Source organism: Balaenoptera ricei, chromosome 12 (genome assembly GCF_028023285.1).
Source record: "Balaenoptera ricei isolate mBalRic1 chromosome 12, mBalRic1.hap2, whole genome shotgun sequence".
Taxonomy (NCBI): domain Eukaryota; kingdom Metazoa; phylum Chordata; class Mammalia; order Artiodactyla; family Balaenopteridae; genus Balaenoptera; species Balaenoptera ricei.
This window is the reverse complement of record NC_082650.1, coordinates 41,368,141-41,440,229: the sequence shown is the minus strand read 5'-3', so window position 1 is coordinate 41,440,229 and position 72,089 is coordinate 41,368,141.

The following is a 72,089-nucleotide window of genomic DNA, read 5'->3' as shown; positions in this document are numbered from 1 at the left end:
GTTGCGGCGAGCAGGGGCCACTCTTCATCGTGGTGCGTGGGCCTCTCACTGTCGCAGCCTCTCTTGTTGCGGAGCACAGGCCCCAGATGCGCAGGCTCAGTAGTTGTGGCTCACGGGCCTAGTTGCTCCGTGGCATGTGGGATCTTCCCAGACCAGGGCTCGAACACGTGTCCCCTACATTGGCAGGCAGATTCTCAACCACTGTGCCACCAGGGAAGCCCAAAGAATCCATTTTGAGTTTATTTTTGTGTATGGTATTAGGGAGTGTTCTAATTTCATTCTTTTACATGTAGCTGTCCAGTTTTCCCAGCACCACTTATTGAAGAGGCTGTCTTTTCTGCATTGTATATTCTTGCCTCCTTTATCAAAAATACAGTGACCATCTGTGCATGGGTTTATCTTTGGGCTTTCTATCCTGTTCCATTGATCTATATTTCTGTTTTTGTGCCAGTACCATACTGTCTTGATTATTGTAGCTTTGTAGTATAGTCTGAAGTCAGGGAGCCTGATTCCTCCAGCTATGTTTTTCTTTCTCAAGATTGCTTTGGCTATTTGGGGTCTTTTGTGTTTCCATACAAATTGTGAAATTTTTTCTTCTAGTTCTGTGAAAAATGCCAGTGGTAGTTTGATAGGGATTGCATTGAATCTGTAGATTGCTTTGGGTAGTATAGTCATTTTCACAATGTTTCTTCCAATCCAAGAATATGGTATATCTCTCCATCTGTTGTATCATCTTTAATTTCTTTCATCAGTGTCTTATAGTTTTCTGCATACAGGTCTTTTGTCTCCTTAGGTAGGTTTATTCCTAGGTATTTTATGCTCTTTGTTACAGTGGTAAATGAGAGTGTTTCCTTAATTTCTCTTCGGATTTTTCATCATTAGTGTATAGGAATGCAAGAGATTTCTGTGCATTTATTTTCTATCCTGATACTTTACCAAATTCATTGATTAGCTCTAGTAGTTTTCTGTAGTAGCATGTTTAGGATTCTCCATGTATAGTATCATGTTATCTGCAAACAGTGACAGCTTTACTTCTTCTTTTCCTATTTGGATTTCTTTTATTTCTTTTTCTTCTCTGATTGCTTTGGCTAAAACTTCCAAAACTGTGTTGAATAATAGTGGTGAGAGTGGGCAACCTTGTCTTGTTACTGATCTTAGTGGAAATGGTTTCAGTTTTTCACCATTGAGAATGATGTTGGCTGTGGGTTTGTCATATGTGGCCTTTGTGATGTTGAGGTAAGTTCCCTGTATGCCTACTTTCTGGAGGGTTTTTATCATAAATGGGTGTTGAATTTTCTCGAAAGCTTTTTCTGCATCTATTGAGATGATCATATGGTTTTTCTCCTTCAATTTGTTAATATGGTGTATCACATTGATTGATTTGCGTATATTGAAGAATCCTTGCATTCCTGGGATAAACCCCAGTTGCTCATGGTGTATGATCCTTTTAATGTGCTGTTGGATTCTGTTTGCTAGTATTTTGTTGAGGATTTTTGCATCTATGTTCATCAGTGATATTGGCCTATAGTTTTCTTTTCTTGTGGCATCTTTGTCTGGTTTTGGTATCAGCATGATGGTGGCCTCATAGAATGAGTTTGGGAGTGTTTCTCCCTCTGCTATATTTTGGAAGAGTTTGAGAAGGATAGGTAAAAAACATATGCACTTTGAATTGAAGGAAACTACTGCTATTATTTTGCAAATAAGTAAATGTTTGAATTTAATCCATATATCTTGGATCAGCTACATTTTTGCCCATTGATATCCATTGCGAGCACATTTCTTTTTTTTTTTAATGTTTATTTATTTATTTGATTGCCCTGGGTCTTAGTTGTGGCAGGCAGCCTCCTTAGTTGTGGCATGTGAACTCTTAGTTGTGGCATGCATGTGGGATCTAGTTCCCTGACCAGCTATCGTACCCGGCCCCCTGCACTGGGAGCACAGAATCTTAACCACTGGACCATCAGGCAGGTCTGGATGAGGCCAAAGCCAGTTTTCTTAATCAGTATAGTATATTGTTTGAATATTAGATTGAAACTGTATCAGAAAGATCGAAGAGAATACGCCTTCTAGGATCACAGGATGCACTGTTGGCTACATTGTATTCCCTGATTCATTGTATTTGGGTGTTTTATCTCTCCAAAATTACAAAACTCCTCTAGGGCAATAAAGTGTGAGTCCTTCCCTTTATCCCGCCAAAGGGCTAGCACAGTTGGGGAGCAACATGCTTTGGTTGTTCCATTGGTAAATTTTATTTTCTAATATTTGATTTATAAGTACTCCCACAACATTTAAAAAATGTAGCTGTGTGAGAATCCAAGTGAAGTGGATGAACACACTGACTGTACAAACAGCAGTTTTCAAAATAATATTTCTTCAAGATTGAGGAAGAGGATGGATAGTGAAATTATTTTTTTCCTCCTGTTTTTGTTCCTAAACAAGGTCTGTTCACAATTCAAGTATCAATTGTTAAAATAATTAAACAAGGAGGCCATTAGACTGAGGGGGCTCTAATGCCTTGGTAGCCCACAAGCAAACCAAAACTTGAGCCAGAGTCCATGCACTAGAATGTAAGAAAATGAAACTCAAGAACAACCAGTCATAGACAACGAAGTAGGCTTTACCAAATAAGGCAACTGCTTAAGCTATAACCAATCAAAGAATTGATTTGCTTTGCTTCGCTTCACTGACTTCTCTATAAAAACCTTGCCTCTAGCTCCTCTTAGTGGAACACTCCTTCACCTTTGGTTTCATGCTGCCAGATTCCAATCCATGTAAGCTCCAATAAACAGTTGAATATTTTGATGTGCCTCATTTTACCTTTTAACATAGTTTTCTGCCCCTTCTTCCCTACAGTGACTTTGTACAAAAAAGAAATTAGATCAGAGGAAGACAAGGGACAAAAAGGGAAATGATGTTTACCACTTACTAATAACAAAGAGAATAAAAATAAAACCTTCCAAAAACGAGGGCTTGGGAAGATATTTCATCTCTCTCAAATTTCAATGTAAAAATTGTTCATAAATAATTTCCTTTTCATTGTATGATTATCTAAACATAAATACATTTCTACTAATAAGAGATGCTCTGTAGTCACATTTCTATAACTTAGTTCAGGTCTACCTTCTCTCCTCTCTAATTCCACTAATTCTAGCTTCATCACCTTTACTCTTGTTACCATAGGGTTCCCATTAAAAAAGTAAAAAGTAGAATATATTTCATTTCCTATAAAAGCAAATGTTACAAAAGAATTTAAGGAAATGACTTTGGTAGCAACACATAAAGCTTTCGCTTCTAAATGACAAGAGAGCTGTAGGAAAATTGGAGAGGTATTATTTGTACAACAAACGCAGTAATTGTTTTTTCTGTGAGATTGGAAATCTTGATAGCATGTTTATTTACCAACTGTTTTCCTTGAAAAACTCACCTTATTTTATTTGGATGAATATGTTGTCCAGAATTGTACCAGTGACATGACTTGAATTATCTCTGTCCATAAAAACCATTAGTTGACAGATACCTTCTGAAGGTGAGATATATAACTTTACATAAACTGTGTTATGAGGAAATTTATCTTTTTTCAACAGTACTTTTAAAACCTCTGCATGGATATTTCCCCATGAAATAAGTGTTTAAGTAGCCAAAGGAAAGTTGATATATTTCTAATTATTTATTCCTAATGATAAAATATATATACATTTGTTAATTACAGTTCTTCTGGGAGGGAAAATCCACCTTTTTTAGTTCACTATGGAAAAATTATCTGTTCTATAATTTATATAGAACTAACATTTTAAAATTAAACATGCATAGCATTTTGAAATTACTTAAAACCAATAGATAACATATTTCAAAAGAAAATGACATTTTGAGTTATTAGTGATAAATTTCTTGGCTCCAGAGACTGTTATTATAGTGTCAGATGCATCATATCTAATCTTTATCTATAAAATATAATTTGAAAAATCTTATGGATATCTGGCTACTTTTCTAAAAATTCTTTGTTATCTGTCCTAATTCCTAGATCAGCAGTAATGAGCATACATCAGGAAGCTAATACCTACTTGTCGATGGATTAAGTTAAATCATTACAGTCCAAAAATTTTATTGTGCTTTAAGTGAACTAGTTTTCTGATAATAAACCATTTACCTATTTTATGTTCTTAGTCTTTTGACATTATACACTTTAATTTTTACTTCAACGATGGTAATAGAAGCAAGAAATCATTTATTAGCAACGTACAGAGACATGAAATTATATAATAAATATAAAATTATATTTGATAGAAAATATTTGTCATCTTTTAATTCTGATGAAAGTTTTAGAATTATTAAATTTATTGCTTAGCATGTTTTGTTTACATTTTTTGGTATACTCGTATCAGAAACATGAAGTGTATTTAGATTTTACTGTTTTTAACAAGCAATCCCTAAATCTGTATTCCTTAAAGTAATACAATTTTGATTTTTGTTCAACTATATTTCCTCACAAATTGAGAGGAACAGTTACTCATTAATTACTAAAAAATACAGACAGATGGAGTATCCACCATCTTGGATGTTTCCCTCTCTGTGTCAAAGGGTCTCACACAGGCAATTAAATATCAGGCCTGAAAATGATATACAAGATTTATTTACCAGAACTACATGGAAATACCAAACACTTACAAAGGAGAATGAAAAAGCAATCCTACCATGTTTCGTGGAAGATATAGAGCTGTAATTACTTTTTGAGCAGCATAATGGCTACTGCGTTGTTTGTTATGGTTTTTGTTGCAATGACATTTTATATATATTGTAATTGAGTATAGTATAGTGGCTAAAAGTGCATATTCTAGACCTGAAATGCTCAATTTTAAATCCTGGCTCTGCCATTTAATTAGCTATAAGTTGAGCAAGTTACTTAGATTCTTTGTTCTTTAGTTTTCTCATCTGGGTATGTTGGTATCTTCCATAAAGTGTCATTCTAAATGTTAAATATGGTAATATGTGTAAAACACTTAGAACAGTGACTGGCATAGAAACTGTTAAAATGTTGGTGTATGAGCTCAATATAATGCTGTAAAATCACTTCTCAGTGTCATTGTAGATAGGATTTATATATTTCATGTCAGTGTATGTGAGTGCTTTAGGATTAATTGGATTAGATCTAAGATTCAAATATACTTGATGTATAGTTAAATGAACTGTCTTCTTTTCTCTGACTTTATGTGTATCTACAGATTCACAGGAAGATCTGAAGGAAAGAATCTCAAATGGGACAAAGCATGGGCTGTGTCTTATATCAGCAAAAACAGCCTGGAAAACCTAAGACTGACAGAGATAAGTGCAGGTAAGGACGAGGATGGGTAAGTCCAGGCCTGGCCTAGCTGCAATGTTGCTCTCACAGTTTCTGGAAGGAGACTGCAATGAGTGAGAAGTGAGGACCCCTCTTTCTGTTGCAAAGATGGTGGGTAGGCTCCTGGTTCTGTCTTCCATGGCAAGAATTCCCAAAGCAGTGGCAGGAGAAACTCTGATTGGCAATAACGAGGAATTGTCTCTTACTGAATTTAGATGGTTCATAAGGAGAATATTCACAAAATTACTACGGAATTATCGGTAGTGATCTAGTTTTGAAAATGCCTTAAGTCTGTAAAATCTTCTTAGGCATATTCTTAGTGTGGACAAATTCTTCGCCTAGCAGGAAATTTGATTTTTCATCAAAATTAATGCCTGAATCACAACATGGATAATTATACTTGGTAATACCATTACAAAAGTAAGAATAACTATGAAGTAATGGTACTAGAGTTCTATAGTTCATAAAATAATACTGTAGGCATTTCTTTTAAAAAGTTTTTTTTAAGTATATATGAGCAGAATTAATTCCAAACCTGATCTCTTTAAAAGTTAGCAATTGCTTGAAAATATGGGTATGATGATATGATGGTAGTTTCATTAAAATAAAATTTACATATATAATTATGTAGACTTGTTCATCAATTGTACATTTATTAACTTAATTATGATTTACTGAATAATACTAAAGGGACTAAATATCTTGGTTTGGTATAATTAAGCCCACACAGGTCTAACAAGTCACAGTATATATTCTGTAAATATGCAGGTTTTATTGGGAAAAAAAATCACATGGTGGAAAGAGAAGCACATGGTTACTAGGTATTTAGTATCCTTGACTAGGTCATCTGAAAAGAAGTTCTTGTGGTTCATTTTGTAACTAGTTCCCTAGGCCAGCTATGAGCACATGTTGGCACTGATATGAATATTTACTGTCACTTCCCTCTAAATCTCTAAATAGGACAGTATTGATAAGGAAAAAAAACAGCACAAGGAAGTAAAAAAAATCTGATCAGTTGATCCATTGTGATGCTCAATCAGGACTCCTGTGAACACTCTAGATGAGGTGAAAGGATCCAGCTGCTCTCATTCCTAGTTTCCAGGATTAAACTGGGCCAGCTCTGTGCTGCCAAATGTGGAGCTGCTTAGAGCCCTAGTGAGGGGGACTCTTTCTTCCTCCTATTCTATTTTCTTACAATATGTGTTAGAAATATCTAATACATATGGTCTAAACAGAGCAAGGTTTAGACACCAAGGTATCTGAGTATGAAGGCCAAGTATACATGAAGATGTCAGGGCTTGGATGAATTTGAGCTTATATACAATGACCTTCGGTGAAGCTGGAAACAAGCCTGTAAGCAAAGAGAGCTTTCCCACCTCTTACACACTACCCAGTCTCCTAGAAAGTTGATCTTAGCTGCAGATTCTCCCCTTGGACCTTTAGAGAAATAAAAACTACAAATGTCCAGGCAACATATTGGGGTCTCTTATGACCATCTGCTTGTCTTGATACATATATTTCAAGCCATGTCTATATAATCCAAATACATCAGATCTGATTTTTAAAAAGTCAATCATAATGATCCCAGAAATCCAAATCTATGGTCAGGCTTCCAGATTCATCAAAATGGGTCCTTCTTTGCAAATCAGTGAGCAAAAGAAAAGCTGTTATGTGGTCCATAGTTTTAATATATGAATATTCAACTCCTCACACTAATACTCATACATCAGTTGAGGTCACATTTGCCACAAATTCTTTTAAAATTTGGTTTTAGAGCTTTTATGATTTTTGAAGATTGATTAAATTACATTTAATGATTGTGGATCTGACTTGCAGACTTATTTTAGGAACCAGGAATAAGGAAGCCTCAGATCTATTAACTTTAACTAAAGTGCAGACAAAATTCCCAAATGAGCATCATAATGGATCTCATGTACATATATTTTAAATGACTGGGCTATTTTTTCCTTATCCATACCAATTTTGTGATATTTAGAAGGCACCAACTGTAAGAGACCAGTATCAAAGCAAACAGGCATTTGCAGCTGGCCTAAGAAGCCACAAAATGTGCAGCAAGAACTTGTTCAGTTGACTGAGTCAAAGCTAGTAAATACAGAGTTCTAGGCCATGGGTTAAGACCCAAATTTTAATATTGAACAATCCAAGCAGATGCTTGAACTTGGTAGTTTTTGAAAGAATTTTTCATTTTCATATGAATATCTAGTACAATCAAAAATGTACAAATGCATGTATAGAGAAATAATTATGAGGCATGCTTATTAGAAACATATGTATATATGTATATGTATATGTATTTAGAGTGGCATTAAGATCACTCAAAACTAATGAGATGAAATCAGAGAAAGATAATTTCAAACTTCTGTTAAAAACATTTGAATATAAATGAGAAGGAAATAAAATCATACTCCCTAAAGAATGATCCTTCCTTTTAATTTATTAATGTATATACTCATCCATTTATTCTTTCAGTCAAGCAATATTTAATGAGTGCTGAGTTGCAAAAATCAACATAATGTTAAGCCGAGCTTTGAGTTGCTCATAATATTCATCAAACCTTGGGCTAGTGGCAAGTATACTTTCAACTAACGAAATCAGGAATGTCTTTAAATTTAGAGAGTAAGTTCTTGGTGGCGGATAAGAACTTTGGATTTTGAGCCAATCATGACCCTGGGCATAAAATTCAAGTAATGTAGCTGTGGCTTAACTTGTTTTTTTCTCAGCAATGCCTTTCCATTTATCCAGTATGTAGGAGAAGAGGTTTACATTATTGTACTCACACAGTAACACACTACATAGTGAAACACATGCACTTGAATACAAAGTTTTGAAGAACTCTTGGGAAAACTTAGTGTTTAATTTTACCCTTATCTTTTTTCTCTATCACTTGGCTACTACATAGATTTTGGTGATTTTTATATTTTATTCTCATTTTTAATAGAGAATTTTAGGTTACTGATTTAAGATTATTTCTTTTCTAATGTAAGTATTTAACAGCTACAAGTTTCTCTCTATGCATGGCTTTATCTATGTGGTATTTTGAAATGTTACCAGATTCTAAAGATTTCAAACATGGCTTCTATTAGTTAACCTGTTTAATACAAATATAATTGAACAATCTCTGTTTACTGTTAAAAATAAAAATTAAGACTAGACAAGCTAAAGAACTAGTACTCAGAGCGTGGCTGAGAGGCACTCCAGCTTACCCATGCACACGTTTTCTAGTGATCACCGGAAAGTCCTCTTTCACCTTGAGGCGCAGCAAAAGTATGATTCTCACTCCCAGTACATCCAACAGCCTGAAGAGGGCTTCACAAACACTCTAAAACTTTTTTTTTTCTCCTCTTTTCCTCCTTTCTATTTTGTTCAGCCTCTTGAACTTTACAACTCTCAGGAACCAGTCTTTTTTTGGCAGAAAGCTGCATGAGTGATAATCCAGCTGAGCAGTGTCATCCACCTGAAGGATGACACTGGAAATTGCATGATTTGTAAGGAAGGAAATTGTCACATTCTGAACAGTTTCACTATGAGTCCAAGCCCGAGGACATCTTCACACATAATACCGTTCGTCTCACACCCACCCCAAATTATACTGCTTCATGAACTTCAAGTCATGAATGCTCATGTAGCTATAGTGCAGAAGGGCAATTTATTTAATTAATGTTCTCAAACAAGTCTCAAAGGTGAAAAATGCTATAAGTTGTTGGAGATAATTTGTTGGGTTCTATTGTGCATTAATGTTATTTATTAATGAATTGCAGCTAGTGTTTAACATTTGCTTAGTTCTAAATATAGATAGATTATTTCACTCTAACTCATGAAATATGAACTTTATAAACCAAGTACATTAAAGTTTTATTATTTTCAATATAAAAAATTTTCAAAATTATTTGAAAGTGGATTTTCTGTAGGGAAGGTGTTTGCATATGATTAACCATTTGGTAAAAAGTCTAAAGCAAGGAGAATTTTAATACTGAAATATTAACTTCATGAAACTATTAAAATATTTCAAAAATAAATTAGATATATACACTTAAGGGATCTGTTTATTGTGAAACAAGAGGTACATATTTTTCTGGGAAAAGCAGTGGAATGGGACAAATTGATTTTTGGCAAATTATGGATGTCCTCATAGTCTCTGACAGTCCTTATTTATAAACGAAGAACTTGTTGCTAAGGTCTCTTCCAGTCATAAAATTACAATTTTATTTTTTAAATAGAAATTCCAATATTCTTAATTCATAAGAATATTGAATGTTATAAAGAGATATAAATTTAAATCTTGTATAAACGTGATGTAAATTTTGAAGACACTGTTGATTAAATAATTTCTTTTATATTATACTTGAATTCTAATTTGAATTGTCTATATTCATATAACTCAGTTTTGTATTAATATTTTCATAATTTCAAAACCCTAGAGGAACAATCATATTCAATGATATCTCCCGCAAGGTAGATATATATATATGTATAATTTAATATATATGTAAGTAAATAGACGTCTAATACATCATTTTAATTCTTCTGTTTCTTTTTCTTCCTGGCTGCTGTGGGAATTATAACATGCATTTATTCATCATAATTCTGGGTCAGATTAATACTAACTTAGTTCTGGTAAATGTAAAGGCAGTGTAGCCATTCAGAAAATGTAAGTTTCTCCTTCCCACCTTAAAAAGTATAATCTTGGGGATTTCGGGCCCTTTCTGTTCTTTCTTGTTTCATCTTTTGCCACTTTAGCTACCACAGCAAAAAGAAACCAAGGGATCCATTGAGCTAGGATTAGATTTATCATTTTTCAATTTTGTTGGTAAATTTTACCTCTCATAACAGATCACAGCTCAACTTCTGTTTCACATATGGGTGATTCCAAAGCAATCCAGGCATCAGGGCTTCAGCAACCCCACCTCTCCCTCTTTCTTTTCCCCAAACAACGCTTTAGTCATGTTTCTGTGAATGGAGGTCATTTTAACAAATTCCATCATTGCTACTACTTGGATTGGGAGTCCCAAGGCCACTCACGTATTTGGTGATTTCCTAGACGGACTCAGGGGACTTGAAGGCTATTATATTCATGGCTGTGAAATACTACAGAGAATGAATACACAACAGGATTAGCAAGGGGAAAAAGACACATCTCGCAGAGACTGAATGAATCCCACCACAGGTTTGCTATGTGCTCCTCAAAGGGGCGACAGAACACACGCCTTCCTCCACCAGTGAAATGTACACGACTTCCGCACAGGAAAGTCTGTTTGAGACTCAGAGTCCAAGGTTTTATTAGGGGCTGGTCACATAGGCACTCTGCCTAGCCACAGCTACCAAAATTCGATATTCCCAGAGAAGGAAAGCAGATGTTCACCATAAATCACATTGCCTATACAAACAGTCTACACAGAGCAGTACAGAGACTTGATCAGTTTACAGAACATTTCAAAGCCAAATTTCCTGAAGCCAGCCAAGGGCCAGCTCTGCAAACAAGCCCTTCTAAGGATCAGTCCTGCTATGTTAACTCTGTCCTGAACGTCCTAACATGCTGTCATTACTCAATTCCCATTTGATGCTGTCTTTAATGCATGTTGTCCTATTACATCCTCCCAATAACTTACTGAGACACATATTGTTATTCCCCTTCTACTTTTCTGATGAGAAAACTGAGAATCAGAGAGAGAAAATTAATTTCAAAAGGTCATATAACTAGGAATAGGTAGCAAGGTTTGACTTTGAAGTCAAGATTTTATTCATTAAATATACCCGCATCGTATGTCTTCAAAAAATATTTACTGAATGAGCAGATATCAAGTGAATTGGGACTGAAGGTACCATATTATTTAAAATAACTGTATATGTGTAGAACCCTGTATTCTTACTGTAACTCTGTGAATTAAGGCAAAACTTATTATTGCCGTTAGACGGAAGAGGAAAATCAAGAGCTGAAGTATATAGAAATATATAGCTACTGATTATCACTTAGGATTTAAATAAACTTCTTAACTCATTCCATGCTTTCTTTCTACACCAAGAAATATGTGTTTCTCATTACAACTATGATTTTTAAATGCTCTAATTAATATGCCCAAGCACTGTCAGAGACAGGAAAACTGCTTGCAATTTTGGAAAGAGATAAAGCTCAAAGGATTAAATATAAGTTATAATCATTTTTAGAATGCAGCTCAGTTGAGTAGGAAAGCTTCTCTAGACTGTTCTTCAGGGATGGATATTAATCCAGCACACAGTAATTTGCTCACACATCACATCAAGGCAGAGCCACTAATGTGTGGCAAGCTTGAATTTCAGGGTTCTCACAGAAACAAATTCGTTCAGACAATACTCTTTTTTATTTTTTCATTGTAATACTAAATGCTGACATTTGTGCAGAAAACTATAAAGAAAAAGAAAAATGTTGGAGATTAGTCCAACAATTAATGTAATTTGGCAAGAGCAAAATATGGTGTACAAAATAATTTTCTTTACAATACTTAAGATAATCACAAATATTTGTCCCTAAAAGAGAAGAACTAGAAATTCAGACATTATCATGGAGGTAACTAAAGCATTTCTTTTAGTCAGTTGAGAATGTACAAGGAGTGTGCTTTTAGAGCTTAAGTTTCAAAAAATGTTAATATAAATTTTTTCCGGTCTTTCTCTCTCCCCTGATGTTAGCAGATTATCATAGTTAGTACAGATTTTAATATTTATTGTTAGTCTTTTAAACTAATAAGGGAACTCTAAATCAATCAACACAAGGTACATATACTGAGTGCCAACTATCAATTAGAAAGCTTTCTAGGTGGTTTAAAGTATAGCTAGGGCTGAGAACTATTGAATTAGAGAATGCCCATTCTGTTGTTTACAGAACCTTTTTCAGTTAACAATTGTGATTCATTTCCACGTCAACGATACCACATGTGCATTTTCTATAGCTAGATAGCAGTCCATATAAAATTAAATATATTATAATTTTGAAGAATACAAGGCATACTTTTGTATAGATATCTTTTTTTTTTTTAATCAGGTACTTCTTGTTAGTTTATTATTGGTAAATGTATAGATGTCTTTATTTATTTATTTTTTTTAACATCTTTATTGGAGTATAATTGCTTTATAATGGTGTGTTAGTTTCTGCTTTATAACAAAGTGAATCAGCTATACACATACATACATCACCAAATCTCCTCCCTCTTGTGTCTCCCTCCCACCCCTCTAGGTGGTCACAAAGCACCGAGCTGATCTCCCTGTGCTATGCGGCTGCTTCCCACTAGCTATCTATTTTACGTTTGGTAGTGTATATATATCCGTGCCACTCTCTCACTTTGTCACAGCTTACCCTTCCCCCTCCCCATATCCTCTAGTCCATTCTCTAGTAGGTCTGTGTCTTTATTCCCGTCTTGCCACTAGGTTCTTCATGACCTTTTTTTTTTTTTTCTTAGATTCCTTATATATGTGTTAGCATACGGTATTTGTTTTTCCCTTTCTGACTTACTTCACTCTGTATGACAGACTCTAGGTCCATCAACCTCACTACAAATAACTCAATTTCGTTTCTTTTTATGGCTGAGTAATATTCCATTGTATATATGTGCCACATCTTCTTTATCCATTCATCTGTTGATGGAAGATGTCTTTAAATACCAATTTAAATTCCAACATGACATTTTACACAGAGAATTAGAAGACTGAAGATTTCATTTTAGTATACATAGTAATAAAAAATATTCTTGTTGGCAAATATAATATTTTTCAATTCAAAGGCACCTAGTCTCATAGTTGGCAGGAAATAAAACCTAAGCTTGTGAAATCAGCTAAGAGATCAGTTTGTTCATCACAAAGTCCTGAAAGGCAGTGTCATTGTCTTTGTAAATGTTACTGTATTGATTTAAATTTTCATCTAAGTTCTTTGGTTTGGCTTACAAATGCCCTTAACACACTAGCCTCTCATGCATTCTGAGTCAGTGTTTGAAGCAGCCATGCTCTTTCATGATTCCATAACTTCTAGTTACTTTATCTTCCAGAAATCTCCTTCCTCTATTCCTACTCATCTCTTAAGACTCAATTCAAATTGGGGTCTTAACACCCCATAGTTTTTCCTTCATACTTTCTAATCTGGACTTAATGTTGCATCTCAACATATTGAAAAATATATTTTAATGTATTGTAATCTGATTATAAATCTATCTAATGTAATAGTTTGTGATCTCCTCCAAGCAAATGAGTTCTATATTATTCATTTTTACATCATGTAAACCAAGCCTAGTAATTCTTCATATATTTATAGAAGTTGCTTGGGTAATTACATACATACTCCCTCTTCTGTAAAGAGATTGAATTCAGAGTTTACACAGTTTCACATATGGTTACTGTTGGAAACATTGTTTAGCTGAGTGATTCCACAAACTAAGCAGCACACCGGAATCACTTCTTTGATATAAGGCCCTGTGCGTAGAGACTCTGAGTCAGTAGACTATCCACGGGCCTAGGAATCTGTATTTCAACACAGATATCTGGAAATTCTCATGCAGTGACCTTCAAGAACAATGGTTGAGAACGCTGATATGAAAACCACCAATTCATGCTGTCTTCCCTTTCATTTGTTGATTCAATATATACTTACTGAGTCTGGCACTTGCAAGGTGTTAGGGGGTTTAATTGGTGAACAGAAGAGCCCTTGTGCTTACCCTTAGGGAGATGACTGTCTTGTGGCAGTAACAGATTCCAAGTATCGTATCAATACAAATATAATTATAATTGGGAGTGATAAGTACTGTGAAAGAAAATGAGTCCTAACCAACGTTTTCAAAGAGGAAGAAAAGCTTTTCGGAAAAATGGCATTTAAGAAAAGACCATATAAAAATGAATGGAAGCTAACTATGTAAAGAAGGCACAGGAAGAAATTAGGTGACAAAAATCATTTCAGGTAGAAGGGAATTCTTCTACACTCTGAAGAAGCAAGACGTAGCTTGCCACTTTGAGAAATCCAGAAACCCTTCTGACTGGATCAATGGAGATTTGTGCAGGGTAAGTTTAGAGTGTGTATGGGGAGGGGTGAGGAATCATTCAGTCTGGAATTCAGGTTAAGGATTTTGATCATCATTTCAAAAATAATAGGAAGGATTTTAAAGGTTTAAGCAAGACATTCACATGATGAAACTTAGATTTTAAAAGAACGCCAACTGCTGTGTGAAAACTCAGTGGGCTTGGGGTGGAGGGTGGCTGTAGTTGGGGACAAAAATGAGAGCAGGCAGGTCAGTAGAAGTTTGGTATTAAAATCTAGTGGAGGAGTAACGATACCTTAGCCCACAGTGACAGCCAGAGGCAGAGACAAGTGGACTTTGTCAAGACATATCAGGAATTAAGGAGTGCTTTTTGGTCCCTCAAAAATAAATTTGTTTCCTAATGTCTTTAGAATGGGATAACTGGTTTGCCTCATGTAGTAGAGGGTTTAGGACACAAGGTGACTAAACATTATTAGGATGTGTACAGGGCATTGCACTTTTAGAAGAGGCAATAACTTGAAATGGAAAACACGATTGCTTTGGATTCAAAGAACTCATGCCCTGGCTCTGAGTTTACCGTCGACTTGTCCCTTAAGTAAATCTCTCAAGCTCTTTGTTCCTCTGTTCCTCATAAGGAAAATTGGAACAGTCTTGAGGAAATCCAAGTTCTGGTATGGTTTCACAGTATGAGACTATTTCTTAATTTTTCTGGAAGGGCTTGGTGGGTCTACAGTGCTATTTGATTATGATTTAGAAAACCAACTTTAAGACTTGATACTCAAATAAAATTTCCAGAAATTCCACTTGATATGCTACCATAAAATATGAATAATATCTTCGTTTTTGGTTTTCAGGCAACATCTTTGCCACATTTTGTGATTCATTTCTTTGAAATATTTTAGAGTGAAACTTGCAACAATCCCCATCAAAATTCCTCCTCTTAAAATTAGGCTTCAGGCTGAATGACAGCAATGTAATTACTTCTAGTTTTAATTAAAATATAGCTGATAAGTAACTATTAAAATGATAGTTTAATTTAATGGAGCTGTACATTTTACTTCAAGTGCTACAGTCCTTAACTTCTTGGAAATGATTGGTAGGGATAAGCCTTAACACACAAATGTTTTCCACAAGGATTCCCAGCTTCTTTAAGAATTAACCAACTATCCATTTTTTAAACAATTTATTCATTCATTTGATTCACATTTATTGATTGTCTACTACATGCCACATATAAGTTTGGTGCCCTGGAGGACATTATTTGGGGAAATGTTGTCAGGGAATATTTACCAGTAGGTGTGGCATTTAGGGTGAGACTGGAAAGTATTAGTTTCTCAGGGCTGCTGTAACAAAGTACCAAAAATAACAGATGGCTTACAATAACAGAAACTTACTGTTCACAGTCTGGAGGCTAGAAGTCTGAAATCAAGGTGTCAACAGGGCCATGAGAATCCTTCCTTGCCTCTTCTAGCATCTGGTGTCTGCAGGCAATCCTTGGCATTTCTTGCCTTGTGAATGCATCACTTCAGTCACATGGCCATCTTCTCCCTGTAGTTCTTCATGCTGTCTTCCCTCTGTGAGTGTCTGGGTCCAAATTTCCCCTTTTTATAAAAACACTGGCCATACTGAATTAGGCTCATCTTAATGGTCTCATTTTTCCTTGATTACTTCTGTAAAGACCCTATTTACCAATTAGATCATATTCTGAAGTACTTGAGGTTAGGTCTTCAGCATATCTTTTTGCAACAAACACAATCCAGCCATAACAAAGAGTAAAAGTTAATCAAGCTAAAGAAAGTAAAGCAGTAGCAAGAGAATTCCACAGTTAAATGAGCTGTGTACCATTACTGCCTTGAAATTCACTCTGAAAATAAAAAGGTAAAATGTGGCTCATCAACAGGATCATTGTATATTCTTTAGAATAGTATCCCCAACTGCTTTGATTAGTCTTACGGGATGGAAGGGGAGGGTTTTAGCTAATGGTATATAATGTGAGACTCAGGAATACTTCTAGCACCCACTGGTGGGGACTTCCTTCTCTCCCTTTTTTCCTCCCCTCTCTTGCTGTCAGCAGCCTCTCTAAGTCACTATACCATCACTTATTTAGGGGTGAGTGAGTGTTTTATTCTAAGAGCTGGTCCCCTAGGCAGGGATTCTGAAGGTCTGCAGTGAGATACCCAGGACGGCAGATGACCATGTCTGACACATAACTAGACATTCTTCACTAGCTTGAAGTCTAGACCTTTCTATTTATCTCAAGAATAAATCAGAGTGGGAACTTCCCTGGTTGCACAGTGGTTAAGACTCCGCACCATGGGTTCGATCCCTGGCCAGGGAACTAGATCCCACATGCATGCTACAACTAAGAGTTCGCATGCCACAACGAAGGAGACTGCATGCTGCAACTAAGGAGCCCACGTGCTGCAACTAAGGAGCAGATGAGCCACAACTAAGACCCGGCGCAACCAAATAAATAAATAAATATTTTTTTAAAAAGTAAAAAAAAATAAGAATAAATCAGAGTGTATGGGAATAAAAGAGAGTTTATTAGAAACATATCCTTAATGTAAAACATAAAACTATATTTATTTTTAAAGTAAATTACTGAAATGGCAATACTTGGACAACCATTATTTATCCATGTCTTTTTTTTTTTTAATTTTTTAAATTTATTTATGGCTGTGTTGGGTCTTCGTTTCTGTGCGAGGGCTTTCTCTAGCTGCGGCAAGTGGGGGCCACTCTTCATCATGGTGCGCGGGCCTCTCATTATCACGGCCTCTCTTGTTGCGGAGCACAGGCTCCAGACACGCAGGCTCAGTAATTGTGGCTCACGGGCCTAGTTGCTCCGCGGCATGTGGGATCTTCCCAGATCAGGGCTCGAACCCGTGTCCCCCACATTAGCAGGCAGATTCTCAACCACTGCGCCACCAGGGAAGCCCTTCATGTCTTGATAGACGTCGCAAACACCAAACTCAGGGGGAAACCTTCAAGATAGTGGAGGAGTAAGATGTGGAGATCACCTTCCTCCCCACAAATACATCAAAAATACATCTACATGTGGGACAACTCCTATAGAACACCTACTGAACACTGGCAGAAGACCTCAGACTTCCCAAAAGGCAAGAAAATCCCCACATACCAGGGTAGGGCAAATGAAAAAAGAAAAAAAACAGAGACAAAAGAATAGGGACGAGACCTGCACCTCTGGGAGGGAGCTGTGAAGGAGGAAAAGTTTCCACACACTAGGAAGAGCCTTCACTGGCGGAGATGGTGGGGGGGTAAGCTTCAGAGCCACAAAGGAGAGCATAGCAATAGGGGTGCAGAGAGCAAAGCAGAGAGATTCCCGCACAGAGGATTGGTGCCGACCAGCACTCACCAGCCTGAGAGGCTTGTCTGCTCACCCACCGGGGTGGGCAGGGGCTGGGAGCTGAGGCTCAGACTTCGGAGGTCAGATCCCAGGGAGAGGACTGGGGTTGGCTGCGTAAACACAGCCTGAAGGGGTCTAGTGCGCCACAGCTAGACGGGAGGCAGTTTGGGGAAAAGTCTGGACTTGCCTAAGAGGCAAGAGACCATTGTTTCAGCGTGCCTGAGGAGAGGGGATTCCTTCCCTGTCTGCCCACAGAAGGCAAAACACTGCCTAAACAAGCTCCAGATATGGGCGCGAGCTGCAACTCTCAGGTTAGACCCCAGGGACCGGCATGAAACACTTAACATTGCTGCTGCAGCCACCAAGAAGCCTGTGTGCGAGCACAGGTCACCATCCACACACCCCCAGGAGCCTGTGCAGCCCGCCACTGCCAGGGTCCCGTGATCCAGAGACAACTTCCCTGGGAGAACACATGGCACGCCTCACGCTGTTGCAATGTCACACCGGCCTCTGCTGCCGCAGGCAGAGTGAGGGGATATGGGGATATATGTATATGTAGAGCTGATTCACTTTGTTATACAGCAGTAACTAAGACAACATTGTAAAGCAATTATACTCTAATAAAGATGCCAAAAAACCCACCAAACTCAGTCTTCAGTCTTGAGAACAATGACAGTTCATTTATTTCAATTCATTCATTCATTTATTCTTCTAGCCATCAATTTGACTCACATTTAATTGGTGCTTGACAGATGCCCAGCATTGTGCTAGGTGATGAAAATACAAACAGGATTAAGCCACTGACCTTGCCCTTAAGTAGTTTGCAGTCTGGAAGTAGGAGAGAGCATGAAATAACTGTCATTCTGTCTTGATAATGCTGACCTACACCCCCCCCCCCATCAGATACCTAAGCAGAAACATGAAAATGTTAAAAATGGCCAAGTAAATTACATCTTAAAAGTAGAAGGCAGTGTTAAAAGTGGCCAAGTAAATTTTATATCATAATAGTAAGCAAGTTGTATTTATAAGCATTTTCCCAATATCTAGTCCAGTGAACTGCCTCCCCCCAACAAATAAATAAATTTTAATTTAAAAACGTTTCTCTGGACTTTCAGTTTTCTCAGGTCTGTGGAGGAAAAGGGGTTGATTCTAGAGATATGAGGTTATATGCCTGTATTGGACCCCACATTTTACATTGTTTTAAAATGAGTGTATTAATTTGAAGAAATGTCATTATATAGAGAGTGAGGATAGAGAGAATTTGTTATAAAAAGTGAATCTTGTGGGTTTTTAGGTTCAGGGATTAGAAAATTGTGAAGAGCCAATGCATGGGCAGTAAAGTAAGAAGTTTAGGAATCAAAGGTGGGCAAAAATTTGGCGGGGTTATCAAAAGGTACTCTGATTAATGAATCATAAGAATAGATGGAATACTTTAAAGTGAAGGTAATATGAAGTGACCCAAATGCCCACAGCCTAACATACCCTGTCCCAGACACTCAGTGACACAGTGAACTTTCTGGTCCATTTTAAATGTAAGTGGCAGAATTAATGTCTTCCCAATTCAGTGCTTGTGGGCAGCCCAGCGAGGTTACTGTCAGTGGTATTATCAGCCCTGCATTTAGAAAAACAAAATCTCTTCAAAACAGTATCTTCCATGATAGATGGGGCCAAAAAATTATATAACCATTATTTGGGGCAAAATTGTAAATCCAAGTCACAGAAAGTGTATGAGGACTATAAACAGTGTAATATGATCCTTTAGCCCATTGAAATTGCCTGCTGGTCTTTTCTGAGGATGGGGTAGAAAGTCAGAAGAATTAAACATGCTATGTCTCTAGCTAAATTAAAAACCATGAATACATCTTCTGATCCTGATACCCACTGAAAATATTTCAGGTACCTATCCTTGGCTTTTGTAGGTACACTCTATGAGAAAATTCATAAGCATTGTTAAGAAGATTGAAGTAGCAGCTCATTTCTTAATGATTCTGATAATTAAAAAACCATTTTCAAAGTGTGAGGATTGGCATTGGTGAAGAAAGAAAGTGGAACTTCTGGGAGAAAAAAATCCAGCTTTGAAACTAGTACATCATACTCAAATTTAATTGCTTCCCAATTGCTCCTATAAGATGTACCTAACAGATTTGTATACATCTACTAAGGTAACCTTACCTTGTTATGGAAAAGAGCAAGTGACTGCTTAGCTTAAAATCTTTGCTACATCAAAGCCATATTTTATTAATTTAACCCTGGAAGTTACCTTTTCGGTTGTCTTTTCCCAATTCCTAGGTTTCAGTAGAGGCAAAGGTAGTCATAGCACACATGTATTAGTGATTTAATTCCAACTAAACATAAAACGATTGTTTGTACTACAGTCTAAGTAAATTTTTAATATTTTCTTTAGTAGTCTAGAAAAAGAGACTAGCTTTTATGAAGTGAATGACTATTTTTTTAAAAATCTGTTCAGGGATCTGCATGACATTCAAAAAGAGTTCCATATCTCCCGATAAATGCCATTTGAACTATGTAAACTGGGAGGGGAAGTTTTCATGGTTGGCATTTCACTCATTTCCTTGAGTGGATACATAGAAACCTACCCTGTAGCTCTTTCACTCTCCTCCTAATCAAAATATTAATGGGTTTCCCTGGACCCAATGGCCAGAGGATAAAACTTAAAGTACACAGTGAGTAGGCCTAATCCAAACGTAAGCGTGGGGTTCAGTGTTGGTGCTGAAATTCCCTGTCTATACATACGCCCTCAGTGAGAAAAGTCCCTCAGCCTGGATGACATAAAAATCTTCACCACCAAATTTTAGAAAACACTGTATTTATGTTGAACTCCCAAAAAGTTATGCTGTGAACTATAACAGATTGTTAACCTGACATGGCATAATTTTCTCTCTTGTAACTGCATCTGAAATACCTATTTTAATAAAGGCTCGTTAAAATATTTCTATGTGAAAGAATTGACTATTAGCTGGGTTAGCAGTTTTCAATCAATTGGTCTTTTCCTAGACGGTAATATGTAAGTTTTTAATGAATTTAGCAATTTACTCTATGGTTTTCTTCCCATAAAGCAATGAGTTATGATATTACACAGGCAAGCAAGATAAATCTCTCACTGATGATGGCTGATTTATAACAAGGCTTTGTAATTGAATATTCATGTTACAAAAAGTTCTTTTAAACATAAATGATATATAATGGCATCTATAACTCATTTTTCTTCTTTTACTTCTGTTCACTGCAACACTGGTATATTTCTTTCTTCCCCTGTCACTTTTATATTCTTGATTTACAGTTTCTTGAAATGGAAAATATATTTTAATATGCAGTAAGGTGTGTGCGTGTTGTGTGTATATGTATGTGATTATGTCACTGCAATCAGAGTAGCTGATTAAATTTTGACTGAAGCATAGCAAGATTAACATTTAAGCTCAGGAATAAACCACTTCAATTACCACAAATCCTCAATGAGTAAATAACTGGTATAAAAGCTCTCATGCACACCGTGTAAATCTTGGATGATAAGGAGGAAGGTTGTTCTCTTCTGTATTTCAGGACCTAAAATAGCTTCTTGGTATTCTCCATTGTATTTAATTTTTAGCCCTTTCATAGACAATCAAATTGATTTGGGTATGCCTCTAAGAACACTGGAAAATATTTTGATTTACTGGTCACTTTTGTGACTGATATTTGACCCGGACAGTATTTGTAAACTGGGAAATTTCATATAACCTGTGTTTCTAGATTTCCTTGAAAATTAAAAGATTGTAACGTTGAGCCTGTATTCTTCATAATAAAAAACTGAATGGTTCTCAGTAGCAGCATCTTTCAACAAGAAAGTGAAAAATCTTTCCCCGACTTAAACATTTCAAGTGGTTTCAAGAGCCAGGGAGACAATGCACATAAGTGATGTCAGTCAGACATAACGCATTAGGGAGCTCCAGGGCTACAGCAAATGCATGTCCTTTCTTACAGGAAGCGGCTGCTATCTGCACTATTCAAGTGTTTATTATGAGGGAATACTGTCTCATTGTTGCCACATCTTAGTTTTTAAGAAAATCTGGAAACTCTGATTATTATGTGGGTTTTCCCAGTTTTCAAGCACTGTGTGGGTCAGATGTTGGCTGACCGGATCCAGCATGCGACCACCAGTTTGCAACCCCTAAGGTAGAAGACTGTTTTTAAAAAATGTTTATTCAGGAGGATTTCAGACACATATGAAAGTGGACAGAAGAGTATAAAATATCAGTCTCTGGCTAGCTGTGTCCCATCTACATGCCATCCACTACTCCCATCCTGTATTGTTTAGAAGCTGATCACCAACATCGCATCATATCATTTGTAATTCAGACTGTGTTAGAGGTTTCTTTAGGGAAATAAAATGGTAATATGTTTCAGCAAAAATAATATCTGTCCAAGGTCACGTGAGCAAACCTGACCACCAATGTTTTTTTTTTTTTTTTAAAGTCAGGTCATTTATTCTGACAAGGGAGGTTTGTTGTTGTTGTTGTTGTTGTTTTTAATTATTTATTTATTTATTTTTATTTATGGCTGTGTTGGGTCTTCGTTTCTGTGCGAGGGCTTTCTCTAGTTGCGGCAAGTGGGGGCCACTCTTCATCGCGGTGCGCGGGCCTCTCACTATCGTGGCCACTCTTGTTGCGGAGCACAGGCTCCAGACGCGTAGGCTCAGTAGTTGTGGCTCACAGGCCCAGTTGCTCCGCGGCCTGTGGGATGTTCCCGGACCAGGGCTCGAACCTGTGTCCCCTGCATTGGCAGGCAGACTCTCAACCACTGCGCCACCAGGGAAGCCCAACCACCACCAATGTTTTATTTGTTAAATCACCTAAGTTTAAAAACCTACTGGGCATCCAAAATTACTCAAAAACTCAGTATAGTTTCTAAAACTCAAGAAACAATATGGTTGACCTTTTGGATTCCTGTCTCATTCTGCTGTCTTATACCAGTGAGAATAAAATAAGGTATATATGTTGATTTGGGCATCAACTTGGGTAGATCCTGAGAAAAAACTTTACTATTGTGATTCCAAATTCTGGTTCATTTATAATAGTTGTTAGAGACTCATGATGATAATTCTAGTATTTTGTTGACATCTAGATGAGCAGGAACAGAACTCATGATAGGAGAGCATCTGCTCGTGTTTTACTGACAAAATCATAATATTTAAGGCCCTCACTCAGCAGATGAATAGAGCATGTGAAATGTTCATCCCCTTTGTGATTTCTTTGTTCTGGAAACTAGCGCTGTGTAAATCCAGCATAAGGGTTTTGAATGTGATGGATAGTTTTAATGAATACCCTTCTGAATCCTACTGTTTTCAAAGTTGTCCATAAAGAGGTGGCGAAACTTGAGTATAAGCTGCTCTTATTTATTTCCAATTCATATTGTGAAACACTAACAATATGTACATGAATTTTCTGATTTTTAAAAAATCATGGTTACATTAAGTGCAAATATGTTTTTACCATAAATGTAAGAAAGTAGATATCCCCAGAAACCTCATTAGAAATTTGAATAAAAGTAGCAGAGTAAAATTATTTGCTATTCCGAATAAATTTTTTTAGAACATGCATCTTATTCTACAAGGCATTTTGCATTCAAGACTGCTTTGTCCCTAGACAGTAGGTACTAACAAAATGTATATTAAAATTTTTTAAAAGGAAGGAATTTCATAAAGTTAGTATGTGTTTGTTTATAGGATGTGGATATTATAATAATTTTTCCTGGCTCTATGCAGCAGTTTAAAAATGAAACTACAGTAACATACTTTTCCCTCTATTTTCAAACTGAAGTGTCGAGCTTCATTAACTTTGTTGGAAACTTAGAAATATAATAAAACTGCTTTTCAATGTCCCCTTTAACCTATGATTTAGATGAAACTGAATTTCAAAGCAAAATGGAATTGAAACTAGACAACACATACATTTGTGGAATTAAGAACGTAGTGTAATTTCATGCCGTGGTACTTTATCAGACTTTCAATAGCATGGGGGTAATATTCTTGGGGAGAATAGCAAGTACAATCACAAAGCTTCCATTTAATTATACTTATATAAACCAAACTTTATACCATTTTTGGATTTTAAACCCGGATGTTCAGTATATGCTTCCATCAGGAGGCAGACATGTCAGTGGTCTGCTCAGCACAACTCCTGGATGATAAGAGAAAAATGGTGAAGATAGGAGAACTTGCTTTGTTGTTTAGGTGGCTGGACTTCTCAGTTACCACTGTTCCCACCAAAGCTCCATCATGTATCTGCCTGTCATTCTAATGAGATGCACCTGGTCAATTAACTGAGTGATGCTAGAATGTTCAGACCTACACTTCATTCTCAATAATGCCAAGGACTTCAGGCAGGGGAGCATCATAACTAGATACCGGCATATAACAACATATGCCAGACAAGGTGGAATGGCAGACAAGGCGCTAATAACGAACCGCAAGCACAAAGAAACAGCCTTTCCAGGCTCTTCTCATTGCTCATTCACTTTAACTTTGCTGAGAGTAATAGTTTCTGCTTTAAATAGAAATGAGACAGAGGGCTGCTGGGAGGAAAAACTTGTTTCTCTCTTCAAATCAGTCTTGGTTTGAATTAAGGAAGAAAACAAGGACGCTGCTGTGAACTAGATTCTACACCAGTGATGTTTGAGGGATGAGAATCTGGTATTAAACACTCCTATCAAAAAATGTAATACAATTGATTAATTTATTAAATTCTTAGGGAACTGATTTTTTTTTTTAATGATTAGCACCTTTAATTATTATTTATTTATTTATTCATCCATTTGGCTGTGTTGGGTCTTCGTTTCCGTGCGAGGGCTCTCTCCAGCTGTGGCAAGCGGGGGCCACTCTTCATCGCCGTGCGCGGGCCTCTCACTATCGTGGCCTCTCGTTGCGGAGAACAGGCTCCAGACGCGCAGGCTCAGTAGTTGTGGCTCACGGGCCTAGTTGCTCTGCGGCATGTGGGATCTTCCCAGACCAGGGCTCGAACCCGTGTCCCCTGCACCGGCAGGCAGACTCTCAACCACTGCGCCACCAGGGAAGCCCAGGGAACTGATTTATATTTGATGTGGTTCTTCACGTAACTTATTTTGGTTATATGAAATATATATGACAGTTATAAAATATTTACCATGTTGCAACTTTAGCTGATTTTTATTTCCTCAAGATATAGTAAATACATATTTTCAACTATATCATTCTAGAAAATAGAACAAAATATCTATATTAATGATAAAAATTCTCATATGAAAGCATTTTACTATGTAGCATATGAAGCATTATAATACTTTGCCCACCACTGAAATGCAATTATCTCTGAGCTGAACAACGACTAGAGTATCAGAGCCTAGAACAGCAGTACATAATAGAAAAGAAATGACTTCTCCAAGCTGGAATCAGAGAGCAATTTTAGGTATACAGAATTTAATTATCCTCAGAATCAGGCCAGTAGGCAAATCTTTATTCTCATGAGATGCCCAATAGTGTTTTTTAATGATCAAAATGAAGGGAATGTGGGTTTTCCACATCATCTCTATACAACTTCTTTCCTAGAACAGCATCTTTTGTTCCAGGAGCATGCAAATACGTGTAATGATTTTTTCTAAGAAGTCTAGTTATTTTTCTTGACCACGTTTTATCCCCAGACTGACCAGGACCAGTCCTTGTGGCCACAAGGTTTAATTAGTTTGACAGCATAAAATGTGCGTTATACCTTTTTGTGTATTTGTAAATCAGCACTTTCAATCAGGTTGACATTTAAGAGACAGCCCATACCCACAAAGTACACACCACCAATCCTAATTACCACTGTCTTTATAAAATATTCAACTTTGGACAGGATAAAGGGAAGTTTTTATTCTGTTAATTTGAGGAATCTATATTTATTCTCTTTGTGTGTTCCTAGACTCTGGACTATTTTTTAAGGAAAAGAGTTTAAATTGTGCTTGCAATTAAAGGGAGTGAAACAGGAGGTATAATGGATGAAAAGTGCTGAGGAGTGAATGTTTGAGGGCTATAGGAGACTTGCATTCTCTGTTCTCTTACTAAGGTATTTCCTGTGAAATGTTGCTTATTGCTGATCATTCATTCTTTCCAAAGAAAGGCTGAAAGTTCATTTGTTCTGCTTCATTGTGTTTAGATATTAGGGATGTCTTCAAAACAGCTCAGGGATTTTTGCTTTTTATCACCCACCTCTAATGTACACTTTTGTCAAAGGTTTACAGTTTTTGTTTTGTTTTTTAATAACTTTTAGAAGAATCCACACAGGTAGATAAAATCTCGACATTCTTAAGATGCTTTAAAAACTGCTTTTTATTGTTATCTTTTTTCAGTGTAGGTTATATCAAACAGTTATATCAAACAGTAGGTTATATCAAACAGTTCTTGGTAAAATTCACTGAGATTACTTTTACAAAATAAAAATATATATAGCAATATCAATAATATTTATGGAACACATCTAAGTTATCCATATAATAGCATGTATCCTATTTTTCAACTACAATAATTATAAAGGTTATTTCCTTCCAATATTTGCAATTTATCATTTCTTATTTTTTTAATTATGTGACTTTTTGTGAGATGCACATCATTTTTCTTTATCCCTTCCTTATTTTCCTTCATTTAGTTTCTTCCATCATTTACACCTCACATCCTTAAACTCAAGATTCAGCAAAGACATCGTATTTTGTTTCAGTAAGCATAAATTAACATCAGAGTTTGAAAAAGCAAAGAAATATCTGTGCAAAATTTCAAAATTGTTTTTTATCTCAAGCTATGAGGAACTATGCATTTTATGCTTCTTTATGCATTCCTGAATAATATTTATCATATATACAGCTACTGTTGGAAGATGGAATGGGAATATTTCAGTAATAATCCTCTGATCTGAAGAGGTCTTGAAAAGCATCAGTTAGTCTACTCCATAATGTGGTAAAATCAGAGCTAAAGACCCCAGGATAAAAAGTGATATTTTCTTTCTGTAATGGTTTCTATAAAGATTTCAAGCCTCTCACTGTAAGTACTTTAGCTCCCTGACATCCCTAACCATTTTTCTTTTGTCATATATGAATTTAACTTGCAATTAAAGCCCATTTTCTCATTTCAGAAAATATGGTGAACAGCTGTTGCCTTTTCTTCTAATAATCACCTCACATTTCCTAACATTTCATTATTGTCACCTACTTTGTTTAGGTTACTTCCTGGCATTGAATTTTCACTTTATTTTTTTGGAGCAAAATGAGGCACAAGTACTCACATCTCTTTTCCAATACGTGTAAAAACATCACTCCCAACATCCCCTTCTTCTGCAATATTTTTATCCCTTTTTCGTCTTTCATATTATATATCCTACCAGGCTGAGGTCAATGAGTGTTCATTCCTTTTTTGCATTTAATAAATACTTGGAAATGGCTCCTCTATACCAGTCGCTGTCCTAAACATAAGAGATATGGTGTCGAACAAAAGAGACAAAGTCCCTGTCCTCATGGAGTTTAGAGTCTAGCAGGAGAGGCAGACATTTAAACCAATAAACTAATACACATACAGTAGGTCAAGTGGTGATAAAGTTACTCACCAGAGAAGAGTTAATGCAGCGGACCTGATGTTGCTCCCCTCTCCTGACTTCACAAGAGCTTGCTTGTGTGGGTGACCCCTGGATAGCCCTGGGAACTTAACCTTTGGAAAAGTCCCTGTGCCACCAATTGGTAAGGTTGTTTTCAATGCCTGTGGCACTGAACCGTACTGTACCAGCTTTTTTTTTGTGGAAGCAGTGTGATATATGGTGGACTCTTGCTTTCCTCCTGGGTCTGGAATTTCAGTAATTATGGCTGGCTGCTTGCACAAGTGCTGTGTGCTTGTGTGAGCAGCCCTCTATATGAAGCCTGGATTCTGAGGCTCACGCTGGCATCTCTGGACAGAAACATCTCATATGTGTTGTTTCAGTTCATTGCTAGAGGAATAAGTGTATCTTGTATGACTTCTAAGGGAGAGAACTTCAGAAGCCTGCACCTGATCTCCTCCAGACACCACCTGATTCATCATTTTTCCTTGCTGAACCTGCTCTTTTAATGTGATAAACTTTACCTGTAAACCTGTAAACTTTTAATGTGATAAACTGTAACCTTGAGAATGACTACTTCCAGTTCTGCAAGTCCTTTCAGCAAATTACTGAATGGATTGTTGGTCATGGGAACCCTGTTCAAAACATTGTCAGTTTTAAAAAGTGGCAAAGTAAGGGGTTGAGGAATGATAGCAATATTATATTTCAGACAGGATTATCAGGAAGTCTCTTTCTAAGGAGGGAGCCTTCCAGCAGAGGCCTGAATGAAATGAGGGACCAAGTTAGGCAAATATGTGAGAAAGAACATTCCAACTAGAGGCAAGAGAAAGTGCAAAGCCTACAGAATAGCTTGGTGTTTCCACTGTGGCTAAAGCTAAAGGAGTGAGGTGGAAAGATGTGTGATATAGATTAGAGAGATAGTTCTGGCACAGACAAATCAAAGAAAAACTTACAATATCTTACTTCTTGATAATTAATTAAGAAATCAAAGAATATATTTAAATGATTTCTGTTGAGAAAGGTAGGCCATATATTGGAAATGAAACTTTTCTCTCCGAATCAATTTGAAAATGTCCCTCAATAAGGGACATTGTAATGAAATTATATAAATAAGAGAAATAAAGTTTTTCTCTTGGCATTAAATGAATAAGATCCATATAGTATAAGATTAATGCCCAGTAAGACAAAACCAAAAAATTATCTAAATATGTGACTACAGACTTTGAAAACAAGAAAAACTCAAGTCAAATTTATCTGAGAATAATTTAAAGGATGTTAAATAGGCACAGTATTTGAGAACTTACAGAGTATCTTATTCACTGAAATGGAGCACCGTATAAAACCGTGTGGACCAAGGGAGCACACATTTGTTTTACAGCAAATAAAGGAGTGTGCATCTATGACCATGGGACCCAATGGTCCTATTAAATACTACACAGTCCAGGAGCTGCCAGACTATGTGAGTAATGAAACAGACTTTTCAAGGTGCCTGTGAAGTATCAGCTTGAAGACGACACTGCCAGCATGGGAAGCTATCCTTCAGGATGTGGTGTACACCTGGTGCAAGGAAGCTGGTCCTTGTTGGATCTATGCTTATCTCCAAGGATGCCTGGAGCCATGGCATTTGTTGGCCAAAATAAGGATGAAATATAGCAGTTGGTGATTATAATGATCTGTTTAAAATCTGAAAGTCCCCTGAGGCACCCTGTACTAGATTACTTACATTGTTTATAAAATTTTACTGAAGGGTAGTTTGCACCTGATTTAACTTGTTACACAGACCAGTGCAGTACAATACCCCTTGGTAAACTCATACCTTGAGTTTCCTGAGAACAAAATCGCTTGTATGTATCTAGGTAGTTCAAAATCCCAAGACTGAAGTGCATTCTGTGCAAAGGACCCAGGGAACAATGCCTGGAAGTTTTTCAACTTTTCTATGTTTGCCTGCACTTTCTTTCTCATGTTGTAGCACATCTTTTACCATTAGTGAAGCCTATGTGAGTATACCTTGTGAATTCTCAGCAATTATCTGACCCTGTATAATTTCTGCACATTGTAAGTTAACAACCATGTAATACTGCTCTGTTCACAAATAGTGTAGAGTGTGGTCTGAGAACCAAGAGGTGAAACCGAGTGATCAGCTTACGCATAAATGAGGCTTCCTTATGGAAGAGTAACTATTTGTTTCTTAGGTAATTCAATAAATATTATTGAGGACATTGATAACAGACACTGTCATACAGTGTCACGCAATTAGGATATTGCGGTGAAGAAGGGCACACAGTTCTGCACTCATAAAACTTGCAGTCTAATGGGAGAGTAGATATTAAACAACTTATATTATTTGAGAACTATTATAATAAGTGCCACAAACATATTACATTTATTATTTATTATGCTCATTTGCATTACCAGTAATCATTGAAAATGAATTTTTAATCTTTTCTAGGCTAAACACAATATGTACATGACATGTATTCATATTATTTAATATATTCTATTATGAAATTTGGAATACATGATATTTAGGCTTCAGAAGTTTTTCTGTAAATGATTAATAGCTCTAAGGATGTTTTGAGGAGTTATTAGTGAAAGTGCTACACTGATTTTTGAGTTTACTAACCTTTTCAAAGTCATCTTCAGAAGGAGAAAACATCACAGGTAATGATGAAAAAATGTGAATTTAGTCAAGAAATGAAATATTTGTATATTAAGCAAGGCATTGCATATGCTCAAACAAGCAGCCTCAGCATAGCTTTAATCTCTTCTTTAAGGGAAATTTATGATCATAATACAAATCAACTTTATTTTTATATGAACAATTTAAAAAGAGAATGAAGGAAATTATTCTGACCTTTGGAACAATGTAGTTTCTACTCTTTACTTAGGCTTCTCTTGTTTTATTTCTTGCGAAGTGACCCAGTGATACAAAGACAACAGTGCGATTTATTATTTTTATTATACAACATTTCATATTACATAGAGATATTATCATTGAAAAAATTGGCTTGTACCTCCAGATGCAATAACAAAATGACAGCTTTTATGATGAACTTCTTACTCACCACACTGCTGTGTCTGTTCTTCTAGTTCTTGGGTTACTGGAAACTGAAAACTACACAATTATATTCATAAGTAGGAGTCCTTGTTTATTAGGTATTTCTGTTTCTGGCTTTATTCTAATCTGCTTGTCAGTCATAAATGCCAACAATTTATTGAGACAAATGATAGCCTGTCACACTATTTGGAACCATATAAGATAGCTGTAGCATTAGTTCTAAAGATCCAATTCGAATGGCTCAGTTATATGACTGTAAATTACAGTGGAAGTTCAAATTGCTTATGGCCACTGGAAGTTCCTCTCATTTAACATTCAACCTGCCATTTGCATTATTTTGACTTAAAAGTACAAGATAGCCCCATGACATGACATTTGTTGGAATTTTGTATAAAGCTATTTGGAAATTACGTGATGGGTTCAAGTAATTTTAATATGAAATCCCTAGCTTAACTAAAAATAAATTATCTACCCCTTCATTACTGCATTTTAGACATGGACATATTGTTTTATGACAGCTCTGTAAAAGAGAAGGAAATACAATATGTTTTAAAACTGCAACAATTGAGAGAGCAGAGGTAATTAGAAAGCCTACCAGGGATTTAAAATGTGACTATTTTAATGGCCTTCAGCCATCCCCAAAGTCATTAATGACAAAGAAAAAAAATCTTTGAAGTTGACTTACTGTCAGTAAGTGAGCAGTCCCTGATTTAAAAGACTATAAATATTTCTATGCTTCCACAATGCAAAATTTTCTCAAAAAATAAATTACCTTAAGAAGATGCTTAACCATTATACACTTCTATGAGGTTGCCCCAACATCCACCTAATTCTAGTTATTCAAATACTTAACAACTGTTTAAAAAAAACAGTATTTGATTGAATTCCAAAAGCACTTGCATACATAGTTTGTTAAATTACTTCTAAATAGTTTATATATTTTCATTTATTTTAAGAGCTTTGTCTGTCCCCTTGTTTCTTTTAGTTATAAGATGAATAAGGTCTGAGAATCTAATGTATATAATGGTGACTATAGTTGATACCCCTGTATTGTATAATTGAAATTTGCTGAGAGTAGAATTTACATGTTCTCACCAAAAATTTTTAAAAAGGTAAATATGTAAGGTGGTGGATGTATTAATTAACTCGATGGGGGAATCCTTTTACAACATACATATATATACATTCACAATATATATCAAATTATCACATGTATACTTGAAATATCTTATAATTTTATCTGTCAGACCTCAATAACTGAAAAGTATATATATTTATACAAAAATTATATATAAATCATATTTATTTAAAGTATAATTTTGATAATATATATTGTTTAAATATAAAACATCCTTTAAAAATTTTTTTGTTGAAATACAGTTGACTGTTGATTTACAAAGTTGTGTTTTGGGTATACAGCAAAGTGATCCAGTTATACATACATATGTTTATTCTTTTTTACATTCTTTTTATATTTATTACAGTATAATTTCTATAATATATATTTTGAATATAAAACATCTTTCAAATTCATAAAAGAAGATTTTACATGAAAATTCTAGAGTTGAACCCAGTTCTAGATTTTCTAATTCAGTACGTTAGAGCGGAGGTCAGATAATTTGATTTAAAACAAATCCCTAGGTAAAGCTCTTGCTGTTGGCCCAGGTACCATAGTTTTCAAACTGGTATTATCAGACTGTTGTGAAGTGTTTATTGTGGAGTATATCCGGCATAGATTAAAATTCATCACTTAAAATCTTTGGCAAATTAATTAAACTATTTTTCTCCTGTATCCTTATTAATACACTGCTGGTGGGTAATATTAATACCTCTATGTAGGGCTTGTTGAGAAGTTACGAAAGACAGTAAATATTAAACGGATCAGAATTGTGTGTATAATACTTACTCAACTAAGGAAACCTTTAAAATTTATTTATTTTAAATAATATGCACTGAATGCTGCCTGGCATGATGTTCTTAAATGTTATTGAAGGTCATTTGGTGGTATCAAGATTTAGATTTTGTCATCATTTTTAAACTTTCTTTTTTTTCTTTAGTTTGTTTTTTACAACTTTATGTATAAGTGGTATATAGTAAATTAGACATACTTAAAATTATTTACATTGATAAATTTTAACATATGTGTACATCACTAAAATCAGCACCCCATCACCCCCCCAAAAATTTTCCTTTTACCACTTTATAAGGGCTGTTTACTACCCTCTAGCTTCCTATCCCCATCCACACTGATCTGCATTTTCCAGAATTGTGTATAAATTGAATTATGCATGTGTACTCTTTTTTGTCATGTGTGTTATTTTTATCTGCCTTCTTTCATGCAGTATAATTATTTTGAGATTCATCCATGCTATTGCAGATGTTTATTTCTTTTCATTGTTGAGTAGTATTCCATTGTATAAATATACAATTTGTTTATCAGTTCTCTAGCTGTTGAATATTTGGGTTGTTTCCAGGTTTTTACTATTACAAATAAATCTTCTATAAATATTCATGGTTCAGTCTTTGTGGGAAGACATTTGTATTTCTTTTGGGTAAATTGTAGAGAGGAATGACTGGATTATATGTCTAACATTTCAAGCAATTTCCAAGCTGTTTCCCAAAGTGGTATTTTATATTCCCACCAGCAATGTGTGAGAGTCCTAGTTACTCCACAACATTTTTTACACTTGGTCGGGTCAATGTTTTTAATTTGAGCCATTTTGGTGTGTGTACTCATATCTCTTGCAGTTTTAATTTTTATTTCCTTAATGACAAATGATGTTAAATATGTCTTGTTGTGCTTATTTTCCCTCTGTCTTAGTCTGCTTGGGCTGTCATAACAAGACATCATAGACCGGGTGGCTTAAACAACAGGAATTTATTTTTCTTAGTTCTGGAAGTTGGGAAGTCCAAGATCAAGGTGCCAACTGATTTGGTGTCCAGTGAGAGCTCTCTTCTTGGGTTGCAGAAAATCACCTTTTGCTGTGTCCTCACAAGGCAGGGAGAGAGGGAGTGAGCACTCTGTTCTCCTCTTATAAAAAGAACACTAATTCTAATAGATCAGGGTTCCATTTTATGATCTAATTTAACCTTAGTTATTTCCTTATTCCAAATACAGCCACACTGGGAGTTAAGGCTTCAACATATGAATTTTGCGGGGGACACAATTCAGTCCATAGCACCTTCCATATAATTTCCTTGGTGAAATACCTACTCAAATTCTGTGCCTATTTATTTTTATTGTGTTTGTTTTCTAATTACTCAATTATAAGACCTCTTCATATATTCTTGATACAAATCCTATGTCATATATGAGTTTTGCAAATATTTTCTTTGAGGTTGTGGCTTGTCTTCTTATTTTTTTAGTGGTCTCTTTTGAAGAGCAAAAAAAAATTTTTTTGATTAACTATCTACTGAATTTTTCTTTTATAAATCCTATCTTTTTGGTATATATTTAAGAAATCTTTTCCAAACCTAAGGTTTCTAAGATTTGTTCTTGTATTTTCTCCTAGAAATTTTGTAGTTTTAAAATCTTATATAGAGTCCTGTGATTCATTATGAGTCAGTTTCTGTATTTGTGTGAATGAGGTAATTATGGAAGTTTTCTTTTGTTTTGCACAGGTCAAAATAATTTGATTGGATTACCTTTCCCATTGAATCAATTTCACATCTTTGTCAAAAAACAACTGACTTTTATATATAGTTCTATCCTGTTCCACTGAAGTTTCATATAATATGTGACCCACACAATTTTTATTACCATAGCTTTGTAACTGTTGAGATGAGGTAGCTTTTTTTAAGTGCTCCAACATTTTTCGTTTTTTTCAGAGTTGGGTTAGCTATCTATGACTTCTGCATTTCAAAGTAAAATTTAAAAGAAGCTTGTCAATTTATTTTTCAAAAATGTCCACTGTAATTTTGATTAGAATTGCATTGAATCTATAGGTCAATTGTGGGAGAATTAACATCTTAATAATATTGGGTTTTTTGACCTCTGAGCATGCATCTCTCCCTTTATTTAGGTCTTATTTCATTTCTCTCTGTGATGCCTGTACTTTTCAGTAAACAAGCCTTGCACATCTTTTGTCAAATTTATTCCCATATATTTCATATTTTGTATGTATGAAAATATGTATTATTTTAATTTAAGTATTTTTTAATTTAATTTCTGAGTATTTTTAATTTAATTTCTTAAAAGTATTTTTTAATTTAATTTCTGATTGTTCATTACTATAAGATAGAAATATGATTGACTTTGTAAATTGATCTTAGATGCTGCAGCCTTATCAAACTCAGTTAATTCTAGGAGCTAATACTCTGTCCTGCTTAACTCTTTTCATTTTGGTCTCTTGGGATGCTTAGCTCTGGAATCTGCAAGGCTCTGTTTTAGTTTTCCTTCCCTGGGCCAGCACGTGGAAAGTCTCTCTAAGCAATAAGCTGTAGCAATCATAGGGCTCACCTCCTTTGTTTCTTGCCCTTTGTTTAATATCCAGTGTCTAACAATCCAATGTTTCATGAATTTTGATCATTTTTTGTTTGTTTCAGGCAGGAAACTAAACATGGTCTCTGGAACTCCACCTTGGTTGGAATCATAAGTCTACAACATTTACATTTAATAGAATTATTGATTTAATATTTAAGTCTATCATCTTGTTCTTGTTTTCTGTTTGCATAATCTGTTCTTTGTTTCCTTTTTAATATTTTTCTAACTTTAAATAAGTGCATTTTAAATAATTCCATTTATCTCCTCTGTTGATTTATCAGTTTTAACTCTTTGGCTTTTTTATTATAGTGGTTGATTTGGTGTTTATAGCTGTGATCGCAGACTTTTTCTGTAAAGGACCAAATAGTACATAAATGCTCATTTTCCACTCCTATAGACTCTGTCGTAACTACTTAGCTCTGCCGCTATAGCATGAATGAAGTCGTAGATAGTGAGTAAAGAATGGGTATAACTGTAATTTGGTAAAACTTTATTTGTAAAATCAGGTGATGGACTGGATATGCCAACATCTGGATTATACCATATATCTTGATCTTAACCACAGTCTACCTTCAAGTGATCATATATCACTTCATATGTAGTATGAGAATCTCAAAAATTATACTTGCCTTTCTCTCCTCCCAGCAATTTTGCCATACATTTTACTATTAGATATATATATTAGAAAGTCCAGATTTTGTATACCTGTAAAAATATTTATACCAGCATAATTTATGAAAAATTTCTGTTATAAAATTCAAGATTGATAGGTTTTATCTCTCAGTAATTTAAAGATGTTGCTCTACTGTCTTTTCCTTGCATTTCTTGATTTTGACAAGACATCTGTTGTCACATTTATCTTTGTTACTCTGTACATACAGTATCTTTACTATTTTTTGACAATTTGATTGGCATATGCTTGGTTGAAGTTTGCTGAGATTCTCAGATCTGTGGATATGGAGTTTTTGTCACATTTCAAAAAATTCCATCCATTTTTTTTCTGTCTCACAGCTCACTGGTACTCTATTCACTTTTTTCAAATTTTTTTGTGTCTATGCTTCATTCTGGATACTGCTCACTGTCATGTCTTAAAAGTAACTAAACTTTTCTTTTGCATTGCCTAGTCTGTCATTGATACACTCAATGTATTTTTCATCTTAGACCTTGCAGTTTTCTCCTCTTGAAGTTTAGATTTGGTCTTTCTTTTTAAATATCTTTCTTCACTCTACCTAAATGTCTGAACATATGTAATACCTTTATAATAACTGTTTTAACATCATTCTCTGCTACTGCGTCTGTTCTGGGTTGGTTTTGATGGACTGATTCCTTTCCTCTTGTTTGATCATGCTTCCCTACTCCTTTATATGTCTGGTAAGTCTAGGTTGTGTGTTAGGCAGATCTTAAAATGACTCCCAAAGATCTCTGCCTCCATAACTCACATTCTTTCATGTTCCCCTCCCACTGAGTGTGTGCTGGCCATATGACTAGCTTCTGACAAACAGAATATGGAAAAAGCAATAGAATGTCACTTAGGTTATGAGAGGTTGCAGCATCCACCTTGCGAGCCGACTCTATTGCCTTGCTAGCTTGCATGCTTTGAAGAAGCAAACTGCAATGTTATAGAGGCCCATGTGGCAAGAAATTGAGGGCAGCGTCTGGTCAACAGGCAGTGAGGAACTAAGGTACCCAGTTCAACATTTGCCTGCAAGGTACTGTATTGAATCATGCCAATAACTATGTGAGGCTGGAAATCCATTGTTTCTTAGTTGAGCCTTAATATAACCAGAACCTGGCAAGATAACTTCTTAGCCTGTGAAAGATCCTGAAACAGAGTCCCTAGCCAATCCACGCTCAGATTCCTGACACACAGAAACCATTTTTAGCCGCTGAATTTGTCACACTGTTGAGGCAGTAATAGATAATTAAGTTTTCATGGTAGACCATGTGAAATTGACCTTTTCTGATGTGGTATTCCTGTGAATATTCTTGGGATTTGTTCCTGAGATGCTGTTAAGTTTCTTAGAAAAAGCTTGATACTTCTGGGTCTTGCTTTTATGATTTGTTGGGTGGGACCAGGGCAGTGCTCAGTCTAGGACTGTATATTCCCTAGTAATGAGTCAAGACCATTCTTAGTAGTCTACTAAATGCCCTGTGAATCATGGATTTTTCCTGTCTGGCTGGTGATAAAAGGCATTAGTTCCACCACTTTGTGATCACCTTTAGGTAGTACTTTCTCCAGCCTCAGAGATTCTCCTCACATATATATGTACCTCAGTACTCAGCTGAATAGTTGAGGGTGACTCTCAAGTATTGGATAAATGCTTCATCTAAATTATACCTCAGGTGCACAGACTTTGAGTCATGCTTTGTGTAGTCTCCCAAAGGTCCCCAGAGGGATTGAACCACAGTTACCACAGGAATTACTTGCTCAAACTGTATATTAGCTTTATATTCTTCCCTTTCTCAGTTCCCCATTAAACTACCAGCATTTCCTGAGATTGCCTCCCAAACAATTTGCACTCAAATTGTGTCCAGCGTCTTTTTATGAGAGAATCTAACCTAAGACAAACCCTTTTGTTAGTGTTATGTTATTGTTATTTTATCGGAAATGATCATTGTTTTACTCAACCACTGTGTGTTTAAATTTGTCACAGCCCTATTATTTTATTTGCTCACCATTCCTTTTCATATCTAAGGCTTTCTATTAGGATCTCTTTCTTTTCCCACTTTCCCATACAGTATATTCCTGAGATATGTGTTTTTTTCTTCCAGTTTTTATTGAGATATAATTGACATACAGCACTGTATAAGTTTAAGGTGTACAGCATAATGATTTCACTTATATACACCATAAAGTGATTAATACAATGATTAATAAGTTTAGTGAGCATCCCTCACCTCATATCAATACAAAATAAAAGAAATAGAAAAAATATTTTTTCCTTGTGATAAGAACTCTTAGGATTTACTCTCTTTAACATTCATATATAACATGCATGCCTCTGATAACCAAAAATCTGATCTCTTTATCTATGAGTTTGTTTTTGAAGTATAATTGACCTACAATACTATGTTAGTTCATGGGACACAACATAGTGATTCGATATTTCTATACATTACAAAATGATCACCATGATGTCTAGTTACTATCTGTCACCATACAAAGATATTACATTATTATTGACTATATTCCCTACACTGTACATTTCATACCCGCGACTCATTTATTTTGTAACTGAAAGTTTGTATCTTGGGCTTCCTGAATTTGACAATAGATGCCTCTTGTCAATTCTGGAACATTCTTAGAGTTACCTCTTTGGATATTACCACCTTCTTATGCTTCTTATCTCTTTCTGAAACTCCAATTATAATGATGTAAATCTCACACTGTTTTCATACTGAAGCTCACATTCCTTAGAGATTTATAAGAGAAAATTCTTTGAGACTGGTTTTAAAGTATGCTCCTCTAGAGAGTATTTCTGTTTGCTTCTGTTGGGTGTCTAGAGTACTGCCAACCTGGAACCACTTTCAGCAATGTACTCAGCTTGGAGATTTGGGGATTTCATTGGTAGCATTATTTCAGTCCCAAAATTACATGAGTGGTAGCCTGTGGTTACAAATTCAAGAGAAGATAAACTCTTTACACCATTAAAACTAAGTCAGGCAAGTTACCTTAGAGTCTTCTTTTTGGCACCTGTTTGTTCTGATTCATCTTTTCACGAAAGTGTGGTCTTTAATCGTTTCTGTCTTTCTGCAGGTTTCTGTTTATAAACTTCTCATATCCATATCTCCTGCCTTGCATGCATGATCAGTTGAAATTAAATATCTGGATTATTGGTCATCAAGAGTTACTATTGTTTTCTTAGCCCCTAAAAGAATCTTGATAAGTTGTAGATCTATGATATCTAAAATTTTTCAACCTAAATTTTAAATTGTTTTGAAATACACAGTCTCGTGTTTTAATATTGAAATTTCAGAGTAAAGCTGTTACTTCACTCTTTTAAATGTTTTCAATAGAACCTAAGTAAGTTAATACCCACTATTATCCACATAAAATATATTATAATGTTATGTTTCAACATTCATAAATCTTACATTGTTTTCTATGCTAACGTGGTCCCATGTGTAGCCCCATGTGTTGTACAAAGATTCTACAAGCTATGGTGTAGGTTAGCAACAGATTTTATTTGGGGGAAGCCAGCAAGGCTAAAGTCAGCCACAGAGAAGGCATGAGCCCCTATGCTCCCGTTGTCCCATGAGAGGGCAGCGTGCCCTGCTGGACATGCAATATGGATTGTATTCCAGTGGATGGACATTCTCCTCCATTTTTCTCCTTAAAGCTATGGAAAGTGTGAGAACAATCTTATGAGTGAAGAGTCACATTAATATCCTGCACACCTACAAGTCAGGATTTGAATGACAGCATTTTACAAAAACTATTTGGAATACCAGGTGCTCATCACCTGGAAGCCTTGAGGTCAGTGGGAAATTGTAGACCCCTCTAGTGGTGGAAAAGCCCCTGGTCCCATTGGAAACTCATTTTTAATATAGCCTCTCCTTCTGAGAAAAGAAAAGAATCCAACTTAGCTCATGAACCAAGCAATCCTGCATGAGTACCTTGGATTATTTTCAGTCAACCAGGTGCCTTCCTTCATCAACTCGTATTTGCATGGCATTTCCTATACAAGAAATGTATTATGCTATATTTTATGCATGAACATTTTTGTGGCTCTATCATATTTCTCAAGTTAATTATATTTATAAATTGAAATTGATTTTTCAATTCCTACAAAGCTCTAAATGTTAACAAGGTTTCTTTGTATTAAATTACTATATAATTATTAATAGTACACAATTGATTAAAACATGAAAAATAAAATTTTACTGGAAATGTATTACTTAATGAGGTGGATAGGTCTCTTAAAAATTAATTCATGTACTCATAGATGAATGAGACTTCTTGCTAGAATAAAGCAAGCTTCAATGGAAATTAACAGCAAATGAAGAGAGAGTAGATGGTCTACCAATAAATTCGGGGCTTACAAAACAGGCATTAATTATTGTTGTTAACAGTAGAATTCTCAACATATTCCAAATAGATTAATATAAAATAAGTACATGAAATGCACAAATAATTAGGCATATAATTAGTTGGCTAGTGACAGTGAGCAGATAAGCATCCAAGTATAAATAACGCATAAGTATTTTTCAGTGTCCACTAATCTATTGCCAAAATTTAATGAAAATGACCCTCTTATAAGCTTCAATAATTGTTTAACCTAACTTATCTCTGACATATGTTTTTGGAATCAAAGATATAACTTTGATATGTCAAAAAATGACTTCTATTTGAAATCATGCAAAAAAAGCAGCTGAGGCAGTTCTTTGATTACAGAGACTATGCAGAGAAGATTATTTTGAATTGTTCTTTTAAAATGTTTGTTTTTTGAATCTTTTATTTCCTTCTATTTATTTTATCTTCCTTTTTTTAACCACTTCAGATTTTTTTATACATAGACAATGTAATTCAGTAAAATTTAGGTGGGTTAAAATTTTGATTTTTAACTTTTTTGGGGGCTGGGGGAGTGGGAAAATTATATTAGGAAGGGTAGGAGCGGAAACTAGAAATAGCAACGCTGCTGCAAACTTTGACCACAGGCATATTCTCAGACAGATGAATTTCAGGAAAAAATACAGATGGAAGTTAATGTGAAAATAATTTGTTTAAAGCTGCTGTCTGTGCCCAGATCGACTAGAAAGTCCTAGTGTAATCTGGAAGCATACACTGAGGTTTGAAGACCTCTGCTCTGAGCCCCCAGGATCATAGAGACAAAAGGCTACAGTGCACTTCAGACTTCATTTAGTGCTTTGCATTTGTACTTTCTTGTCCGGTTTTGGTCTCTTAAGGATTTCCCGTACTTTCCTGCCACATAAGTATGTTAGTGTTCATTAAGAAAGTTAAAAATGTGAGTATATACTTTTTAAAATTTTGGGTGGTTTTTAAACTGGAAGTGTTTTGTCTTTTTTTTTAAAGAAGGGGAGGGAGAATAGCTAATATACCAATATACAGAAAATAGAATGCACTATGTTAGTTATTTAAAAAAGAAGTTAAATATATAAGTTAATTTTTACTTAGTTTAACAATTTTTTATTTATTTAGGGTTTCTCAGAATTCTTAGATTAATTGCTCATTCAGACATATTTGAAATTCGTGAGAAAAAGAATGTAGTTACTTACTCAATGAATTATTAAGTAGGTTATTGTTATATGCCCAGCAGTTGTTTAATTGATAAAATTAAGGTTATAAACAAGAGGCAGGATAGTGTCAAATTTGTGCTATGTAATAAGGATCTTCAGGGAAATGGCTTTTCAAGATAACAGAAATTTATTTTTCAAGGTCACCTGGCCATTGAGTCTTCTTTGTTTTGTCTTTCTGATGATAATGTGAGTCTAATGTTTGTATAATTCCCTCAAAAGGAAGGTGGTTAGTAGAAGATAACAGGACTGTTGATGTAAATTAGTATAAAATAGCAGTAACACATTAAGAATTACCTTTCAACTGTGTGAACTTACCTGAGATTCTAGGGGCCAAGAAGCAGTTTTAAGCTACTGTGAATATGTTCTTGTCTTATGTAGCTACCACACTTTTGATAAGCTTTTCCAGCTCAGGTTAATCAGATGAGGTGCTAAAAATCAAGGGATATGAGTAAGTATTGCCTCTACTTATTAATCCATAATTACTTAACATGCTTCAGGTGGTATCAGGAATGGATTTGGCATGACAACCATGACTTCTGTGGTTCGGGTTTAAGGGAGTCAGAAAGTTATAGGAGAGAATCTTGAGCTAGGTCTATCTCTTAGAGAATGACTTGAGGACATGGGAGGGGAAAGGGTAAGCTGGGATGAAGTGAGAGAGTGACATTGACATATATACACTACCAAATGTAAAATAGATAGCTAGTGGGAAGCAGCCGCATAGCACAGGGGGATCAGCTCAGTGCTTTGTGTCCACCTAGAGGGGTGGCATAGGGAGGGTGGGAGGGAGACGCAAGAGGGAGGAGATATGGGGATATATGTATATGTATAGCTGATTCACTTTGTTATAAAGCAGAAACTAACACACCATTGTAAAGCAATTATACTCCAATAAAGATGTTAAAAAAAATTTTTTTTAAAAGAATATCTCTTAGAGACAAGCTGACGGAGGCCTGTATGACACTGAGTTTTTGAGGAAGGTTTTGTGAGTGAGTTATATTTAGTGGGGTTTGGCAGCATTCACCTCCTTCTGACTGATGGGATTGGTAGATAATTACCTCGATTCGTTGGGTCTCCCTAAGGAGTAAGTGCGATCAAGGATCTCCAAAGACAGTTGAAGATCCAAGGGAATGATGGGTGGTCCTTCACATTTAAGGCAGAAATTGAATTGATTGGAAGTTTTACTTGCAAGAGCAAATGAGTGGAGCTGAGAAAATTCTACACCTCTTATTAAGTAATTTTCTCTGTGTGATTTTGCATCAAGAAAGAGCCTGGTTCCAATGTAGTGTGTTCTTTTTGTTGTTGTTAATTTGTTTTATCTTAGAACAACACTATTTTAAAATATATGTGCTAGATTTCCACCCTCACACAATTTTCTACTTGAGAATATTCGATATAGAGAGGTTGGGTTAAAATTAGTGTTCAATGGGGTCAAAGTTTATATAGGACCAAAACATGATACAAAACAGTCTTTTTCAAGCTCTAGTTGCTGCCCACCAGACAAAGACCACCAGGACCATACCTGTAGTCAAACTAAGTGGGGTTTATGACTTCTTGCAACAAGGATGACTGCACACCACATGGAACCTGGGGCATGTAAACTAGAGGGTTTTGTTTTGCTTTGGTTTTTAGAAGGGGTTTGTAATGGGGGTTAGGCTTATGTTAGGTGTTTTAGAGGAGGTTTGTGATAGTTGTTCTGCTGAAATGTGGTTTTCTTGTGGATTGGGTATTGCTCGAAAGAGGGGAAAATTTTATGGTTGGGTTTTTTCTTTCTTTCTCTCTTTTTTTTTTTTTTAATCTAGGAGGTGGAGAAACAAACAGAGTGAGGCTAAAAAGGCATCTCATGAGAGAATTCTCTTATGTGAACCAGGAGAATATGATTGGCTATTTTTGTGGCTTCAACCATGTCCTTACTTTTGTCTGTTTTTAAACATGCTTATGGAATGGTTCTACTTTTGAATTGCTTCATCATAGTCAGAAAGTGATCTTTGATGATGGTACACTCTGAAATTATTTACGTCCTACAGAACTATCATATGATGATGGAAAGGGATGCATAATACAAAAGGTGTTAGAGAATTCATTACTACGAACCCCAAGGATTAATGTTCAATTAAAAAGCAAACAACTGTGTTATAATATGGATGCCATTATCATCCCCATTTTATAGATAGAGAAGATGAGGTTGAGAGCTGTGAGGTGTGCCCAAGGTTGTTACACAGCTATTAAGTGGTGAAACAGGCTCACTCAAGAGTCTGTACTTAACAAACTGACCCTGCTACCCCATTTCCCCCAGGATCTATGATACTTAGATATATGACCTATCGAGTTTCAACAGACATTGTGGAAACAGATTTATTGGGATCAGACTCAGTATAAGAACCATTAAGATTTAAGGGTGGTAAAACAGAGTTGAGGAATTGTCTATAGGAAAATATAATTTCCAGAAAGCAGGAAGGCCGAAAGCAGGTATATTATTCAGTAAATATGGGAAAATCACATGGATTTGACATTGCTGGGACTTATTTCATTTAAGAAGTAAAAGACCCTTTAAATGATGTAAGCTTCATGTGATCACAGGGTAACTGAAATTTCCAGTGCTGATAAGACCCTATATTGGGTGAATAATCTCACCAAAAGGTGTATATATTTCTTTTTAAGTCTTGAGGTTGGAAGGGAATAGGATTTATTTATGCTGAACCTGCCCCTGGCTAGTGGAACCTCTTGATTCTGATAAAATGACATATTCTTATGTTGATAAATCAATAAACTAAACTAATGTTTTACGGATTGTGTGTTGGCAGGGGAGTAGGGAAGGGCATGTTCCTTCTTCCCAATCATAATCCATCTGATAAGAATCAGGGGCCAATAATCATTCCTGAAAAAAATGGAGTCTCTTGATTAAAATGGCATTCTGGAGATAGTGATATGGAAATAAATTGCAGGCTGCATTGAATAACCAGAGAGATTAAAGTTAGGAAAAGAAATAAGGCATTTTCTATCACAGGGCATGTACTTTGACTAAGAGTAGGCAGTGGGAATGGAAAAGATACTGAAAATAAAATGCAGTAGACTAATTATGAATTAACATTGGCAAAAAAAAAAAAAAATGAGAAAGAAAATCCTGAGAGTAAAGTTCAAACACTTAAGTGTTATAGAATCTCCATAGTAAGGGAGCTGAAGAAGAGAAGAAGGAGCTAGTAAAAGAGATGGAAGAAATCACAATGCAACTAATTATTTACTCATTAATAAATCAAGAAACATTTAATGAGTTGCTGCTTCATATCAGGCAAATCTCTAGGTGCTGAGGCTGCAGCAGTAATTTAAAAAAATAAAAAGACAAATTTCTTACCTTTGTGGAGCTTACATCATGGTTGAAGGAACAGATAACAGACAGATAATCATAGATAAGTCAGATGGTGAAAAAGGCAAGAAGTTGGAGGGATAGTGATTTAAAAAAAGCATAAGCGTCTCAGAAACTAAGAGATTTCCTAAATTCTGTTTTATTTTAAAATAATTTGGTTTAAAACTTTGAAAGAAATGGGAATTTTTTTTTATTTTGTTGGTTTTGTTTTGTTTTTTTATTTTCCATCATTTTATTCAGTCTTATCTCAAGTCAATTTAACTTTGAATAAGGTGGAAGGAACATAGGGGGATTCAAAAGATGAATAATGAGGGTTTGGAAGTGCCTCTATGGGGAATGAGAAAGGGAGTTGACAAAGGACAAATGAACCCAGCTGAGTGTTGGGAACCCAGATGAACCAGTGAGGTGGGTCATCATACATTTGTTATGTTGTTAGAAGATTAATAGTAATAATATCATTATATTATATGCTAAGCAATGTAGTAAACATTTTACAATAATAATTTTAGAATAACATTTTACTTAATACTCAAAGCTATCTGTAAGGCAAATATTATTAATTCCATCTTACATGTGCGGTAACTGAGGCTAAATGACTTATTCAAATTCACACAGATAATGAGTGGCAGTGTCAGAATTACCAGGCAGACCTTTTTGACTCCATAGTTGGATCATTTAATAACAATACTAGCCTAGATCTAGAGGAACTGAGCTTACAGGTTTCGACATACTTTATTTCAACTGCAAAATTACTCAGCCAGAGGGCAAGCCCATCACTCTTTGAATGTAAAATGTGAGTGGCCCTGTTGGGGGTGAGAGGGGCAGGAGGAGTCCAAGGTAATCTCCAGTGTCCTCCCAGCTCAAACACTCTGATTCTATCCTATAGCAAATATGCTCAAACAGGGCTTCCACTGGAATTACAGAACGAAACACAACAACAGCCTGTGTGGAGTGCCTCTGATGCCTTGTATTTGTATAGGGCAGTCTTCTTTGCAATTGTTTCCAATTCAAACCGAGAATCTAAGCCTGACAGCTAATAATTTGTTCTCAACCACATTTTACCTTTTACCATCCTTGGCTATCAAGTTTTCTTATTCTATACAAATTTCCTGCATTTTGTTCCTGCTTTTTAGCATTTTTGTAATCATGGTAGCTAGCCTTTAAGTTTTCTTGACCCCTTGCAGACTCATCTCAATCAGAGTTGGCAAATGGATCGCTGAAAGCCACTGTTTAGCTGGATTGGAGAATAGGGCCCTACCTGCCTGCAGACAACTCCTTGCTGGGTATTTCTCAAGTCTAGCACATTTCCTGCTTAGATATATGGGGTTTTTTTCTTTGTTTTTTGTTTTTTTAACATCTTTATTGGAGTAAAATTGATTTACAATGGTGTGTTAGTTTCTACTTTATAACAAAGTGAATCAGCTATACATATACATATATCCCCATATCTCCTCCCTCTTGTGTCTCCCTACCACCCTCCCTATCCCACCCCTCTAGGTGGTCACAAAGCACTGACTGATCTCCCTGTATTATGCAGCTGCTTCCCACTAGCTATTTTACATTTGGTAGTATATATAATTCCATACCACTCTCTCACTTTGTCCCAGCATACCCTTCCCCCTCCCCGTGTCCTCAAGTCCATTCTCTACGTCTGCATCTTTATTCCTGTCCTGCCCCTAAGTTCTTCAGAACCATTTTTTTCTTTTTTTTTTTTTAGATTCCATATGTATGTGTTAGCATACAGTATTTGTTTTCCTCTTTCTGACTTACTTCATTCTGTATGACAGACTCTATCTCCATCCACCTCACTACAAATAACTCAATTTTGTTTCTTTTTATGGCTGAGTTATATTCCATTGTATATATGTGCCACATCTTCTTTATCCATTCATCTGTCGATGGACACTTAGGTTACTTCCATGTCCTTGCTATTGTAAATAGAGCTGCAGTGAACTTTGTGCTACATGACTCTTTTTGAATTATGGTTTTCTCAGGATATATGCCCAGTAGTGGGATTGCTGGGTGGTAATGTAGTTCTATTTTTAGTTTTTTGAGGAACCTCCATACTGTTCTCCATAGTGGCTGTATCAATTTACATTCCCACCAACAGTGCAAGAGGTTTCCCTTTTCTCCACACCCTCTCCAGCACTTAATATTTGTAGATTTTTTGATGATGGCCATTCTGAGTGGTGTGAGGTGATACCTCATTGTAGTTTCGATTTGCATTTCTCTAATGATTAGTGATGTTGAGCATCCTTTCATGAGTTTGTTGGCAATCTGTATTATCTTCTTTGGAGAAATGTCTATTCAGATCTTCTGCTCATTTTGGGATTGGGTTGTTTGTTTTTTTGATATTGAGCTGCATGAGCTGCTAGTAGATTAATCCTTTGTCAGTTGCTTCATTTACAAATATTTTCTCCCATTCTGAGGGTTGTCTTTTCGTCTTGTTTATGGCTTCCTTTGCTGTGCAAAAGCTTTGAAGTTTCATTAGGTCCCATTTGTTTATTTTTGTTTTTATTTCCATTTCTCTAGGAGGTGGGTCAAAAAGGATCTTGCTGTGGTTTATGTCATAGAGTGTTCTGCCTATTTTTTCCTCTAAGAGTTTTATAGTGTCTGGCCTTACATTTAGGTCTTTAATCCATTTTGAGTTTATTCTTGTGTATGGTGTTAGGGAGTGTTCTAATTTCATTCTTTTACATGTAGCAGTCCAGTTTTCCCAGCACCACTTATTGAAGAGGCTGTCTTTTCTCCATTGTATATTCTTACCTCCTTTATAATAAATAAGGTGACCATATGTGTGTGGGTTTATCTCTGGGCTTTCTATCCTGTTCCATTGATCTATATTTCTGTTTTTGTACCAATACCATACTGTCTTGATTAATGTAGCTTTGTAGTATAGTCTGAAGTCCAGGAGTCTGATTCCTCCAGCTATGTTTTTCTTTCTCAAGGTTGCTTTGGGTGTTTGGGGTCTTTTGCGTTTTCATACAAAATGTGAAAAGTTTTGCTCGAGTTCTGTGAAAAAGTCCATTGGTAGTTTGATAGGGATTGCATTGAATCTGTAGATTGCTTTGGGTAGTAGAGTCATTTTCACAATGTTGAGTCTTCCAATCCAAAAACATGCTATATCTCTCCATCTGTTTCTATCATCTTAAATTTCTTTCATCAGTGTCTTACAGTTTTATGCATACAGGTCTTTTGTCTCCTTAGTTAGGTTTATTCCTAGGTATTTTATTCCTTTCTGTTGCAATGGTAAATGGGAGTGTTTCCTTATTTCTCTTTCAGAGTTTTCATCATTAGTGTATAGGAATGCAAGAGATTTCTATGCATTAATTTTGTACTAAAGTCATTGATTAGCTCTAGTAGTTTTCTGGTAGAGTCTTTAGGATTCTCTATGTATAGTATCATGTCATCTGCAAACAGTGACAGCTTTACTTCTTCTTTCCAATTTGGATTCCTTTTATTTCTTTTTCTTCTCTGATTGCTGTGGCTAACACTTCCAAAACTATGTAGAATAATAGTGGTGAGAGTGGACAACTTTGTCTTGTTCCTGATCTTAGAGGAAATGGTTTCAGTTTTTCACCATTGAGAATGATGTTGGCTGTGGGTTTGTCATATATGGCCTTTATTATGTTGAGGTTGGTTCCCTCTCTGCCTACTCTCTGGAGGGTTTTTATCATAAATAAGTGTGGAATTTTGTTGAAAGCTTTTTCTGCATCTATTGAGATGATCATATGGTCCATCTCCTTCTATTTGTTAATATGGTGTATCACATTGATTGATATGTGTATATTGAGGAATCCTTGCATTCCTGGGATAAACCCCAGTTGATCATGGTGTATGATCCTTGTAATGTGCTGTTGGATTCTGTTTGCTAGTATTTTGTTGAGCATTTTTGCATCCAAGTTCATCAGTAATATTGGCCTGTAATTTTCTTTCTTTGTGACGTCTTTGTCTGGTTTTGGTATCAGGGTGATGGTGGCCTCGTAGAATGACTTTGGGAGTGTTCCTCCCTCTGCTATATTTTGGAAGAGTTTGAGAAGGATAGGTGTTAGCTCTTCTCTAAATGTTTGATAGAATTCGCCTGTGAAGCCATCTGTTAGTGGGCTTTTGTTTGTTGGAAGATTTTTAATCACTGTCTCAATTTCAGTGCTTGTGATTGGTCTGTTTATATTTTCTATTTCTTCCTGGTTCAGTCTTAGAAGGTTGTGCTTTTCTAAGAATTTTTCCATTTCTTCCAGGTTGTCCATTTTATTGGCATATAGTTGCTTGTAGTAATCTCTCATGATCCTTTGTATTTCTGCAGTGTCAGTTTTTACTTCTCCTTTTTCATTTCTAATTCTATTGATTTGAGTCTTCTCCCTTTTTCTCTTGATGAGTCTGGCTAATGGTTTATCAATTTTGTTTATCTTCTCAAAGAACCAGCTTTTAGTTTTATTGATCTTTGTTATTGTTTCCTTCAATTCTTTTTTATTTATTTCTGCTCTGATCTTTATGATATCTGTCCTTCTGCTAACTTTATGGCTTTTTCGTTCTTCTTTCTCTAATTGCTTTAGGTGTAAGGTTAGGTTGTTTATTTGAGATGTTTCTTGATTCTTGAGATAGGATTGTATTGCTCTGAACTTCCCTTTAGAACTGCTTTTGCTGCATCCCATAGGTTTTGGGTCGTCATGTTTTCATTGTCATTTGTTTCTAGATATTTTTTGATTTCCTCTTTGATTTCTTCAGAGATGTCTTGGTTATTTAGTAGTGTATTGTTTAGCCTCCATGTGTTTGTATTTTTTACAGATTTTTTCCTGTAATTGATATGTAGTCTCAGAGTGTTGTGGTCGGAAAAGATACTTGATACGATTTCAGTTTTCTTAAATTTACCAAGGCTTGTTTTGTGACCCAAGATATGATATATCCTGGAGAATGTTCCATGAGCACTTGAGAAGAAAGTGTATTTTGTTGTTTTTGGATGGAATGTCCTATAAATACCAATTAAGTCCATCTTGTTTAATGTGTCATTTAATGCTTGTGTTTCCTTATTTATTTTCATTTTGGATGATCTTCCCATTGGTGAAAGTGGGGTGTTAAAGTCCCTCCTATGATTGTGTTACTGTCAATTTCCCCTTTTATGGCTGTTAGCATTTGCCTTATGTATTGAGGTGCTCCTATGTTGGGTGCATAAATATTTACAACTGTTATATCTTCTTCTTGGATTGATCCCTTGATCATTATGTAGGGTCCTTCTTTGTCTCCTGTAATAGTCTTTATTTTAAAGTGTATTTTTTCTGATATGAGAATTGCTACTCCAGCTTTCTTTTGATTTCCATTTGCATGGAATATCTTTTTCCATCCCCTCACTTTCAGTCTGCATGTGTCTCTAGGTCTGAAGTGGGTCTCTTGTAGATAGCAATATATATGGGTCTTGTTTTTGTATCCATTCAGCCAGTCTATGTCTTTTGGTTGGAGCATTTAATCCATTTACATTTAGGGTAATTATCAATATGTATGTTCCTGTTACCATTTTCTTAATTGTTTTGGGTTTGTTATTGTAGGTCTTTTCCGTCTCTTATGTTTCCTGCCTAGAGAAGTTCCTTTAGCATTTGTTGTAAAGCTGGTTTAGTGGTGCTGAATTCTCTTACCTTTTGATTGTCTGTAAATGTTTTAATTTCTCTCTCGAACCTGAATGAGATCTTTGCTGGGTAGAGTAATCTTGGTTGTAGGTTTTTCCCTTTCATCACTTTAAATATGTCCTTCCACTCCCTTCTGGCTTGCAGAGTTTCTGCTGAAAGATCAGCTTTTTCTCTTCTTCTTCTGGGACCCCTATAATTCGAATGTTGGTGTGTTTAATGTTGTCCCAGAGGTCTCTGAGACTGTCCTCAATTCTTTTCATTCTTTTTTCTTTATTCTGCTCTGCAGTAATTATTTCCACTATTTTATCTTCCAGCTCACTTATCTGTTTTTCTGCCTCAGTTATTCTGCTACTGATTCCTTCTAGAGAATTTTTAGTTTCATTTATTGTGTTGTTCATCATGTTTGTTTGCTGTTTAATTCTTCTAGGTGCTTGTTAAACGTTTCTTGTATTTTCTCCATTCTATTTCCAAGAGTTCGGATCTTCTTTACTATCACTACTCTGAATTCTTTTCCAGGTAGACTGCCTATTTCCTCTTCATTTGTTTGGTCTGGTGGGTTTTTACCTTGCTCCTTCATCTGCTGCGTGTTTCCCTGTCTACTCATTTTGCTTAACTTACTTACTGTGTTTGGTGTCTCCTTTTTGCAGGCTACAGGTTCGTAGTTCCCGTTGTTTTTGGTATCTGCCCCCAGTGACTAAGGCTGGTTCAGTGGGTTGTGTAGGCTTCCTGGTGAAGGGGACTAGTGCCTATGTTCTGGTGGATGAGGCTGGGTCTTGTCTTTCTAGTGGGCAGGGCCGTGTCAGGTGGTGTGTTTTGCGGTGTCTGTGACCTTATGATTTGAGGCAGCCTCTCTGCTAATGGGTGGGGTTGTGTTCCTGTCTTGCTAGTTGTTTGGCATAGGGTGTCCAGCCCTGTAGCTAGCCGGTCATTGAGTGGAGCTGAGTCTTAGCGTTGTGATGGAGATCTCTGGGAGAGCTTTCACTGTTTGATATTACTTGGAGCTGGGTGGTCTCTGGTGGACCAATGTACTGAACTCAGCTCTCCCACCTCAGAAGCACAGGCCTGACACCCGGCTGGAACACCAAGACCCTGTCAGCCACATGGTTCAGAAGAAAGTGGAGCAAAAAAAGAAAGAAAAAAATAAAATAAAATTTATTAAAGTAAGAAAAAAATTAGAAAGTAATAAAAAATGAAGAATAAAAAAGAATGAAATAGAGAAAGAAGAGAGCAACCAAAGCAAAAAACAAATCCACCAATGTTAAAAAGTGCTAAAAACTATACTAAAAAAAAAAAAAAAAATGCCAGAAAAAACCCTAGAACAAATGGTAAAAGCAAAGCTATACAGACAACATCACACAAAGAAGTATACACATACACACTCAGAAAAAGAGAAAAAGGAAAACATATAATATATCTATATATTTAAAAAAAAAAGGAGGAAGAGAGCAATCAAATCAATAAACAAATCTACCAATGATAATAAAATCTAAATACTAAACTAAGATAAACATAAAACCAGAAACAAATTAGATGCAGAACGCAAACCCCAAGTCTACAGTTGCTCCCAAAGTCCACCGCCTCAATTTTGGGATGATTTGTTGACTATTCAGGTATTCCACAGATGCAGGGTACATCAAGTTGATTGTGGAGATTTAATCCACTGCTCCTGAGGCTGCTGGGAGAGATTTCCCTTTCTCCTCTTTGTTCGCACAGTTCCCAGCGTTCAGCTTTGGATTTGGCCCTGCCTCTGCATGTAGGTCGCCTGAGGGCGTCTGTTCCCACCCAGACAGGACAGGGTTAAAGTAGCAGCTGATTAGGGGGCTCTGTGTCACTCAGGCCGGGGGGAGGGAAGGTTACAGAATGCAGGGCAAGCCTGCGGCAGAGGCAGGCATGACATTGCAACAGCCTGAGGCATGCTGTGTGTTCTCCAGGGGAAGTTGTCCCTGGATCATGGGACCTTGGCAGTGGTGGGTGCACAGGCTCCTGGTAGGGGAGGTGTGAATAGTGACCTGTGCTTTCACACAGACTTCATGGTGGCTGAAACAGCAGCCTTAGCATTGCATTCCCGTCTCTGGTGTCCACACTGATATCCGCAGCTCGTGCCCGTCTCCGGAGCTCGTTTAGACGGTGCTCTGAATCCCCTCTCCTCGCGCACCCCAAAACAATGGTCTCTTGCCTCTTAGGCAGGTCCAGACTTTTTCCTGGACTCCCTCCCTGCTAGCTGTGGCGCACTAGCCCCCTTCAGGCTGTGTTCACACAGCCCACCCCAGTCCTCTCCCTGCGATCTGACCTCCGAAGCCCAAGCCTCAGCTCCCAGCCCCCACCTCCCCTGCGGGTGAACAGACAAGCCTCTTGGGTTGGTGAGTGCTGGTCAGCACAGATCCTCTGTGAGGGAATCTTTGGGCTTTGCCCTCTGCACCCCTATTGCTGCACTCTCCTCCATGGCTCCAAATATTCCCCCCCGCCACCCCCCATCTCTGCCAGTGAAAGGGCTTCCTAGTGTGTAGAAACTTTTCCTCCTTCACAGCTCCCTCCCAAAGGGACAGGTCCCATCCCTATTCTTTTGTCTCTGTTTTTTCTTTTTTCTTTTGCCCTACCCAGGTACATGGGGAGTTTCTTGCCTTTTGGGAAGTCTGAGGTCTTCTGCCAGCATTCAGTAGGTGTTCTGTAGGCGTTGTTCCACATGTAGATGTACTTCTGATGTATTTGTGGGGAGGAAGGTGATCTCCACGTCTTACTCCTCCGCCATCTTGAAGGTCTCCGTCGGAATTGTTTAAAATTAAGAAATATCAATGGCAATTAAGAACTGTAATTTTTAAATGAATTAACCTGGAAAATGAGCCTCTTAACAATGTTTATTGCTTCAGGCTTTGGATGTTCCCTTCCATTATATCAGATTCTCTGGGCCACTAATCCCAATATTATACCTTGGAAATTTGTGTTTTCTCTCTAGCATGTTATGTGGCGCCCTCAATCATCTCCTTTTAGCTTGGTTCCTCAAAGAGTTTTGATTTGTACTGAATACAGGTCTGTGATTCTGACAGTCTTCATTTCTTTTTATATTTCATCCACTGTGCATTTGCTAAATCTGCATAAAAGTCGGGAGATACGAGTCCGGCCCAATTTTTGCCACTTACATATTTGTAACCTTGTACAAATCATGTAAAAATTGTGAATCTATTTTATAATGTGTAAAAAGGGTATAATAGCATCTAACAACAACTATGAAAAAATCAAATGAGAATGTATGTAGAAAAGTGTTCCGTAACTGCAAAATTCAAAGCACATATAATTGATTATTATTATTTTTTTACGATGTTACCCTGCAGTGGCTTGCCAGCACTTCTTAACACTAATGCAGTTGAGATTCATTTGTCTTTTCTCCACTGCATCCTCAGACTCCTGATTTTAGAAATTCTTCAGCATTGCAGATTAAAGGAGATAGAGTAATATAAAAAGTTCCAGAGCTTATATTAACACTTCCCATGTGTAAAACAGATAGCTAGTGGGAACTTGCTGTATAGCTCAGGGAGCTCAGCTTGGTGCTCTGTGGTGACCTAGGTGGGTGGGATGGGGGTTGGGGGGGGTGGGAGGGAGGTCCAAGAGGGAGGGGATGTATGTATACATACAGCTGATTCACTTCGTTGTACAGAAGAAACTAACACAACATTGTAAAGCAACTATACCTTAATAAAAAAAACAAACAAAAAACTCTTCCCTATAATAACTTCTTTTTTAAAAATCCTATGACTTGTAACAGAAATTTTGGAGTTCCTATCCTCTATCAAACTAATTCTGCCTCATGAAAATACAGGACTCTATTTACAGCTGTAGGCCACTCTCATTGCATATATGATTTCCAAATGCTGCTTAACTGTAAGTGGCTGATTTTGCAGTCTTATTATTTGTGCCAGTTTTCAGTATCTCTTCCACATTCTTTCTACCATAGCATATGGCTTTGCATGGTCGATTCAGTAAATATTCATAATTATTCCACTGCGCTTTGGTGATGATGAATGTGTGTGTTATTGGAGATAAGTTGTGCAATCTGCAAGGAAAACAAAGATGAGTTCTTGCTTGGATATTTTTACGCATTTGGTGCTGGAGGCAGATGCTCTACTCCATAGAGAAGCAGGGCATTGCTCTGGGGAGAGGGATGCTGAGCCAGTCACATGCTTTTCCTCTTCCTTGTTTGTACCTCATGACTGATTAGCATGCCTTCCCGAAACACTTCTGATATATGCATGTAACTACTTTCCATACAAGGTTATAAGAATGGGGTAATGCATGCAAAGGCTATTCCTTACCATAAGCAAAACTGAACTATGAATGTAAACATTTCATGATACAAAACCAAAATATTTTAATATATCTTGATTAAATATTAGAAGGTGCTTTCTTTCTTGTGTTCCAACACAATGAACACTTAGACAAAGGCAGTAGCTGAAGTTGTATCAGCAACCAGTAAAGGGTTTTTTGTTTGTTTGTTTTTTACTTTTCCTCTGCTGGCCATTATCCTCAAAACTAATAGAGAAAATCATGAAACCTCTCCTTTCTAAGTTTTACAGTGGAATAAAATAGTTACAAATAGTTCCCAGGAAGTCAGAATTACTACTGTCAAAGAAAACCGCATGCCCAATTACCAGTATTTCATATTTCTGGACACAAGTAAATATGAAGTATGACCCAAATTCGTTTGTGCATCAAGGCTGGAAATACACTGGGATTTTCTCTTCTGTGAAAAAATGATTCTTTATAAGAAAAAGGATGAAATGGCTTTAATGTGGATTTACTACTGCCATTGTTGTCTGGGTAAAGCTTAACATTTTACTTTTGAACCAAAAACAAACCATCAAGTCACAGAAGTAGCGAGTGAGCGCTTTTATACAAGCTTGAGGTTTGATTCAGTAGAAATATATCCACAAATTCTATGAACAGAGACATGAAGGTCTGAGTACACCGGATCTGCAGGTTCATAAGAAACTAGTAAAGCAAAAGGCAAAGAAAGAAAGAAGTATGCCTTCTCTTTGAACAACATTCTTTGGATTCTAGCAAAGTCATTACAAAACACCCAGAGTACATTCAGGCACAATGTGATAATGCGCAATCTTCACAACTTGCTTTAGTTTATAAAAATGACTGCAACCCCATTTTGTTCCTGGAACTTCCAGAAAACAGAAAACTTCTCCCTTATTTTAATACTCACCAGCCACCCAGCTAAATGATTTCAGTTAATAGCAGTTATAATATACAGAATATTAGTATTTTGAGGGATGTAGGGAGGGAACTAAATATCTTTATATAAAAAGCTTAGTATAATTCTCTTTTTATAAAGGCCTATAAATGAGACAACAAACAACTTTCCTCAGCAAGCCCATTCACATAGTCCTTTATCTTCCTTTGGAATCTCTTTTGCTAGGTCAAATGAAAGGAATTAGGGTATCTATGAAGGGAATGCAAAGGAAGGAAATGATGAAGAAGGAAAAGTGGCCTCATTTACACTTCCTGGGCTCTTGGCCAGTAGCCGTTGCTTAAGATTCTGCTGGAGGCATTCAGGCTGTTTCTAGGCGCTCGGCTGACTTCTAATGGACAGTTCAGGTCCTACTCAAAAAAAGTAACGATGACTGTGGTCCACAGGGGTGCCATTGACATTTCTCCCTTCTGTGTTTTTGCCTTTGTCTTTGACCTTAGAATGAACAATCCTCAGAGAGCTAGTATCTGCACTGACAATTGAAGCTGGAAGGTCTCTGCAGCGCCCAAGGGTGCACTATCAGTTCACTCATTAAGCAATGGTGACCTTGCTTTTAAATTAGGGAAGTTTGTTCTTCTGAAAATAACTCACAGACAATTAAATTTGTTTGTTTGTTTGTTTCTTTGTTTGCATACATTCAGGAAAAGAAAGCCTCCTTCAATTCTAAGGTACAGTATACTAGGAGATATTTCCCTGGTTCCCTGGGACTGAATTTAGCGACATTTTATATGGGAGAAGAGCCAAGCATGAGTGTTCCATTAAAAAAGAGGACAACAAATACATTTTGTGTGAGCAGAAATATCCCATGACGTACAGGGAAATGTTTATTCTCTCTCATTTTTCACTTATTCATCATTGCCCCAACTTCTTTCAAAATTGATTCAGGTCAATTTGCAAAAAGACCCAAATGGAGTGGCACATGTCTTAAGTTGGGTTCCTCAGAAACAGATTTTGAGATGAATATTCATATTAAAGTGAAATACTAGAAAGTGTTCTCAAGAAAAAAACAGCAGGAAAGAGGGGAATTGGGACTTGGAAAAGAATAAGGCCAAATAAAATCTATAAATATGTGTAGTTCTCCATTCCATATGAATTCAAACTACTTCTGATTCTCTTTCCTAATGAGTATTAAAGAGAACATACATTTGTAGATCAGTGTGCATACCAAGTGCCAGAGGGCCTGTTGATGTGTTCTGGTAAAGACACTACATCTAAAACAGCAGTGTGAGTAAATGGCCATAGAGTCCTTTGGGGGAAAGATTGGAGGAATCACTACCGTACACACTTAACATTGTATTATAGGGTTCTTCCTAATCCACATTCACATTCTCTCTTAATGTATGGGCTCTGTTTCTTGGAACTTCCTAGAAGTTAATGTCCTATGTTTGTATTACAGTCATTCAGAGCCCCTTTTTTCCTAAAAGTTTAATGCTTAGTCTCAAATCTTGTTATACTCATTATCAATCACTAGAGAGCCCATTTTCATAAATGCAACCTCTATCATTAACCCCTATGTGTATAGGATAGCTCACACTGAGCCTCTTTACAATGTCAGTGTCCCCCTCCCCTATCAAAGTGATCCTTATAGCCTTAGTGAAGGTAGTGTCTTCTGAGCTCTGTTAGAGAAAGAAGACAACTGGGGGAAGAGGTTAAGGTTATTGGGTTTTTCATAGCTGACCCATTAGAATAGCTGCCTCTCTTAGGCTACCTTTATATCCCTTCCATAACATTCTGCTAGGGCATGTCTGGCAACACTGCTTAATTATTATTATTTTTTCTTCCACTTTTACTGAGATATAATTGACATACAGCATTGTATAAGTTTAAGGTGTACAGCATGATGATTTGACTTGCATACATCAAAAAATGATACCACAGTAAGTTTAGTGAATATCCATCATCTCCTATAGATACAAAATTTTTAAAAAAAGAAAAAATATTTTTCATTGTGATGAGAACTCTTAGGATTTCCTCTCTTAACAACTTCATATATAACATGTAGCAGTGTTAATTATATTAATTATGTTGTACATTATATCCCTAGTACTTATTCATCATAACTGGAAGTTTGTGCTTTTTGACTGCCTTCATCCAATTCCTCATCCCCCACCCCCTCTTCTGATAACCACAAATTGATCTATTTTTCTATGAGTTTGTTTGTTGGTGAAATATAATTTACCTACAACACTATATTAATTCCTGGTGCATAACATAGCGATTTGATATTTCTATACATTACAAAATGATCATGATAAGTCTAGTTACCATCTGTCACCATACGAAGGTATTAAATTATTATTAACTATTCCCCACCCTGTACATTTCATACCTGTGTCTCATTTATTTTGTAACCTGAAGTTTGTACCACTTAATTTCCCTCACCTAACAGTGTTTCACTCTTAATATGAACCATTACTTTTTCTAAGCCTTGAAGAGTCATTCTAATTATAGTCAACTATTATAACTGGATCAATAATGTCAAGGCTTGGTGAGTGGTAAGAGTAACAGAACTACAAAAAAGGCCAAATTTGGAGCCTCAGCAAAGTCTCCAATGCTAAAGTCACAGATGATAGGGAAAGAGTAGGACTCTGAGACTTGGGCTAGGGACATCTGAGAAGATTCCCTAAAGAACACTGAACCCCAGAACCCTCTTGGTCTGCTAAAATAAATTGCTATAGGATATCAAGGATAGGGTAGGTCTGAGGACCATACAAAAGATTCAACTGTGGTGGATTCCTTGCAAACTGATAATTTTCTTCCTCAAGATCTGGCATCCACCTCTTCTGGCTATTAAACTCAATAAGTAGGTCAAGCTGCAGCAAGGCCAGTTGGGAAAGATAGCCTTGCTATAAAGGAATAAAGGAATTACTGAAGAAAGAGCTACAGGACCTGACTAATATGTGACAGAAAGAATGGCAGAGCATGCCTGAGAATGGATTTTGAGGGTGTATTTCTCATAGAGGAATAGGGAAGTAGGACCAGGAAGGGAGGGGGGCAAGTAAGGTTGCATTATCAAACAAAGTCATGCTCAAGTTAACTCTGGCTCAATTTGAGAGAAGAGCTGTGGAAACACTGAGGATCTCACCTCCAAATTGTCTGTTCAGAGGGGAAATGTATGGATTATTTATATCCCTATGTGCCTTAGGTATTGGTTAAAAGCTGCCCCTTTTAATCAAAAGGAATATGTAAATTTCCAGGCAAATTTGGCTCTCTGTGGGCAAAGGTAAAGTGATTTCTAGCAGCCTGACCAAAAAATACTGATGTTGGGTTTTTTTTTTTTTTTAAACATCTTTATTGGAGTATAATTGCTTTACAATGGTGTGTTAGTTTCTGCTTTATAACAAAGTGAATCAGTTATACATACGTATGTTCCCATATCTCTTCCCTCTTGCATCTCCCTCCCTCCCGTCCTCCCCACCCCACACCTCTAGGTGGTCACAAAGCACCGAGCTGATCTCCCTGTGCTATGCGGCTGCTTCCAACTAGCTATCTATTTTACATTTGGTAGTGTATATATGTCCATGACACTCTCTCACCCTGTCACATCTCACCCCTCCCCCTCTCCATATCCTCAAGTCCATTCTCTAGTAGGTCTGTGTCTTTATTCCCATCTTGCCACTAGGTTCTTCATGACCTTTTTTTTTTTTTTTCCTTAGATTCCATATATATGTGTTAGCATACTGTATTTGTTTTTCTCTTTCTAACTTACTTCACTCTGTATGACAGACTCTAACTCCATCCACCTCATTACAAATACCTCCATTTCATTTCTTTTTATGGCTGAGTAATATTCCATTGTATATATGTGCCACATCTTCTTTATCCATTCATCCGATGATGGACACTTAGGTTGCTTCCATGTCCTTGGCTATTATAAATACAGCTGCAGTGAACATTTTGGTACATGACTTTTTGAATTATGGTTTTCTCAGGGTATATGCCCAGTAGTGGGATTGCTGGGTCATGTGATAGTTCTATTTGTAGTTTTTTAAGGAACCTCCATACTGTTCTCCATAGTGGCTGTATCAATTTACATTCCCACCAACAGTGCAAGAGTGTTCCCTTTTCTCCACACCCTCTCCAGCATTTACTGTTTCTAGATTTTTTGATGATGGCCATTCTGACCGGTGTGAGATGATACCTCATTGTAGTTGTGATTTGCATTTCTCTAATGATTAATGATGTTGAGCATTCTTTCATGTGTCTGTTGGCCATCTGTATATCTTCTTTGGAGAAATGTCTATTTAGGTCTTCTGCCCATTTTTGGATTGGGTTGTTTGTTTTTTTGTTATTGAGCTGCATGAGCTGCTTGTAAATCTTGGAGATTAATCCTTTGTCAGTTGCTTCATTTGCAAATATTTCCTCCCATTCTGAGGGTTGTCTTTTGGTCTTGTTTATGGTTTCCTTTGCTGTGCAAAAGCTTTTAAGTTTCATTAGGTCCCATTTGTTTATTTGTGTTTTTATTTCCATTTCTCTAGGGGCTGGGTCAAAAAGGATCTTGCTGTGATTTATGTCATAGAGTGTTCTGCCTATGTTTTCCTCTAAGAGTTTTATGGTGTCTGGCCTTACACTTAGGTCTTTAATCCATTTTGAGTTTATTTTTGTGTATGGTGTCAGGGAGTGTTCTAATTTCATACTTTTACATGTACCTGTCCAGTTTTCCCAGCACCACTTATTGAAGAGGCTGCCTTTTCTCCACTGTGTATGCTTGCCTCCTTTATCGAAGACAAGGTGACCATATGTGCGTGGGTTTATCTCTGGGCTTTCTATCCTGTTCCATTGATCTATATTTCTGTTTTTGTGCCAGTACCAAACTGTCTTGATTACTGTAGCTTTGTAATATAGTCTGAAGTCAGGGAGCCTGATTCCTCCAGCTCCATTTTTCGTTCTCAAGATTTCTTTGGCTATTCAGGGTCTTTTGTGTCTCCATACAAATTGTGAAATTTTTTGTTCTAGTTCTGTGAAAAATGCCAGTGGTAGTTTGATAGGGATTGCATTGAATCTGTAGATTGCTTTGGGTAGTAGAGTCATTTTCACAATGTTGATTCTTCCAATCCAAGAACATGGTATATCTCTCCATCTATTTGTATCATCTTTAATTTCTTTCATCAGTGTCCTATAATTTTCTGCATACAGGTCTTTTGTCTCCTTAGGTAGGTTTATTCCTAGATATTTTATTCTTTTTGTTGCAGTGGTAAACGGGAGTGTTTTCTTCATTTCACTTTCAGATTTTTCATCATTAGTATATAGGAATGCAAGAGATTTCTGTGTATTAATTTTGTATCCTGCTACTTTACCAAATTCATTGATTAGCTCTAGTAGTTTTCTGGTAGCATCTTTAGGATTCTCTATGTATAGTATCATGTCATCTGCAGACAGTGACAGCTTTACTTCTTCTTTTCCGATTTGGATTCCTTTTATTTCTTTTTCTTCTCTGATTGCTGTGGCTAACACTTCCAAAACTATGTTGAATAATAGTGGTGAGAGTGGGCAACCTTGTCTTGTTCCTGATCTTAGTGGAAGTGGTTTCAGTTTTTCACCATTGAGGACAATATTGGCTGTGGGTTTGTCATATATGGCCTTTATTATGTTGAGGAAAGTTCCCTCTATGCCTACTTTCTACAGGGCTTTTATCATAAATGGGTGTTGAATTTTGTCGAAAGCTTTCTCTGCATCTATTGAGATGATCATATGGTTTTTCTCCTTCAATTTGTTAATATGATGTATCACGTTGATTGATTTGCGTATATTGAAGAATCCTTGCATTCCTGGGATAAACCCCACTTGATCATGGTGTATAATCCTTTTAATGAGCTGTTGGATTCTGTTTGCTAGTATTTTGTTGAGGATTTTTGCATCTCTGTTCATCAATGATATTGGCCTGTAGTTTTCTTTCTTTGTGACATCTTTGTCTGGTTTTGGTATCAGAGTGATGGTGGCCTCGTAGAATGAGTTGGGGAGTGTTCCTCCCTCTGCAATATTTTGGAAGAGTTTGAGAAGGATGGGTGTTAGCTCTTCTCTAAATGTTTGATAGAATTCGCCTGTGAAGCCATCTGGTCCTGGGCTTTTGTTTGTTGGAAGATTTTTAATCACAGTTTCAATTTCAGTGCTTGTGATTGGTCTGTTCATATTTTCTGTTTCTTCCTGGTTCATTCTCGGCAGGTTGTGCATTTCTAAGAATCTGTCCATTTCTTCCAGGTTGTCCATTTTATTGGCATAGAGTTGCTTGTAGTAATCTCTCATGATCGTTTGTATTTCTGCAGTGTCAGTTTTTACTTCTCCTTTTTCATTTCTAATTCTATTGATTTGAGTCTTCTCCCTTTTTCTCTTGATGAGTCTGGCTAATGGTTTATCAATTTTGTTTATCTTCTCGAAGAACCAGCTTTTAGTTTCATTGATTTTTGCTACTGTTTCCTTCATTTCTTTTTCATTTATTTCTGATCTGATCTTTATGATTTCTTTCCTTCTGCTAGCTTTGGGGTTTTTTGCTCTTCTTTCTCTAATTGCTTTAGGTGCAAGGTTATGTTATTTATTCGAGATGTTTCCTGTTTCTTGAGGTAGGGTTGTATTGCTATAAACTTCCCTCTTAGAACTGCTTTTGCTGCATCCCATAGGTTTTGGGTCGTCGTGTCTCCGTTGTCATTTGTTTCTAGGTATTTTTTGATTTCCCCTTTGATTTCTTCAGTGATCACTTCGTTATTAAGTAGTGTATTGTGTAGCCTCCATGTGTTTGTATTTTTTACAGATCTTTTCCTGTAATTGATATCTAGTCTCATAGCGTTGTGGTCGGAAAAGATACTTGATACGATTTCAATTTTCTTAAATTTACCAAGGCTTGATTTGTGACCCAAGATATGATCTATCCTGGAGAATGTTCCATGAGCACTTGAGAAAAATGTGTATTCTGTTGTTTTTGGGTGGAATGTCCTATAAATATCAATTAAGTCCATCTTGTTTAATGTATCATTTAAAGCTTGTGTTTCCTTATTTATTTTCATTTTGGATGATCTGTCCATTGGTGAAAATGGGGTGTTAAAGTCCCCTACTATGATTGTGTTACTGTCGATTTCCCCTTTTATGGCTGTTAGTATTTGCCTTATGTATTGAGGTGCTCCTATGTTGGGTGCATAAATATTTACAATTATTATACCTTCCTCTTGGATCGATCCCTTGATCATTATATAGTGTCCTTCTTTGTCTCTTGTAATAGTCTTTATTTTAAAGTCTATTTTGTCTGATATGAGAATTGCTACTCCAGCTTTCTTTTGATTTCCATTTGCATGGAATATCTTTTTCCATCCCCTCACTTTCAGTCTGTATGTGTCTCTAGGTCTGAAGTGGGTGTAGACAGCATATATATGAGTCTTATTTTTGTATCCATTCAACCAGTTTGTGTCTTTTGGTGGGAGCATTTCATCCATTTACATTTAAGGTAATTATCGATATGTATGTTCCTATTCCCATTTTCTTAAATATTTTGGGTTTGTTATTGTAGGTGTTTTCCTTCTCTTGTGTTTCTTGCCTAGAGAAGTTCCTTTAGCATTTGTTGTAAAGCTGGTTTGGTGGTGCTGAACTCTCCGCTTTTGCTTGTCTGTAAAGGTTTTAATTTCTCCATCAAATCTGAATGAGATCCTTGCTGGGTAGAGTAACCTTGGTTGTAGGTTTTTCTCCTTCATGACTTTAAGTATATCCTGCCACTCCCTTCTGGCTTGCAGAGTTTCTGCTGAAAGGTCAGCTGTTATCCTTATGGGGATTCCCTTGTGTGTTATTTGTTGTTTTTCTCTTGCTGCTTTTAATATGTTTTCTTTATATTTAATTTTTGATAGTTTGATTAATATGTGTCTTGGTGTGTTTCTCCTTGGATTTTTCCTGTATGGGACTCTCTGTGCTTCCAGGACTTGATTAACTATTTCCTTTCCCATATTAGGGAAGTTTTCAACTATAATCTCTTCAAATATTTTCTCAGTCCCTTTCTTTTTCTCTTCTTCTTCTGGGACCCCTATAATTCGAATGTTGGTGTGTTTAATGTTGTCCCAGAGGTCTCTGAGACTGTCCTCAGTTCTTTTCATTCTTTTTTCTTTATTCTGCTCTGCAGTAGTTATTTCCACTATTTTATCTTCCAGGTCACTTATCCGTTCTTCTGCCTCAGTTATTCTGCTATTGATCCCGTCTAGAGTATTTTTAATTTCATTTATTATGTTTTTCATCATTGCTTGGTTCCTCTTTAGTTCTTCTACGTCCTTGTTAAATGTTTCTTGCATTTTGTCTATTCTATTTCCAAGATTTTGGATCATCTTTACTATCATTATTCTGAATTCTTTTTCAGGTAGACTGCCTATTTCCTCTTCATTTGTTAGGTCTGGTGTGTTTTGACCTTGCTCCTTCACCTGCTGTGTGTTTTTTTGTCTTCTCATTTTGCTTATCTTACTGTGTTTGGGGTCTCCTTTTCACAGCCTGCAGGTTCATCGATCCCGTTGTTTTTGGTATCTGTCCCCAGTGGCTAAGGTTCGTTCAGTGGGTTGTGTAGGCTTCCTGGTGAAGGGGACTAGTGCCTATGTTCTGGTGGATGAGGTTGGATCTTGTCTTTCTGGTGGGCACGTCCACGTGTGGTGGTGTGTTTTGGGGTGTCTGTGGCCTTCTTATGATTTTAGGCAGCCTCTCTGCTAATGGATGGGGCTGTGTTCCTGTCTTGCTAGTTGTTTGGCATAGTGTGTCCAGCACTGTAGCTTGCTGGTCGTTGAATGAAGCTGGGTCTTGATGTTGAGATGGAGATCTCTGAGAGATTTTCGCCGTTTGGTATTACGTGGAGCTGGGGGGTCTCTTGTGGACCAGTGTTCTGAAGTTGGCTCTCCCACCTCAGAGGCACAGCCCTGATGCCTGGCTGGAGCACACGGCCAAGTACGTGGGGATTTTCTTGCCTTTTGGGGGAGGTGTGACGTCTTCTGCCAGCGTTCAGTGGGTGTTCTGTAGGAGCACCTCCACGTGTAGATGTATTTCTACTGTATCTGTGGGAAGGAAGGTGATCTCCGCGTCTTACTCGTCCGCCATCTTGCCCAGACCCCTCCTGATGTTGGTTTTTAAAATAGAAGCTGTATTGTGCATTGTGCATAAAAGTTTTCTAAGGATTCAAGTGTATATGTGCAGAACATTGACAGTATCAGCCACAAAACCCTTTTTATTATGCTACATGGTTCATATAGAAAATTACTCCTTCATTTAGAGTGAGGTAAATTTCCATTACAACTTGCAAGGGATGATCATAGGAATAATAAATACACTGTCAATTGGTTCTATAGGTGACAGTTTTAATCTATTTTCAGTGAAATGTGTGCTTTTTCAATTGTTTTGATGAGTTTGTGTTAAAATTAAGCCATTCATGATTTACAAGCAAAAGTGTGGGTGATTAGCACAAAAAATTGGGTCTTGGTATGCAAACTGCAGCTGTGGAATAGATTTTTTTGCTCTTCAATGTGAAGGTTTAAAACAATTATGGCCTCATTAATTCTATGTACTAACCTATTTAGTAAAAGACTTTCTGAGAAGACTAGATGAGGAGTGAGGATAGACAAAGCCAGGGGTAAATTTCTTCAGGAAAAAAAAAAAGATGAATGAAGTAATCAAATTGGAAGATACGAGGCTTAGAGAATAGGCACCATTCCTTGTTAAATATTGAACAAAAGACACATTTAGTAGAAAATTAAACTATCCTTTCAACATGATGTGAAAACTTTTATAGATTTCCAAAAATTTACACCCAATCACTAGTCTCTAGTAGACAACATGATAGGCATGCGTTTTCTAAAATTACATTATAGATCCATTTATTTTAGCTATAAGATTAACTTAAATTGTATAATAGGGGAAAGAGAAAAAAATAGGAATGAAGTAAGAATGGCCACGGGAAGACTGTGTACTTCTGTTGTCTGACCCAAATTCACATGCCTCATGCACAGTGAGGCCAAACAAACTGAAACATCGAAGTTTGAAGAAGAGAAAGGTTTATTGCAAGCACCAAGGAAGGAGAATGAGAATGAGTGGCTTGTGCTCAAAAGCCTGAACTCCCCGATGTTTTGGGGGCAAGAGTTTTTATACGCAAAATTTGAGGGGAGGTCTGCAGGGTGTGTGACCTTCCTCTGATTGGCTGGTGGTAAGGTAACAGGGTGGTGTTCCAGGAATCTCAGTCATCACCCATCTGGTTCCAGCTAGTCTGGGGTCCACATGCTTGTGCTCAGCCTGAAGTTACAATCCTCCACCTGGGTGGGGCCTTAGTGCCTGTAGAAGAACTCAGAGACTCAGATGCATATCAGATTGCTATGCACATCCTGAGGAGGAACCAGGACCCTGCCCCATCCCTGCACTATTGTTTCTTGGCAGCCTTTCCTTTGTTTCTGCATTCCCTCACTCCTCTAATCAGTAACTGTTCTAATCTGCCCTTTGGAACTCAGGGAAGGTCTAGGTGGCTGAAACCTTTTTCCTACAAATAAGAAATGGGGGACATGGAAAGCCTTTTTGTCCCGGTGGGCCCCACAGGGTCCTACTCAGTTTCACCTCATACTTTCTGGTCTAAAAAGAATGAGGAAATATATGGAACAGATGAGTATATCTCCCAAAAAGCCTAGCTGGGCCCCCTGCTGAAGTAGATTTGCCCCAGTTGACTCATAGATGCACTGATAATAAAAATAAATGGTTGCTGGGGCAAGCCACTAAGATTTGGGATGGTTTGCTATTCCAATAGCAGACTAATACAATAAACCAGTCCCTTAAATATGAATATTCCACCTTTTTTATACCCACTATATATTCTGATACTACAAAATTATATCAAGTCTTTCCAGAAAAAGCTTTATGGATCTCAAGGGCAGATTTGTTAGGGTCAGAAAAAATGAGGTCTAAATGAAAATAAATCATTGTTTTTGTGTTATGCCTTTTAAGAACCTGAATCATCATTGACCTCGAACGTCATTCCACATCTCTGGAACTCAAATGAAATGCTAGAGAAGATGACCTGTAAAATTCCTTCAGTTTCAATATTCTATGATTAATTGCATTATGATTTTTGTTAAGACCTGCTATATGAGTAACATGGACTCCAGGTCCCAGGGCATGATGCTAACTGTAGGAGACCCAGTCCCCTCACCACCTATTCCATTCCCTCAATTTCACTTTAGTGAAACATAGGTGAATATATATATATCAACTACTCAGAGATGTTTACCCTTTGCAGAAGTCATGGCTGCAATTCGTCAGAATAACACAGGCAGGGTGGTAAGAAAGAACAAGTTTCTGTTCTGTATGAACATGAAGAAATATACAGGTAAGTTATGCAAACTAGTTCTGCTAACATCTACAGAACAAACCACATCTAAAATGGGTGGTACTAAACACGGCACTATACTTAACAAAATCTGTGATGTGCTTTCCCTTCCTCTGAGCAGTAGAGCCTGATCAACCCAACATGTGAAGTAACTCATGTGTAAGGAACAAAGTGCAAAGATGAACTGTAGGTGATTCTGCAGGGCTATTCTACACTCTGAAGTGAATACCCTGTTCCCTGTCTCTGCCACCATCAGAATTAAATTATTCTGTCATTTTCTTCAACTGGGGTATGACTTGAAGGATGTCAAAAAGCCTCTTTCTCAAACTGTCTCTCTCACACTAGCTAATAAAAATAGCTCAAATATCGCCACTAGTCCATTTCCAATATTTTCTGTAAATCACTTCCGGAAGGATGACATACTACATCACTTTGTAGCTATTGATATATTAGTGAAGATAAGTGTTCATATTCCTAAAGAAGCATGTTAGTGAAGGTTTCCTTCTTTATCTCTGTCCTCTAAAATATAATTGTGCCTCGGTGACTACTAAATGAATTCAAATCCTTTTAGCTTCCCTTAATCCAAGTTTAACTCCCTTTTGCCAGTTTATATTCAACCACCTTCCATGTCCAGCCATCTTTCTATATGTATTAGTTCTAGATTCAAGTCAGATATAGTTCTGAGATTATAATTTACATTCTAAAATATACTTTTTCTTCTTTTATATATATGAAAAAGTTTCAAATAATTTCTATTTACTGTAGCGTGTTAAGTGATATGAATTACTGTCAGGGAAAATAATTCCAGGAAGGCGAAAAGAAAGTGAAAGATTGCAATTTTAATTATAGTGATAAGGGAAACATGTTGGAGTAAATGGCATTTGAGTAAAAATTTGAGATTGTGAGAGAGTGGGCCATATGTTTACTTGGGAGAAGAACATGCCAGGAAGAATTAGTACAAACCGGAAAGACTCTGAGGCAAGCACCAGCCTTCTGTGTTTATGATTTGAGATGGAATGAGCATAAGGGAGACTGCTAGGAGATGAGGTCAGAGAGATGATGGACAGGTAATGTAGAACCTTGGAGGACACTGTAAAGAATTTGCTTTCACTTCAAATGAGATAGAAGGCCTTGGAGGGTTTTGAGCAGAATGATGTAATCTGTTTCAAGTTCCAACAAGGTCATCCTGGCCACTGCCCTGGCTGTTAATCTACAAGGGCAAGGGCAGATGTCAGAGAACTTGTCTATTGCAGTGATCCAAGTGAGAGAGAATAGTGACATGGATGACAGAGTTGTTGAAAGCTGATCAGATTCTGCATAGATGTTGAATCTAAAACCAGTAAGTTTTTAGTCATATCAGATATGACTTGTGAATAAAGAGAAGCATGAAAGAGAAGAATTTGGGGCTTACAATGGGAAGGACAGAGTTTCCATTAAGATGAGAAGATAGTAAATAGAACAGGCATGAAGATAGTAAATAGAACAGGCATAGACCTTCAGGTGAAAGTAGAATAAGAAGTTAAAATGCTAATCTGTAATTCAGCATAGAAATCCAGGCTAGATATGTGAATTTGGGAGATGTGACTACATAAATTATATTTAAAGCCTTAGACTGGATGAGATCACCAAGAGAGTGAGTGTGTAGATGAAGAAGACAAAAGCATTGATTTAAGGCAAAAGCCGCTTAAAGACCAACAAGATGAGGAATGATTAACAACTGCAAGATTTAGCAACATGGACATAAGTATCCTTATTAAACGGTTTTGATGGAATAGTGGAGTCTAAATCCTGATTTTAGTAGGTGGAAAACACAATTTCAGGACTGAATCTAAAGAGGGCAAGTCCAGGCAAATTTTTTAGGAGTTTTGCTGTAAAAGAAAGAAGTGAAATATGAGGAGCTTTGGAATGAGGAGAGGTGTTTTGGGTTATTTTGTTTGTTTGTTTTAAAGATGGGAGAAATATGTTTGTATGCTAAATTAGGATGACTCGTCACAGAGGTAAAAATTTATGATATGGAAAAGAGAGGGTAGAATTAAAGGAGCTATGTCTTGAAAGGAGAGAAGAAATGGGATCTTGTAAATAAGTGAAGTACTTGGCTACAGCTAGGACCACAAACATTTAATTCATATTAATAAATTAATTCATTTAATTCATATTAATGAGAGAAAGCAAAGTTTACAACATAAGATTTAGGTAGAGAGGTAGTTTTGGTAGTCCCTACAGCATGAGGAAATTCTCTTCTATATTTTCTTAACTTAAGGGCAATCATATTTATATACAGGGGCAACATTTGACATTTGAAGAGTGAGTAGGGTGTATATGCAATCTTGGGAGAAGGATAATGAACCAACCAGGGAAATGTAGTCTAATGCTGAGTCGTATTAAAGGTCCACTTGAGATGAATAGTCACGGATTTAGAGTGAGATCAGGCAATATGGCTGTGTTTTCTTCCCCCCAGAATGAGCTGCTAAATTTTGGTATGGAATAGGAGGAGAGTTTTATTTCAATACCATTTTTGTTTTGCCAAGCAAGTACGAGGAATTGAGAGCAGCACAAGGAAACAAGACAGAGAAGGGTGTGATTACAATGACTGACCATGGAATTTAAGCTGGCATAGCAGAGTAAGGAGGAATTAAAGACAGGAGGGAGATGAAGATAGTGATGGGAACAATGACAGGTAGGGCCTAGTGAAGAAGGGTTGCTGGCATGGGAGTATAAGAGAGCATGAGAGATAAAGTTTGGAAGTGATAGAGGAGTTGGAAGCTGGGAAACTGAAATTATGAAGGGTTTGCTACTACAGGAAATGACAACATTTAAGGGATGACCATGGAATAAGTAGTTGCATGAGGGTGGAGAACATGCTCATTGAAGAGAGGAGGTTGAGGGAGTGCAGGCCTGGAGTACTGGAGCTATTGCCCCATGGGTATTAATCACTAAGAATTACGATAGCAAGATGAATGAAGAGAATGGCAGTGACCAGGAGCCAAAGGAATGAGAGACTTGGGAGCTCAATGCAACAAGGCAGAGCAGTGCCAGCACAGTCGGATGACATGAGATTAGCAGCTGGGACTTTTATGGAAAAGAGAAGAACGACTGGGAGGGAGCAACAATGAAAATCAGGAAGAACCTTCACCTGCCTCCTGGCCAAAGGATGCAGAGTACGAGAAGAAAACTACCTCTTTTTGAGAAGGCTCCAGGGAAAGCAGTGTCCACAGGGAAGAATAACTGGAAGAAGCTGAGGGGAGCTTTCAGAGATACGGTGGCACATATGGGGGAGTGGGTGGATTATTGATGACTGACAGTGAATTCAGAAAGCATAGAGGCTGGGCTTCAGGACCCGTGGAGACACAGAGGAAAGTGTTATCCAGGTGACACACAGAGTCAAATGGGCATTAGAGTCCCCATAGACAATGAAGTGACTGAGAAGATCTGTTACTTGATTTGTTCATCCATATAGTCACCAAAGAATGTCTTGATATTTTGCACTAATTGGTACTGATAGAGTTATTAGATATTAAAAGTAGTCTAACTCCTTTATTTTTTAAAAATAATCTGAAGCCCAGGGAGAGATGCAGTACCTTGTTTGACTTCTTCCAAATGCAACTCACTGAAATGGTACATCTTTCATGGAAACTTCCTCCCATCATTATTCACCAAATCAAAGTTAATCTCTGGCATGAATTCTCATAGAAGTGTATTTGTCCCTGTTTAGTATTCTGATCACATCTTTCTTCTATAGTGGTTATCTGTGCTTATTGAGAGAGGACTGTGCCTATTTCACTTCTGAAACCCCCATGTCATTTGACCAAGCACCTTGTTAATTCTCTTAAGAGATGCATATTTGCTAATGTGATTATGTACCAATGGACAACTGACTGAGAAAACGATCACATAAATTTTGATTTAGAAAACGTAGAGGAAACTTTGCACAGTATTAAAAAAGCAAGTTGATGGAAAACCAGTGATGACCTTATTGGGACTTTAAGAAAGCAAGAATAAAACCCATGTGTTCCTAAGGAATGGAGATTAGGGCTGAATCAAAAAGAAAGAGAATAGGCTAAAATAGCAGATAAAAAATGTCACAAAAGCCACTTAAATTTCACCAAAGTGTTGTCTTGTTCTTCAGAGGATCAGCCTGCCTGTAACTGCTAGAACTGTAAAGTGAAGATATTTATACCTATTGAGGCTCTATTGAGACTGAGTTAACAATTCATGATGTTCTACTACTCCAAGAATGAAAAATTATGTAACCTGTATTCTTGCTTGCATAGCTTCACAGACAAATATTAGATATTTCTTTTCTATACATTTTCATGTGATACATCATAATTAGTATTATTAATTTTTTCCCAATATATGTGTGTATGTAAGGAAATATATTCAACAATAAAAATGGTTTTCTCTGGGTAAACACATTATAAATGATTTTTCTTACCCTTTTCTTTTTTGAGGCAGACAACTGATTTACTGCAATGGATATATTTTACTGTTAAAATCAGAAAAAAGAGTTATAAAATGAACATTCAATAAAACCTGTAATTTATTACAGAGAATATTTGTTCTCAACTAGCCAACTCTGTAGGACATAACACAGTTTAGATATTAACTGATTTTTTTCTGTAATCTCATGTTTGAGTGTGAGGATAAGATATACCTGAAAAGATCACTGGTGAGTTATAGAATTTGCTTGTTTGATTATAGGTGTTTTAATTAACAATGAATGTGAGGAAATATTTTCTGAAAAAAATGTTTTCATGATGTGAGAGGAGCTAAGAAAAATAAGAAGACAATGCTTAGAAACTGAATAACACATATATAAGGGCTTTGCCCTTCATTCTGTAAACCATAAGAATGTGGAAGCTAGATGCAATTTGCATAATGAACAGTGAAGGAAAGGGAGGATATGCTAAAATATTAAGATTTTCCTTTCCTTCTTTACCTTTTTCGTAGTCTCTTTAATATGAATGTATTTAAAGAACATCTCCCAATCAAGGAACTATTAGCTGAGGTCAGATTTTAATCGATAAAACGATGGTAGAAACTAGTCAGCATCCAAGATCAATAAGATTTCATCATACAGAAGACCCTTTCTCCCTATAGCATATGAAGATTTCTTCTTTAGTTCTTTGGTGACATGAAAATTCTAACTATGTTGCTTAAAGAAAGGAACAAAAAAGACTAAAGTTTAATTATACTGTTTTATTTCCCTTGCAGCTGTGTCCCATTAGCCACTGAGCAATGGGGAAGTTCTTTGTAATCTTTGACCCTCCTACCAATACAATCCTGTGCAAACTGGTAATTACAATTAATTATAGGCCACAGAGTGGTGAAAGAGACACATTTTTTTTTTCTCTTACAGAGTCCTATGAATTAACTTTACAGTCAAGCTATAACTCTTCAATTTCTGGGCCTGAAGCTACTAATAAGTTCAAGATACATGGTTGTC